This window comes from Ranitomeya variabilis, chromosome 4 (genome assembly GCF_051348905.1).
Source record: "Ranitomeya variabilis isolate aRanVar5 chromosome 4, aRanVar5.hap1, whole genome shotgun sequence".
NCBI classification, from domain to species: domain Eukaryota; kingdom Metazoa; phylum Chordata; class Amphibia; order Anura; family Dendrobatidae; genus Ranitomeya; species Ranitomeya variabilis.
In genome coordinates, this window is record NC_135235.1 from 368062851 (window position 1) to 368134939 (window position 72089).

The 72089-nt window shown below is 45.1% G+C and overlaps 1 protein-coding gene across 4 annotated transcripts; it reads right to left on the bottom strand.

Moving 5' to 3' along the window:
* Positions 1-839: 839 nt before the first annotated feature.
* Positions 840-48700, bottom strand: SPHK2 (sphingosine kinase 2). Of its 4 annotated transcripts, none has more exons than XM_077250723.1 (6): positions 48542-48700; positions 37999-38708; positions 9898-10047; positions 9723-9817; positions 6816-6931; positions 840-3977 (listed from the first exon to the last, which is right to left on the bottom strand). In XM_077250723.1, exons 2-6 carry the CDS (start codon positions 38411-38413, stop codon positions 2966-2968), a joined length of 1788 nt encoding a protein of 595 aa, XP_077106838.1. In that variant the 5' UTR covers positions 38414-38708; positions 48542-48700; the 3' UTR covers positions 840-2965. The 4 variants fall into 4 exon arrangements, with proteins under 4 accessions (XP_077106838.1, XP_077106839.1, XP_077106840.1 ...); XM_077250724.1 differs by lacking the exon at positions 48542-48700 and adding an exon at positions 47249-47536; XM_077250725.1 differs by lacking the exon at positions 37999-38708 and having other exon boundaries at positions 48542-48687.
* Between the last annotated feature and the right edge of the window lie 23389 nt (positions 48701-72089).

Here is a 72089-nt window from a genome sequence, read left to right on the forward strand (position 1 = left end):
CACCCTTGTAGAAGGCAAAGCAAACACTCATGACTCCAACATAATGTTGATCTGTAGAAAAACAGGATAATTAGGACAATCAGACCCAAAGTGAAGGTCGACCCTTAATTACCATTTTATGTAAATAGGCATTAATCAGCACACCATTTATTTTGGTAGTGAGGAGGGGGAGGTAAAGCGCTAAATGCATTGTTACATCAAAAGGGAAGCGGTTATCTAATTCATGCTGCCAGAAACACGGGCAGGATCAGCGTCTCGCTGGGTTGTTACAGCCCTGAATGCCTTAAGGTACCTTCACACTAAACGATATCGCTAGCGATCCGTGACGTTGCAGCGTCCTGGCTAGCGATATCGTTGAGTTTGACACGCAGCAGCGATCAGGATCCTGCTGTGATATCGCTGGTCGTTGGTTAAAGTTCAGAACTTTATTTGGTCGTCAGATCGCCGTGTATCGTTGTGTTTGACAGCAAAAGCAACGATACCAGCGATGTTTTACAATGGTAACCAGGGTAAATATCGGGTTACTAAGCGCAGGGCCGCGCTTAGTAACCCGATGTTTACCCTGGTTACCAGTGTAAAATGTAAAAAAACCAAACTACATACTCACCTTCGCGTCCCCCAGCATCCGCTTCCTGCACTGACTGAGCGCCGGCCGTAAAGTGAAAGCACAGCACAGCGGTGACGTCACCGCTCTGCTGTTAGGGCCGGCGCTCAGTCAGTGCAGGAAGCGGACGCCGGGGGACGCGAAGGTGAGTATGTAGTGTTTGTTTTTTTACATTTTACACTGGTAACCAGGGTAAACATCGGGTTACTAAGCGCGGCCCTGCGCTTAGCAACCCGATGTTTACCCTGGTTACCCGGGGACCTCGGCATCGTTGGTCGCTGGAGAGCTGTCTGTGTGACAGCTCTCCAGCGACCAAACAGCGACGCTGCAGCGATCGGCATCGCTGTCTGTATCGCTGCAGCGTCGCTTAGTGTGACGGTACCTTTAAGAACATCGCGGTGTTTCAGAGTAAATATATTTTGAAAAGTTGTCCGGGGATTATGCAGCCTGGATGACAAGTCTGAAGAAGGTCCCCACTGACTTTTTCCCCTCCAGATTGCTCATTACTGAGAGGCGTTTCCCTGTCAAAGGAATCAGGGCGGGGACATGACTCGGACTTGTCATCTGAGCCACAAGGGTGCAGGGCAGCGCCCTCATTTGCATATACATGAAAAGTGAAATTTTTCAGCAACTACACTACTACAATGTATATGTTACTAGTATGATTTTCATAAGGGCTAAGTCCCATGTATAGGTATTTAATGAGTTGAAGTTGCATTTTGGGGATGACAGACTCCCTTTAAACTGTTGGCAGTTCTTGTAACGTCATAACGAACTGCAAACATTAGTTCGGTCATTGTGACAAATGCCCTGAACTGATGACTGGTGCCCCCGGTAGCAGCAGTTAGTAAATAAATGGTGGTGGTTTGTAGCCCAGAATGGAATATTTTTAAAGAATAAAAGCATCCAGATTCTTGAGTTTATGTTTAACACCTCAATGTAAGCGCCATGGCTTCCCTTAACTAAGGCTACTTTCACACTAGCGTCGGTACGGGCCCATCGCAGTGCGTTGGGCCGACGCATACTGTGAAATAAAAGCACAATGGGGGCAGCGGATGCAGTTTTTCAACGCATCCGCTGCCCCATTGTAATGTCCGGGGAGGAGGGGGCGGAGTTCCGGCCGCGCATGAGCGGTCGGAAATGGCGGACACAACGCACCAAAAATGTTACATGTAACTTTTTTTGTGCAGACGGTCTGCCAAAACACGACGCATCCGTCGCACGACGGATGCGATGTGTGGCAATGCGTCGCTAATGCAAGCCTATGGAGAAAAAACGCATCCTGCGGGCAACTTTGCAGGATGCGTTTTTTCTCCAAAACGACACATTGCGACATGCGTCGTACGACGCTAGTGTGAAAGTAGCCTAAGGCATGAAAGATAAGGCCAGGGAAATGTCCTACATACAGGCCAGAAAGTGGCACGTTTAGATATTTCCCCAAGTAGTCTCCACACAGAATTAGCCTCATGAGCTGAAACTTGGCCATCGGCAACCTCCCAAATAACCTGGGACCACACTCGGAGTTGGAGCAGTTGCTGACAAAACTGGTGAGGTCAGGAATGGCAAGAAACTCCTCAGCGTTTAGATGGAGTTCTTCTTTAAGGGGATACACTGAACATGCCTGTAGATATGATGATTAAGCCTCATAGCAAAAAGGTCTCATCTAGACAATTCTGCTAACAGCTGACGAAAAGGGTCTCCAGAAGGAGGATCACATATTCTCGTCATGTCAACGTGTGTAAGATTTTCGTTCCTTGCAACGTCTACATCTACTGATGTGCGGTTCTGTGCTTCACTTGCAGGTTATTGCTGAGGATTACATTCACAGGAGATGAGGAGTGCCATTTGTGGTACGGGAGATCGAGCTGTGCGAGCCATTACTGTAACCCAACAGCCTGACCATGCCTGACTACAATTTAACACTATTGCTATTAAATACATTTGGAAAGGTTCAGCATATGAAAAAAACACAAAAAACGATCTAGCCAGAAATTACTCTGATGACAAACATACTCCTGTTTTTCTATCATGTAGAACATGCATCAGCTGACCATTAGTTCTTAGGAAGCTCATAATAATGGAATAGTACGACTGATAAGACTCTTCCAGCAAGCAGATCTATGTAAGAGCAGTCTAAAAATATAGCTTGCCTAAAGTGTTATCCTAGCAGATTCTCATAAAACATAAGGAACAGATCCAAAGACATGCTCCAGCCGGTGACTAGCACCCGGTATAGCAGTAGTAGGCACATGCCACAAATTAAATCAACCTTAAGTTTCTAGCCCTGTACTTATATCTCAATCAATGGAAAGCAAAGGAAGAAAGAATCTCTGCATAAAATCATGTGGAAAAAAGCAAAGTTTAGAAAGAGCTCATACGGATTCGGTCACACCCACTTATAACATTTGAAAGTCCATGGTGTATTTGTGCCTGAACGGGGCCATACTCCACCCGCTCGCCATCCACAGTCAGAATCCCTTTTCTTGTAAGAGGCTCTAGGCGAAAAGCTTGAACAGGGACGTGGACAAGGTAAGGACACTCAAGCTCAATGTGCGTTCCCTTTTCCATCGCCAAAAAGAGCCGTACAAGGGCTGTCCGAGAGATTCCAGCTTTCACAAAGAATAAATGTATTAAACCATCGTCCAAGCAGGAAAATGGCGCAGTAAAGAGATCTGCCCCAAGGTGAGTCTGATACATACCCAATACCAGAACAAAGTCTTCTTCTACAGTGACCCAGGACTTGGGCACGGGCTGATTAAGGGGCGGTAAGAGATCATCCTCGGGTCCATTAACATGATTATGTGTAGGCGGCTCTTTGTCATTTGGCAATAACACATCTTGTTGCATTTGGTCATCAGGAACAGAATCGAAGGTGAACCTAGAAGTGTTTAGTGCAGTTGGTGAACCTGGAGAAGGGGATGTTTCAAAGCTTGGTAGCTCACCAGTGTCGAATGCAGCAGAGCTTCGCTTACACATGACATTGCGCTCCTCACAGAGACCGATGTCAGAAATGGTTCTATGCAGCTGAGACCTCTTCAGTGGAGAAAGGTTCCCATTAGGAGACAAGGTGATACTTCTGCAGATGGGGCGATGAGCATCAAGTACTGGCAGATAAGAGAGCCGGCCTCTGTAAGTGCGCAGGGAAGCCACCCTAACCATTGTGCCTACAGTGAAACGTGCAGAACCCATGTGTCTATACTTTTCACTTTCAATGTCTACATCTGAAATGAATCCCCAGGCTACACTCAAAAATGAGAAAAAGCGAGCTCCTGAGCAGGTCGTCACAGACACGAGGTCCATAGGCATAACAGTACCACGGCACAGCAGTAAGATACAGTTAAGTAGCAGCTCAGACCCCATCGCCTGGTCAAACCTGGAAGAGATAAAAGTAAAAAAGTATAAGGAACTTTACAGCTTGTTATGCACACATGTATAATAAGCACGTGGCTATGTTTAAGTGGCAAGAGCAAACAAAGCATGGCAGTATCTGAACAGTTAGCATAGAGAATTTATCAGCACCAAGGGGCCATTTAGACGAAAAGACAGCAGATCGTTGGTCAATCAATGGCCGGCTTACATTGGCTGACCAGAACTTTATGTCCACAGAATGACCTTTAATACTATGGTTGCATGCGAAAAGAATACAGTCATCCACAGGATAATGTGCTGCCGATAATGATATCAATGAGCACAGAATGTTTCCACATCTGATCAATGCTCATTCCAAATTACCAGGGCTTTTGATGTGCCCACTAAATGCCCTTCTAAATTCTCAATCGTGGATGGACTAGAACGCTTTATGGGCCTGACCAAGTGACAAGCATGTGTAGGATCTGGATAACAGATTAGCTAGTTCTGATATGAAGCAAGACCTAAAGGCCCATTTAGAGTGTTCCTATTAACCCCTTAACGGCCAGGGGTATTTCCGTTTTGGTTTTTCACTCCCCTTCTTCCCACAGCCATAACTTTTTAATTTTTTGGTCAATATGGCCATGTGAGGGCTTGTATTTTGAAGGACAAGTTGTACTTTTGAAAGACACCATTGGATTTAACATACCATGTACTGGAAAACGGGAAACAAATTCCAAGTGTGGTGAAATTGCAAAAAAAAAGTGCAATTCTACATTTTTTTTTTTTTAAACCATGTTCACTAAATGCTAAAACTGACCTGCCATTATGATTCTCCAGGTCATTACGAGTTCACAGACACCAAACATGTCTAGGTTCTTTTTTATTAAACTAGTGACAAAAAATTTCAAAGTTTGTTAATTCCAAAGTATGTTAAAAAAAGAAAAAAAAGCGCCATTTTCCGAAACCCATAGCGTCTCTATTTTTCGTGATCTGGGGTCGGGTGAGGGCTTATTTTTTGCATAACGAGCTGACATTTTTAATGATACCATTTTGGTGCAGATTCGATCTTTTGATTGCATTTTATCGATTGTGTTAATTGTTTCTTTTTATATTGATAGATCGGGCGATTCAAAATGCAGCGATAACATATGTATATAATTGGTTTTTTTTATTTATTTTCAAGGGGGCAAAAGGAGGGCGATTTGAACTTTTTTTTTTAAAAACATTTTTTTTTTTTTTACTTTTTGCATGCTTCAATAGTCTCCACGGGAGACTAGAAGCTGCAATAGTTTGATCGCCTGCAAGGAGTTTTTATGGGCATCTTCCAGGTTCTCCAATTTCCTCCTACTCTAAAAGGCCTACTAATAGGGAATTTGTGAGCCCCAATGGGGACAGTGATGATGTCTGTAAAGTAATGTAGAAATTAATGGCTGTAGAAATTAATAGTGCTATATAAGCAAGTAAAATAATAATCAATCTAAACAAGCCATCAATCACCCGATGTATAAGATGTTTTTTCATCTGATTAAATTATTTTTAAGTTTAAAAATCATTGTGCTGCGGAGCATAAAACGCTCTATACACACAGATCAATCGTAGTAACAATTCTTCTGTGTGCATGGAAGCACGTTTGGCATGTCTAGACAGTCCATTAAACAACTACCAATCAGCGGGCAGAGCTGGACTGTCCACTGCAGCCTAACAGTAAAGGCCTCACAATAAGGGCGCATACAAAAGTCTGTGCAAATGGGTCGGAGATTGGACCGCAATGCATGGGTCTGGCCATGGGTCTCCCGGCCGGAGCGTCACAGACTCATAGAAATACATAACGCTCGGGACAGGAGAGCTGTAACCAGTGGATGCATTGCGGGCCAATCTCAGAACGTCTGAAAGCACTCTAACAAAGTTGTCGGGACCATATAAATGTCAACGTCGTATTCCCACCAAGTCCATTAGTGGTCCTACAATGAAACTAAAGCAGTTTTTGCCAACACCTTCCTATCAGCTCTCGCTGTCCTTTATCTTTATTTCCTATATAAAAAAGGCCCAAATATGATTTTTATGTGCAAAGTCAGCAGAAACCCCCTGCTGCATGGGGATGTACTGGTGCCCCCCTTACTTCCCACAGTATGTGACCTGACGAAGTTCTGCCTTCCTGATATTAGGATCTCCTTAGATCTTTTTCTTGCGGTCAGTCATGATTAGTCCATGTATTACATATCACGTGCTAGAAAATGTGCTGCAACTACAGAAATAGAAGTTCAATTCCACAAATCCAGTGGAAGCGCTGCTCACGCGAAACAGCTGTCATCCTATTTCACTACACGTTCTCCCTGTCTGAACTGCTAATGTCTCAATAAAGGAAATTTTTATCGGGAAGGTGAGGGCACACTATTTTTTCTATTGTTTGAACTTTGCATGTCACTACAGGTGTTGCACCCTATATCCCGCATTTTTGGAAGCATATAAGCACTAGCAGCAGTGGATGGTAATAGAGACGGAGGTACAACAGGGTCAGAAAAAAATAATCTGCACCGCTGCTGTGCTTTTTCGTTTAACAGAAATAGAAGTTCCAGGTCTTAAATTCAGCATTCAGATGAAAGGGGTTGTGCACGGCCTCTCATTCCTGCGTCAGGTGTTGGAAGAGCTCGCTGGGCAGGATAGTTACCACTATCGGACACCCAAGCTGTCTTGGTAACTTTCCACGCTGCGGGCAGAGAAGAGTCTCAGCGCCAATGTGGAAAGAAGAAACGCAGCAGATGACAAGCAATGAAAGTCTTAACTGTCCCTAGCCACAAAAACCCTTTCCTAAACGTTCCACCAAATCCCACTCCTTGCTCGGACTGATCCGGTGCCTTACCCTGCGTGATAGTTAATTGCTCCAGCTAAGGCATTTCCTGAGCCACAGGGAAGAATTCCAACCGGCATCTTTATTGCATCCTCCCAGTCAGGGCGCTCCATCAGGCCGTTCACAACCTGCACAGGATTTACAAAGACAACATACAGTAAAGCGTACAGTGTATCCGTTCACAGGCCTCAGGATGGGGACTAAAGGGGATCCATCAATGGGGGACCATACATGTCAGCTGGATCCGCCGGCATTGACTGCTTCGTCCGACACACTAATGTGTATGGGGGGCCGGCCGACTGAAGTTGATCTGCCGAGACCAATTTCAGAGTGACAATAACACTGTTCTCCCTGAGATTAGTGCTGGCCCATGTGTCAATTGATGGCTTCCTGGAGAACACAGGAGCTGAACAATGGCTCCTGTGTGTAGGAGAGTCAGCTGAACATTCGGCCGAAGCATCATTTGGCCCACAGCCATGTAAAGTGTATGGTCAGCCTAAGATCGCCCCCACCCAAACCCCATATATCAGCATGCAAGTGCAAGTCTTTGAAATGGAAATCCATCAACAACTTTACATCTTTTGTTACTGTATTTCTAATTAGCATTTAAATTAACATGCAAATGAGGCGTTAAGATCTTTGGACCTAACAAAGCACTTAAAAGGGTTGTTCCGTTTCAATAATATTTCTTTTCAGGCTCCAGTTTGCTGTAAACCCCCCAAAATAAAATCGGGCTGTACTCCTCTTCCCTTGGTCCACCACCATTGGCCGCGGTGCTGACTGCACTTCAACAGCACAGCAGCCAATCAGTGACAGAGAAAAAGCTCTGTTTGTCCAAGTCAGACAACCTCTAATGGCCGTTTCACTACAATGAGGAAGATTTATCAATATTGTTTGGGGGAATAACCCACAATAACACCTTGATCACAGAGGAGAGGTGATAAGACGCCGATTTCTGGGGTATTACCACTATCCAGTGAGAAAAAGAAAGGGTGTCATAAGTCAGAGTGAAAGGCTAGCAGACTGACTGAGGTAGGCGCGCACAACAATTGGGTGTCACACACAAAGAACTGAGAGATGACAAATCACTGTCCTACATATTATCAGAAGCGAAGTTTCAACAATAACCGTTACATGCAGGGTTTTCTCAGCAGCTAAACTTGCTCGCTTAGCATAAAGTGAAGAGTTCAAATCCCCATTATTCACAGTTCTGGCTGCGTTTTTCATGTGCGCATTAGGCCTCTTTCACACGTCTGTCTTATTCCGTCACAATGCGTCGTTTTGTGAAAAAACGGATCCAGCAAATGTTTCTGCTGGATCTGTTATTTCCTCAGACTTGTAGCGACAGATTGTGATGGATGGCCTTCCGTTTCATCCGTTGTGCGCTGGATCTGTCATAAAATTGCTGTCTGTCGGGCAGAGACAACGCACATAGAAACGGTTTTTGTGCACGTCGGAAAATCGCCCAATGACGGATCCTGCACCATCCGTCATTGGCTATAATAGAAGCCTATGGGCGCAGGATCCGTCACTGACTGTCAAAAGCAGGAATCCAGCGACGGATGCAGTCATTTGAAACTGAGCATGCGCAGAAGAATTTCCTGTCAGGGAAATTCTCTCTCGCTCGCTCTCTTTTTGCTATTGATGCTGCCTATGCAGAATATCAAAATTTTTTATTTTTTAACATGGGTTGTCTTGTGTATGCGTTTTTGCAGCGGAAAAACACGGGGAAGACTCATACACAACGTGTGCACATAGCCAATTCTGGCAACAACTGCCTCGACTGGTCAGTCAAAAAAACGGACCCAGTGCACCCATTTTTTTTTTTTTTTTTTTACAATCTGCACAGGATCGGTCTTTTCAACATTTTGACGGATTGTGACCGATTGTTAAAACCGGAAGAATGAAAGAGGCCTTACTTGTGAGATTTGTTTAGAGTACATGTTTAAAATTGTTATATTCATCAAAAATGCAGGAGTATTTTTTGCAGCATTTGTTCACTTTCTCTTTTTTTTTTTCTTCTCGCCCATAAAAAGCAAAGACTGAAAGTATTGACAAAAAAAAGCGCAGCAGTTTTCCAATTCAGTCAAGAAAAAAAAAAACAACAAGATGTGTGTATGAGATTTCGGAAATCTTAGCTGTTGCTGGTACTGTAAAGCGCAGCTTTTCATTTGCATAAAAAATGATGCAAAAAAAAAGCAATGTGTGAATATAGCCTTCGGCCATGTTTACGCAGGGAGCTTTTGCAGAATTTTTTTTCTGCGGAAAAAAAAAAGCTGCGTTTTACAGCACCAGCAAAAGCCAGGAGATTTCAGAGCACACACTTTTTCCCCCTGACTGAATTTGAGAAAAAAAAACCAACTCTGGAGTTTGTTCTCGTTGCGCCATTTACTGATCGGATAAATTTTTTTTTATATCACAGACATTTCTAAACGCAGCAATAGCAAATGTGTATTTTTTAATTGTTTTTCTAATGGGGGAAGATTTTAATGTTTTTATTTATTTTTACTTTTTTTTTTTTTTACTACTTTTTACTTAATAACCCCCCCCCCCTTAGTGACCAGGCCACTGGGGAGAAAAAAAAACAAAAACGTATTGGTGGTCACTAAAAGGTTAATGCCCCCCTCCCCCATGACAATCTCCTATTAATGCCTGCCACAGTCACAGTTCTCAGGAGTATCGTGATGACAGACACGGGGTTTTTCTGCAGCCCCCCGGCTGTCATGACAATCCTTCGGGGCACCACGATCATGTGTCAGGGGTGTCGATTGACAGGACTTATTATATCAGCCATAAAGTGCAGGGGAACATTCGCACTCAGCACCAGAGCTCGCATAAAAGGCATGACGTAAATATAAGTCATCGGTCGTTAAGGGGTTAAATGTCATTATTGCTTATGAAAAGTATCTGGTAACTCACCTCAAAGAGAAGTCCATCTCCAGAGATGACCACTATACCATCCCACTCTTCCAAATTAATGCTCTGCACCAGCTCTCGGGCATGATTTTGTCTTTCTAAGACATCAAAAAAAAGACAAATGCTAAAGATACAGCAAGAACCATCCTATAGCAATGATCATAAACTAAGGGTCTACCTGTTTGGATAAGGTTATAGCTGATGTCTGCTTCCGTAATGATGGGCAGGATGTGTGTGTGACACTGTTGCAAGGCGTTGCCCCGTCCTCCACATGGATTCAGTAAAAGCATTAAACGCCGGGGCTTGGGCTGTAGAGTTAGAGAAATCTCTGGAGGAAAAACACAAAGATTGTAAAAATGTAGAGAGAAAAGCAGCAGAAATGCAGAAGAGCACAAAGTTACAAAAGTGGCAGAAGAGCACAAAGTTACCAGATGGCAGGATCAGCTTCTACTACAATGACATTGGGAGGGGTCATGGATATCATATCGATGGGAGTCCGGCACCTGTGACCCCAACCAATCAGCTGCTGTCCGCTCCAGTAGGAGCCAGATGTAATCACAACGGATGCCATAGCCCGGCCACACTGCTTAGTGGCCATTCCAGGTACTACAGATCTGTTCTTATTCAAATGCTTATTATAGGACACAGACTGAAAATACAGGGTTCACACATTCACTAAAGTCTTATGTACAGCGCCTTCTGACCGCAGAGATCATCTGTGAAGAAAACAGACGAGTGCCCTGATGAAAAAAAAATATCACATTTTACTCTGTTAATCTACGAGTCCCTGTTCATCTGAGATTTTTTTTCTCAGCTGAAATCAGACTGAAACAAAAAAAGAAAAAAAAAAAAATCACACGACACTCGGACCATGCAAGTGCTGCCCATGCAAGTGCTGTCCAATTTTTACACTCAAAAGTCCTTTGAAAAGCCAGCAATTAATCAGTCGCGTACAGTAACATCACAGCGTGACCTGATAGATATAAAAGAGGCCAGTCACATATATAATTCCCGTATATATTCGAGTATAAGCCGAGATGTTCAGCCCCTTTTTTTTTAGGCTGAAAGTGCCCCTCTCGGCTTATACTCGAGTCATTGTCCCAGGGGGTCGGCGGGGGAGCGGCAGCTGTCAAATCATACTCACCTGCTCCCGGCGTGGTCTCTGCACTTTCCTGCATCTCCTGGCGCTGGCAGCTCTTCCTGTGTTCACCGGTCACGTGGTACTGCTCATTAAAGGAATGAATATGGACGCGACTCCACTCCCATAGGGGTGGAGCGCATATTCATGACTTTAATGAGCAGTACCAGTGACCACTGAACACAGGAACTAGTTGCCGGTGCCACAGACCATCGCATCAGAGAAGCTGCCAGGGACCGCGCCGGGAGGGTGAGCATTGCGATATTCACCTGTCCCCGTTCCACTGCCGGGCTTCGTCTTCCGCATCCTCTGGCTGTGACATTCAGGTCAGAGGGAGCAATGACATGATTAGTGCGCGCCCTCTGCCTGAACAGTCACTGCAGAGACTCGAAAGACAGCTGCACCTGGCGGTGGAACGGGGACAGGTGAATATCACAAGTGCCGGTGTCCCCGCCTGCTCAGGACAAGAGGCTAGTAAGTTTTTTTTTTTTTTTTTTTAAATCGCAGCAGCATTATATGGGGCATAATACTCTATGGAGCATCTTAGGCTGCGTGTCCACGATCAGGATGGCCGGCGGTATCGCCGGAGCGGCGAAGCCGCTCGGCGCTAAGCCCCGCCCCCTTTCTGGGACACGATGATGCCGGATGTGTACAGTACACATCCGGGATCATCGCACCCCTCGCCATAGGGCCCTGTGATATTACCTGCGGCGACGCAGTGTCGCCGCAGGTAGCACGGACATGCTGCGATCTGAAAAGACGCGCAGCATGTCCGGAGTCGCAGGCCCGCCGTGTGCGGGTTTCCACGCATAGTGGACACGGGATTTCAAAAAATCCCCTCCACTATGCTGGAACATCTGGACGCTGCGTGTTTGACGCTGCAGCGTCAAACAAGCAGCGTTTACTTACCGTGGACACACGGCCTTATGGGGCCATAATCAACCTTTATGCAGCATTGTATGGGGTAAATGTTTCTATGGAGCATCTTATGTAGCCATCATTAACCTTTGTGCAGCATTATATGGGGCAAATGTTTCTACGGAGCATGTTATGGGGCCATAATTAACCTTAGTGCAGCATTATATGGGGTAAATGTTTCTATGGAGCATCTTATGTAGCCATCATTAACCCCTTAGTGACAGCCAATTTGATACTTAATGACCGGGCCAATTTTTACAATTCTGACCACTGTCACTTTATGAGGTTATAACTCTGGAATGCTTTAACGGATCCCGCTGATTCTGAGACTGTTTTTTCGTGAAATATTGTACTTCATATTAGTGGTAACATTTCTTCGATATTACTTGCGATTATTTATGAAAAAAAAGGAAATATGGCGAAAATTTTTAAAATTTTGCAATTTTCAAACTTTGTATTTTTATGCCCTTAAATCAGAGAGATATTTCACACAAAATAGTTAATAAGTAACATTTCCCACATGTCTACTTTACATCAGCACAATTTTGGAAACAAAAATACGTACGCTACTCACCTGGTAGCAGTGTTTTTTCAGGAGCCATGACAGCACAACGAGAGAGGGGATCCGCCCTTCAGGGACAGGAAACCTACAGACATAAAAGGGCGGTACCTCTGCCTCGCATCAGTTAGTTCCAGAGCATGAGAGGACCTCCTTGGTTAGTAATACAGAAACAGCATAAACTTTGATACAATTTATTAATTAAGTGAACATATCTTTTTCAAAAGAGGAAAATAGCGAAAGTGTTGAGCCATCCGAGAAAGAATAGGGTAGGGAATGTAAGGGTGCTGTCATGGCTCCTGAAAAAACACTGCAACCAGGTAAGTAGCGTACGTATTTATTCAGTCACCATGACAGCACAACGAGAGACTTTCAGAGAAAAAAGAAACATTAGGGAGGGATAACAGCCTCAAGCACCCTTCTCCCAAACGTGAGGTCAGAGGAGCTACCCAGGTCTAATCTATAGTGTCTCAGAAAGGTAGAAGGAGAAGACCATGTGGCCGCCTTACATATGTCTTCAATCGACACCTCGGACCTCTCTGCCCAGGACGTTGCTACAGCTCGAGTAGAGTGAGCCTTTATACCTTCTGGGATTTCAACGCCACCTGCAGTATAAGCGAGAGATATCGCCTCCCTGATCCATCTGGCTAAAGTGTTTTTGGATACTCTACAACCCTTTCTAACACCTTGATAAGATATAAAAAGGGAATTATCTTTCTTCCAGGGATCTGTAACTGAAATGTACTTAAGGAGGCATCTTCTCACATCTAGGGAATGAAAATTACATTCTTTATCATTAGCGGGATTGGAACAGAATGATGGCAAAACCACTTCCTGTAACCTATGGAATTTTGTAGCTACTTTAGGAAGATAGAGGGGATCAGGTTTCATAATAACTATCTTCTCTAAACTGCATGTATGGCGGTTGTCTAGATAAGGCCTGTAGATCACTAACCCTTCTTGCCGACGTGAGGGCAACCAGAAGGGCTGTTTTGATCGACAGGATTTTTACTGAAATAGTATCAATAGGCTCAAAAGGAGTTTGTGTTAGAGCTGAAAGAACCAGATTTAGATCCCATGGAACTATGTTTTGCTTAATAACAGGTCTAGATCTAGTAACCGCCTTGAAGAATCTAGAAATCCAGTAATTGCTGGCTAGGTTAGAGTTGTACAGTGCTCCTAGAGCAGACACTTGGACTCTAAGAGTGCTAGTGGCTAAGCCTAACTCTAAACCTTTTTGTAGAAATTCTAGAATTTGATTAATACAAGGTTCTTGGTCAATTTGTGCCCCTGAAATTGACAAGAACTTCTTCCAAATTCTGACATAGATGTTAGTAGTAGAGGTTTTTCTACTTTTAAGAAGTGTATTAACCAAATGCCTAGAGAACCCCTTCCCCTTTAGCAGCGACCTCTCAAATTCCACGCTGCTAGGTGTAAGTTGGCTACCCGTGGATGGAGTATTGGACCCTGAGAGAGGAGATCTGGCAGTTCTGGGAGGATCCATGGCTGAGTGACTGACATCTTCCTCAGCCAAGGAAACCATGACCTCCTGGGCCAGAACGGGGCTATCAAGATCACGCGGGCCCCGTCTTCCCGAATCTTCCTCAGAACTATCGGTATCAGGTTTAGAGGGGGAAAAGCATATGCGAGACCGAAGCGCCATGGTATTAAGAGAGCGTCCACTGCATACGGGTTGTCTCTTGGATTTAGGGAGCAGAATCGGTGTAGTTTTTTGTTTTCTTGGCTGGCAAAAAGGTCTATCTCTGGATATTTCCATAAGTGAATGATCTGATTGAAGATGGTTGGGTTTAAAGACCAATCCCCCTGTCTGAGCTTGTTGCGGCTTAGATAGTCGGCCATGGTGTTGAGCTTTCCTTTTATATGAAGTGCCGTGAGGGTTAGTAGGTGATTCTCGGCCACCTGAAATATACGATCCGCGATCTCCATTAGTGAACTGATTAATGTAGGCCACGGTTACCTGGTTGTCCGAGAACAGCCTGACGTGACGACCCTGTAGGGGTATAAGAAAACTGTTTAAAGCGCGTTCCACCGCTAAAAGTTCTTTTAGGTTGGAGGACGAGTCTTGTTCTGATTGGGACCATAGCCCCTGGGCCCAATTACTATCCAAGTGCGCCCCCCAACCCTTGGGGCTAGCATCAGTAGTTATTACTCTAGTAACATGGTTAGTCCAAGGAACTCCTCTACATAAATTTGAAACACGAGTCCACCAACTTAGTGAATGAATGGATTCGACGGACAACGAGAATTTGCTGTCAAGCTGGACCCCCAGTCGGCGCGAGTTATGTAGGATATCCCACTGTAGTGTTCTGGTGTGGTATTGGGCCCAAAGAACCGCCGGGATGCAGGATGTAAGAGAACCTAAGAGTGACATGGCATTTCTGACAGAAATTAAAGGAGCATTAATCACCCTCGTGACCAGCTGACATATGCTAACCACCTTCGAATCTGTGAGACGACATTCCTGACGACCAGAATCTATAACTAGACCCAGAAATTCCTGTGTTTTTAAGGGTTGTAACCGGGATTTTTTATAGTTAATAATCCATCCTAAATCGTGCAATTCTGCAATCACCCTTTTTAGTTGGACTTTACAATGAGATTCTGAATGACCCACAATCAGTAGGTCATCCAGATAAGGAACGATCAATATGTCCTGCTCATGTAGGTGCGCCATAACCTCTATCATGATTTTGGTAAATACACGGGGTGCGACTGCGACACCAAAGGGAAGTGCCCGATATTGGAAGTGCTCTACTGTGCCAGCACGTGAAACCGCCACCCTAAGGAATCTTTGATGATCTACATGTATTGGGACATGGTAGTAGGCGTCTTTAAGGTCCAAGACAACCATGAAGCAGTTTTCAAAAAGAAGCTTTATTGCCGTCTTCACAGATTCCATTTTGAAGGACGGTATTAACAGAAAATTGTTGAGGCCTTTCAAGTTAATAATGGTGCGAAAGGTTCCGTCAGGTTTTTTGACCAGGAACAAAGGGGAATAGAACCCCTTACCTCTTTCTTCTACAGGCACCTTGATTAGGACCCTTTTCCGTAGAAGCTCCTGAACCTCTGATTCCAAAGCCAATTGTTCTGCAGGAGAAGAACGAATGGGTGTCAGCTTGAACTTATCTCGAGGGACTTGATGGAACTCGAATCTTAGACCTGCTTCTATGATGCTCAGAATCCAAGGACTATTAGTAATTTGTATCCAGGTAGAGTAATAGGCCAAAAGCCTACCCCCCACCTGGTCCGCCAGTCATTGGGGCTTTTTATAGTCTCGGGAGGAATTGAACATGTATCCTCTACCTCTTCTCCTGGTGTTGTCAAATCTGGTATTTTCTCTATTTGATTCTCGGTTAGACCTTCTACGGTTAGACCAGCCTCTATTATAGTCCTGTCTAAAGAAGGGTCTCTTAAGGAAAGGAAACCGTTTCTTATTATCTCCGGCCTTATCCAGTAGATCATCCAGCACTGGCCCAAACAAATGTGATCCTTCGCAGGGAATATTACAGAGCTTCGACCTGGCTTGTAAATCTCCCGGCCAACACTTAATCCATAGTGCTCTTCGGGCTGCGTTGGACAAGGCAGAAGATCTGGCGGCAAGTTTAACTGAATCCGCCGACGCATCAGAAAGAAAAGCAGCCGCGTCCTGTATAATGGGCATAGAAGCCAAGATCTCGTTCCTGGGGACCTTGTTCCTGAGTTGGTCTTCCAAGTGTCCGAGCCACACCATCAGAGACCGAGCTGTGCAATTGGCTGCGACTGCTGGTCTCAGGAAACCTGCTGATGTTTCCCAGGTACCCTTAAGGAATACGTCAGCTTTCCTATCTAAAGGGTCCTTCAGACTCCCCAAGTCCTCAAACGGAAGAGACGTTTTCTTGCACGCTCTGGCTACTGCCGCATCCAGCTTCGGAACCGTGTCCCATGAGGATGATGCTTCCTCCTCAAAGGGATACCTCCTTTTGAAGGCTGGAGGAAGTGACCCTTTTCTTTCGGGCTTCTTCCATTCCCTTGAAATTAATGATTTGATCTTTTCCACTACAGGAAAGGACCTCCGGGATTTCCGATCCAGACCCCTGAACATGATATCCTGAATGGAACATTCTGACTGAGGTTCCTCAATCCCCATCGTGTTGTTGACAGCTTTTACGAAGTTATTTATTGTCGAGCGATAGACAGGCTCGACTGGACTCTATGTCCTCTGATGAGGCCGATGATGGGAGAGAGTCAGAACTCTGTCCATTCGAGTCTGAATCTGACACCGAAACTGGGGATAACTCTTCTTTTTTCTTTTTGGCCTCCTTTTGTGACCTCATGGAGCCTCTCCCTTCTTGCCTGACCAATTGTCTTAGTGTAGAAGTGAGGTTAGGGGCCTCCTCCTCAACCAGGCGCTGTATACAGGATTTACACAGTGTCTTTTTATGGCCATCAGGGAGTGGTTCAGTACACTCGGCACACTGTCTATGCCTGGATTTAGTTAAGCATTTTCTCCCCTAGTAAGGAGAGAGGGAATACAAGGGAGGACAATAATCAGTAAGCGAACTTTCACGTAGATCACTTACCCAGCCCTGCAGTGAATGGTACCGTAGACGGGGGGTCCTTTCTAGCCGGGTTTTCTTTACGGCCTGAGGACTTATCCGACTTTTGAGCCTTACTAGCTGTACCAGCGCGACTGCTGCCACTGGATCGGCGCTGGGAGACCGCAGGTTCTTCTGATTCCACATTGCGCTGCTGCTGCTGTGGAGTTCCGTCTGGCGATTTCATTATGCAGGGAAATGGCCAGGAACACCTTGAGGCCTGCATGCAGCGTTTAAATAATGCCCCCGGAAAGGTACCACCCCCGGATGGGGGTCAGCAGGGAGAGGAAGTGGCGAGTCCGGTACCACCAACAGGGTCCGCTCTACCCCTGGGCCCCGCCGTCGACCGCCGCAATCTCCGGGATCTAACCGGCCAAAACGCCGGAGCGTCGCCATTGGCCGGAAGGACGCAACTGCGCATGCCCCGTCGCGTCATCACACCGCGCCGCCCAGCCGCGTCACTTCCGGTTGCGGCTGCAGCCGGCACAGCGAGACGCGATCGAGGATGCGAGCGGCGTCCCCGACCGATGCACACGCCTCCCGGAGACGCGGACAGACGGCAGAACCCCGGCAGGCGCAGTTATCAAGGGGGAGCCCCCATACTCACCAGGTAACCGGCTCTGTAGACTACCATAGAAGCTAGCCCCGTCACGTAGGCTGCTTCCTCCTGCCGCCACCGACACAAACAGTTCCCCTGCCGTGTGGTGCTTCCAGCCTCCTGGCTAAGCCGAGGTGGGGGACCCCCGCCACCTGTATCGGCCTGTCAGGAGTGGGATTCCTTCTAATCTTCGACCTTCTTCATAAGGCCTGCCTGAAGAGGTTCCACTGTCAGGGACAGGAAACCAACTGATGCGAGGGAGAGGTACCGCCCTTTTATGTCTGTAGGTTTCCTGTCCCTGAAGGGCGGATCCCCTCTCTCGTTGTGCTGTCATGGCGACTGAATAAATTTTTTTTTTGTTAGGGAGTTAAGGGTTAAAAGTTGACCAGCAATTTCTCATTTTTACAACACCATTTTTTTTTTTTAGGGACCACTTGACCATTTGAAGTCATTTTGAGGGGTCTATGATAGAAAATACCCAAGTGTGACACCATTCTAAAAACTGCACCCCTCAAGGTGCTCAAAAGCACATTCAAGAAGTTTATTAACCCTTTACGTGCTTCACAGGAACTGAAACAATGTGGAAGGAAAAAAATGAACATTTAACTTTTTTTGCAAACATTTTAATTCAAAACCATATTTTTTTATTTTCACAAGTGTAAAAACAGAAATTTAACCATACATTTTGTTGTGCAATTTCTCCTGAATATGCCGATACCCCATATGTGGGTATAAACCACTGTTTGGGCGCACCGCAGAGCTTGGAAGAGAAGGAGCGCCGTTTGACTTTTTCAATGTAGAATTGGCTGGAATTTAGATCGGACGCCATGTCGCGTTTGGAGAGCCCCTGATGTGCCTAAACAGTGGAAACCCCCCACAAGTGACACCATTTTGGAAACTAGACCCCTTAAGGAACTTATCTAGATGTGTGGTGAGCACTTTAAACCCCCAGGTGCTTCACGGAAGTTTATAACGCAGAGCCATGAAAATAAAAAATCCTTTATTATCCCTCAAAAATTATTTTTTAGCCTGCAATTTTTTATTTTCTCAAGGGTAACAGGAGACATTGGACCCCAAAATCTGTTGACCAGTTTGCTCTGAGTACGCTGATACCCCAAAAGTGGGGGGGGGGGGGGGGGGGGGCACTGTTTGGGTACCCATCAGGGCTCGGAAGGGAAGGAGCGCCGCTTGGAATGCAGACTTTGATGGGATGGTCTGCAGGTGTCATGTTGCATTTGCAGAGCTCCTGATGTACCTAAACAGTAGAAACCCCCCACAAGTGACCCCATTTTGGAAACTAGACCCCCAAAGAGCTTATCTAGATATGTGGTGAGCACTATGAACCCCCAACTGCTTCACAAAAGTTTATAATGTAGAGCCATGAAAATAAAAATCATTTTTTTCCACAAAAATGATCTTTTCACCACCAAATTTTTATTTTCACAAGGGTAACAAGAGAAATTGGACCCCAAAAGTTGTTGTCCAATTTGTCCTGAGTACACTGATACCCCATATGTGGGGGGGACCACTGTTTGGGCCCATGGCTGAGCTCGGAAGGGAAGGAGCGCCGTTTTGGAATGCAGACTTTGATAGAATGGTCTGCGGGCGTTATGTTGCATTTGCAGAGCCCCTGATGCACCTAAACAGTAGAAACCCCCCACAAGTGACCCCATTTTGGAAACTAGACCTCCCAAGGAACTTATCTAGATGTGTGGTGAGAACTTTAAATGCCCAAGTGCTTCACAGAAGTTTATAATGCAGAGTCGTGAAAATAAAAAATATATTTTTTTTTTCCACAAAAAAAGATTTTTAGCCCCCAAGTTTTTATTTTCACAAGGGTAACAGGAGAAGTTGGACCCCAAAAGTTGTTGTCCAATTTATCCCGAGTACGCTGATGTCCCATATGTGGGGGTAAACCACTGTTTGGGCGCACGGCAGAGCTCAGAAGGGAGGGAGCACCATTTGACTTTGAGCGCAAAATTGGCTGTGGCGTTTAGAGACCCCCTGATGTACCTAAACAGTGGAAACCCCCCAATTCTAACTCCAACCCTAACCCCAACCCCAGCACACCCCTAACCCTAATCCCAAAGCTAACCGTAACCCTAATCAAAACCCAAAACCGAACACACCCCTAATCCTAATCTCAACCCTAACCTCAAAACCTAACCCTAATCCCAATACACCCCTATCCCTAATCCCAACCCTAGCCTTCACCCTAATCCCAAACCTAACCCTAATCCCAAATGTAACCCTAATCCAAACCCTAATCCCAACTCTAACTGTAGCCCTAAACCTAGCCCCAACCCTAACCCTAACCCTAACTTTAGCCCCAACCCTAACCCTAGCTCTAACCCTAACCCAAGCCCTATCCCTAACCCTAAGGCTATGTGCACACGTTGCGGATTTTGCAGCGGATCCGCTGCGGGTCCGCAGCAGTTTCCCATGAGTTTACAGTACAATGTAAACCTATGGGAAACATAAAACGCTGCGGAAAAAAACACGCAGAAACGCAGCGGTTTACATTCCGCAGCATGTCAATTCTTTCTGCGGATTCCGCAGCGGTTTTACACCTGCTCCATAATAGAAAACCGCAGGTGTAAAACCGCAGGGGAATCCGCACAAAAACCGCGGTACATCCGCGATAAATCCGCAGGAAAAACGCAGCGTTTTGGCACTGCGGATTTATTAAATCCGCTGCGGAAAAATCCGCAGAGAACCATTCTACGTGTGCACATATCCTAACCCTACCCCTACCCCTAATTGGAAAATAGAAATTCATACATTTTTTTAATTTTATTATATTTTCCTTACTAAGGGGGTGATAAAGGGGGGGGGGGTTATTTACTATTTTTTTATTTTGATCACTGTGATAGGATCTCACAGTGACCAAAATAAAACAAGTGGAAGAATCCTCCTCTGCCGGCCGGCGGATCATGGCGGGCGCACTGCGCATGCGCCCACCATTTTCTTACCGGAGCAAGAAGCCGGCGGCCAGCAGAAGAAGCAGGAGGACCCAGGGACACCGGTAAGTATAACAGGGTCCCCGAATCCCCCTATTTCTCTGTCCTCTGATGTGCGATCACATCAGAGGACAGAGAATGTCATCGCCTTTTTTTTTTTTTTTTTGCGGTCGCCGGTAAACAGTTAATTACCGGCGATCGCAAAACAGGGGTCGGTAAAAACCGACCCCAATCATGTTCTTTGGGGTCTCGGCTACCCCTGGCAGCCGAGACCCCAAAGATCTTCTGGGTGCCGGGCGCACTGCGCATGTGCCCACCATTTTTTCCCCGGAAAAAGATGGCGGCGCCCATCGGGCGCCATGAGGAGCACCGGGGGAGATAGCCCCCCAATGCTCACCTATCGGGGGCGATCGGGGACCCCATTTCTCTGTCCTCCGATGTGCGATCACATCGGAGGACAGAGAAATTAAATGGCAAATTGTGTTTTTTGTTGCGACCGCCGGTAAACGGTTAATTACCGGAGATCGCAACTCGGGGGTCGGTAAAACCCCCCCCGAATCATGTTCTCTGGGGTCTCGGCTACCCTCGGCAACCGAGACCCCAGAGAAAATCCGACTCTGGGGGGGCGCTATTCACTTTTTCCACAGCGCCGTTAATTAACGGCGCTGTGGTTTAAGTACCCTTAGCGGCCGCCGTTAAAAGGTGTATCGGCGGTCGTTAAGGGGTTAACCTTTGTGCAGCATTATATGGGGCAAATGTTTTTATGGAGCATGTTATGGGGCCATAATTAACCTTTATGCAGCATTGTATGGGGCAAATGTTTTTATGGAGCATCTTATGTAGCCATCATTATCCTTTGTGCAGCATTATATGGGGCAAATGTTTCTATGGAGCATGTTATGGGGCCATAATTAACCTTCGTGCAGCATTATATGGGGCAAATGTTTCTATGGAGCATGTTATGGGGCCATAATCAACTTTTGTGCAGCATTATACGGGGAGTAATTTGTATGGAGCATCTTATGGGGCCCATCATTAACTTTATGGAGCATTATATGGGGCTCCTGATTCAATATAGATATTCAAAAACACTTAACCTACTGTTGTCTCAATTAATTTTACTTTTATTGCTATCCATTTTTATTTTTGAAATTTACCAGTAACTGCTGCATTTTGTTTTCCCAGTTTTTTTGTGGCAAAATCAGGGGTCTCGGCTTATACTCGGGTCGGCTTATACTCGAATATATACGGTAGTGCAGTACTTCTGTAGCTTACTGTACATTTTTTTTTTTTTTTTTTTTTTTACATACCAAATTATTTTCTGAAAAAAAAAAAAAAAAAAGGCGCGGGATCCCCCGACATTTTATTAACCAGCCTTTCCTTGCTATTAAAATGAGGGACTACTCCCAACCCCCCAAAAAAATTACGTAGGGGCCCTCTATATTTAATAATCAACAAAGGATAGGCAGACAACTATGGGCTGATATTAATAACCTAGGAAGGGGCCATTGATATTAGCCCCCTCCCAGACTAAAACCATCAGCTCTCAGATGCCCCAGAAATGTCCCATCCATAAGCTGCGCCAAATCTGGTACTTAAACTTGCTATTCCCACTTTGGTGTGGTGGCAAGTGAGGTGATAGTTGGAGGATTAAATTATTAACTATATTCCTTACCTATCTGCTGAGAAGATAATAATCCATTTGTCTTGCGACAGGTCTAGCTCTGCTACATCTAGATGGCAGGCAGCATTGTAGCATGATGCAACTATACAGCCTGCCATCCAGCAGAGACACTGAGCTTTGAGTGCTTGCTCAGCTCAGTGTCTCACAGAGATCTCCGTTTACATCACTGTGAGCGTGAGAAAGTTCTCACGCTTGTGGGGTCGCCAGAAAACTCCTAGGAGTTCACAGACAACGAACGCAGTTCAAATCAATAATGTCATTGAGAGCGTTATTAGAACTTTACCCACGGTGCTCGCGCTGATGTGAGCGAGATGAACAGAGTTCAGTGGCTGTGAACTCCCAGGTACCTTTCTGATGGCAATGCGTGTGAGAGAATTATTCACGCTTGCAGTGACATCAGTGAGGTAAAAGGAGTTCACCGTGAGACACTGAGCTAAGCACACACAGCTCAGTGTCTCTGCTGGATGGCAGGCTTGATGTCAAATGCAAAGGTGACAATGACAATGCAAAGGTGACATCAACCTCCCCAGCTAACACCCCACTCTCCACCATACCAGGACAAGAGGAAAAAGAGGCCAATTGCCAGAATTGGCAAATCTTAAGGATGCGCCTTTTCTGTTGTGGCTGAGAGCTGATGTTTTTAGTCTGGGAGGGAAAATTTCCATGGACAACTTCCTAGCCTATTAATATCAGCCCACAGCTCTCTTCCTAGCCTTTGCTGGTTATATAGGGGGACCCTACATTTTTGTTTTTAGGGTCCCCATTTTAAATAACCAGTAAAGGCCAAGTATACAGCTGAGAGCTGATATTAATAGTCTGGTGAGCCCCATGGGTATTACCCCCTTGCTAGGCTATAAATCTCAGCCCCAAGCTGTCAGCTTTCCCTCTGCTGGTTATGAAAGTTACGCAGGAGTCCACGCCATTTTTTTTCAGAAAAATAATCATTTATTAAATGCATGTACAGTAAGCTGCACACTAACGGTACTAATTATATATGCCACTCACATCTGTATATCTATTCTATGTGTATAAATCAATTCTATCTATTCTAACTGGTGATGATGTGATTTTTCTGTATGCGGCAGATGAATTGCCCGCTTTTAATCAACCTTTCTATATAGATATGAGTATTGAAGAATATTCCCTTGGAAAAATGTGTAAATGCCAGAATTGCTCTATGTAAAAGCTCATGTTAAAAAATCACATGGCAATCGGACAGCAATCACACTGCATTCGGATGTAAATCAGATACTAGGTGTGAAAAAAAAAAAAAAAAAATCAGCTTGCAATGGCATGAAAAATCGCATGGCACTAGTCCTACTTTTCTGGACTGAAATCAGAACTTTTTTCACGGTGATGGGTACGAGCCAGAGAAAGAATCTCTCATCTAGAAGCCTTGGAGCCTTTCTGAAACTTCTCACACTTCAGTAAAAACAAACATCATATGCACACATCTCAATAACAAAGATTTAATTGCTTACTTTCTTTGAAGCCAACAGCTTTTCATTCAATGTGCATCTGTCATAAGACAAGACATGTGCTAACAAAGTATTACATAAAAAAGAACTGAAGAACAGAGAAGAGCACCAGTCAGGATACGCTGCCACTCAGCAAGACCCAGATACAGTAATGAAGCAAGAGCCGCATCCAACACCCGGTGACTCACGCTGTTATTTCAGCATATATGGGTGTACCGGACATCACCTCATAAAACACCCTTCCATCTGACATCTTGTCAGGAAATGGGCAGTAAATTGTCACTCACTAAAGTTGGTATGCAGCTTCTCTACTCAGCGGCACAATGCCTAAAAGGGAATATAGAGGTTTCCCTCTATATTCTACTCTGAGAAACAGAGACCCTGAACCCAGTGATTTGTCACTTACTGGACTGCTTGGTGTAGTTTTGATAAGGGCCTAAGGGGTTTAAAGTGAAAAAGAACCTTTCCAAATCAAGCATCCAAGTGAACTACAAAGATCTTACAGGAAGTTGAGATCATTTTTATCAGGAAATATTTAGGTTTTATGGAGTGATGAGATGAGACAGACTCTTGACGGACCAGATGGATGGGTCTTTGGTTGGATCAGTAATGGACAGACCTCTACTTCCACCAGCAAATCGGAGGTGGGTGCTGCTATGGGCTGTATTAAAAATGAGCTAGTTGGACCTGTTAGGTTGTATATGAACTTGAAATCACCTCCCAAACCTACTGTCAGTTTTTAGAGGACACTTTCTTCAAGCAGTGGTGCAGGAAAAGTCTACATCTTTTAAAAAAAACAAAAACATGATTTTCCGTAGGACAATGCTCCGTTGCAGGACCTAAGTTCTTACTGCTCGTCTGCAAGTAATGGCCTTAAAGATGAAAGTATAATGACCAGGCCCCTTCCTCACTTAACCTAAATCCTATTGAGAACTTGTGGGCACTTCTTAACCCCTTAAGGACCAGGGGTATTTTCGATTTTGCGTTTCCATTTTTTGCTCCCATTCCCACGGCCATAACTTTTTTTATTTTTCCGTCAATATGGCCATGTGAGGGCTTGTTTTTTGCAGGACGAATTGTACTTTTTGAATTGCACCCTTGATTTTACCATATCATGTACTGGAAAATGGGGGAAAAAAAAAATTCCAAATGCAACGAAATTGCAAAAAAAGAGCAATTCCACATTTGTTTTTCGGATTTTTTTTTTTTTTACCATGTTCACTATACAGGTCCTTCTCAAAAAATTAGCATATAGTGTTAAATTTCATTATTTACCATAATGTAATGATTACAATTAAACTTTCATATATTATAGATTCATTATCCACCAACTGAAATTTGTCAGGTCTTTTATTGTTTTAATACTGATGATTTTGGCATACAACTCCTGATAACCCAAAAAACCTGTCTCAATAAATTAGCATATTTCACCCGACCAATCAAATAAAAGTGTTTTTTAATACCAAACCAAAAAAACATCAAATAATAATGTTCAGTTATGCACTCAATACTTGGTCGGGAATCCTTTGGCAGAAATGACTGCTTCAATGCGGCGTGGCATGGAGGCAATCAGCCTGTGACACTGCTGAGATGTTATGGAGGCCCAGGATGCTTCAATAGCGGCCTTAAGCTCATCCAGAGTGTTGGGTCTTGCGTCTCTCAACTTTCTCTTCACAATATCCCACAGATTCTCTATGGGGTTCAGGTCAGGAGAGTTGGCAGGCCAATTGAGCACAGTAATACCATGGTCAGTAAACCATTTACCAGTGGTTTTGGCACTGTGAGCAGGTGCCAGGTCGTGCTGAAAAATGAAATCTTCATCTCCATAAAGCATTTCAGCCGATGGAAGCATGAAGTGCTCCAAAATCTCCTGATAGCTAGCTGCATTGACCCTGCCCTTGATGAAACACAGTGGACCAACACCAGCAGCTGACATGGCACCCCACACCATCACTGACTGTGGGTACTTGACACTGGACTTCAGGCATTTTGGCATTTCCTTCTCCCCAGTCTTCCTCCAGACTCTGGCACCTTGATTTCCGAATGACATGCAAAATTTGCTTTCATCAGAAAAAAGTACTTGGGACCACTTAGCAACAGTCCAGTGCTGCTTCTCTGTAGCCCAGGTAAGGCGCTTCTGCCGCTGTTTATGGTTCAAAAGTGGCTTTACCTGGGGAATGCGGCACCTGTAGCCCATTTCCTGCACACGCCTGTGCACGGTGGCTCTGGATGTTTCCACACCAGACTCAGTCCACTGCTTCCTCAGGTTCCCCAAGGTCTGGAATCGGTCCTTCTCCACAATCTTCCTCAGGGTCCGGTCACCTCTTCTCATTGTACAGCGTTTTCTGCCACATTGTTTCCTTCCAACAGACTTACCATTGAGGTGCCTTGATACAGCACTCTGGGAACAGCCTATTTGTTGAGAAATTTCTTTCTGGGTCTTACCCTCTTGCTTGAGGGTGTCAATGATGGCCTTCTTGACATCTGTCAGGTCGCTAGTCTTACCCATGATGGGGGTTTTGAGTAATGAACCAGGCAGGGAGTTTTTAAAGCCTCAGGTATCTTTTGCATGTGTTTAGAGTTATTTAGTTGATTCAGAAGATTAGGGTAATAGGTCATTTAGAGAACCTTTTCTTGATATGCTAATTTATTGAGACAGGTTTTTTAGGTTATCAGGAGTTGTATGCCAAAATCATCAGTATTAAAACAATAAAAGACCTGACAAATTTCAGTTGGTGGATAATGAATCTATAGTATATGAAAGTTTAATTGTAATCATTACATTATGGTAAATAATGAAATTTAACACTATATGCTAATTTTTTGAGAAGGACCTGTAGACTAAAACTGACCTGCCATTATGATTCTCCAGGTAATTACGCGTTCAAAGACATTAAACATGTCTAGGGTCTTTTTTTTATTTAAGTGGTTAAAAAAAAAATCCAAAGTTTGTAAAAAAAAAAAAAAAGTTGCCATTCTCTGAGACCCGTAGCGTCTCTTTTTTGGATCAGGGGCCGTATGAGGGCTTATTTTTTGTGCGCAGAGCTGACCTTTTTATTGATACCATTTTGGTGCAGATACGATCTTTTGATTGCCCATTATTGCATTTTAATGCAATGTATCGGTGACTAAAAAAAAAAAAAATGTAAGTCTGGCGGTTTCGATTTTTTTCCCCCCTCGCTACGCCGTTTACCGATTGGATTAATTATTTTTATTATAGATCATGTGATTCTGAACGCAGCAATACCAAATGTGTATTTTTTTTCCTTTTTTTTTTAATGGGGTGGAAAGGGGGTGATTTGGACTTATTTTTTCTATTTTTCTAATATTTTGAAACTTTTTTTTTTTTTTTAACACTTTTGGCATGCTTTAACCCCTTCATGACCATGGGATTTTCCCGTTTTTCCATGTTCGTTTTTCGCTCCCCTCCTTCCCAGAGCCATAACTTTTTTATTTTTCCGTCAATGTGGCCATGTGAGGGCTTATTTTTGCGGGACGAGTTGTACTTTTGAACAACAACATTGGTTTTACCATGACGTGTACTAGAAAATGGGAAAAAAATTCCAAGTGCGGTGAAATTGCAAAAAAAGTGCAATCCCATGCGTGTTTTTTGTTTGGCTTTTTTTCTAGGTTCACCAAATGCTAAAACTGATCTGCCATTATGATTCTCCAGGTCATTACGAGTTCATAGACACCAAACAGGTCTAGGTTATTTTTTATCTAAGTGGTAAAAAAAAAATTCCAAACTTTGCTTTAAAAAAAATAAATAAAAAAAATTGTGCCATTTTCCGATACCCGTAGCATCTCCATTTTTCGTGATCCGGGGTTGGGTGAGGGCTTATTTTTTTGCGCGTCGAACTGATGTTTTTAGTTATACCATTTTGGTGCAGATACGATCTTTTGATCACCCGTTATTGCATTTCAACCCCTTCCCGACCTATGACGCATACGCTGCGTCATGAAAGTCGGTGCCAATCCGACCTGTGATGCAGCGTATGCGTCATGGAGGGATCGCGTCCCTGCAGATCGGGTGAAAAGGTTAATTCCAATTTCACTCGATCTGCAGGGACAGGGGGAGTGGTACTTCAGCCCAGGGGGGGGGGGGTGGCTTCACCCCCGTGGCTACAATCGCTCTGATTGGCTGTTTCACTTTAAACAGCCAATCAGAGCGATTTGTAATATTTCACCTATGAAAACTGGTGAAATATTACAATCCAGCCATGGCCGATGCTGCAATATCATCGGCCATGGCTGGAAACCGTGATCTGCCCCCTGCCACCACCACCGATCTCCTCCCCAGTCCTCCATCCTGTGCTCTGCTCCTCTCCGTCCGCCTGTCCGCTCCCCCGTCCGCCTGTCCGCTCCGATCCCCCCCCATACTTACCGAGCCTCCCGGTGTCCGTCCATCTGCTCCATGGACGCCGCCATCTTCCAAAATGGCGGGCGCATGGGCAGTGCGCCTGCCGAATCCGCCGTCCGATTCGTTCCAGGTACATTTTTATCACAGTGATCAAAATAAAAATAAAAATAGTAAATGAACCCCCCTATATCACCCCATAGGTAGGGACAATAATAAAATAAAGAAAATCTATTTACTTTTATATTTCCACTAGGGTTAGGGTTAGAATTAGGCTATGTGCACACGCTGCAGATTTGGCTGCAGATCCGCGGCGGATTGGCCGCTGCGGATTCGTAGCAGTTTTCCATCAGGTTTACAGTACCATGTAAACCTATGGAAAACCAAATCCGCTGTGCCCATGGTGCGGAAAACGCTGCATTGTATTTTCCGCAGCATGTCAATTCTTTGTGCGGATTCTGCAAAGTTTTACACCTGTTCCTCAATAGGAATCCGCAGGCGAAATATGCACAAAAAACACTGGAAATCCGTGGTAAATCCGCAGGTAAAATGCAGTGCCTTTTACCTGCAGATTTTTCAAAAATGCTCAGGACAAACTGGGCATCAACTATTGGGGTCCAATTTCTCCTGTTACCCTTGTGAAAATAAAAAAAATGCTTACTAAAACATAATTTTTTTGAGGAAAGAAAAATGATTTTTTATTTTCACGGCTCTGCGTTATAAACTTCTGTGAAGCACTTGGGGGTTTAACGTGGTCACCGCACATCTAGATTAGTTCCATGGGAGGTCTAGTTTCCAAAATGGGGTCACATGTGGGGGAGCTCCAATGTTTAGGCACACAGGGGCTCTCCAAACGCGACATGGTGTCCGCTAACGATTTTTCATTCAAAAAGTCAAATGGCACTCCTTCCCTTCCGAACCCCTGCCGTGTGCCCAAACAGTGGTTTACCCCCACATGTTGGGTATCGGCGTACTCAGGACAAATTGTACAATAACTTTTGGGGTCCAGTTTCTCTTTTTACCCTTGGCAAAATAAAAAAATTGTTGCTAAAAGATCATTTTTGTGACTAAAAAGTTAAATGTTCATTTTTTCCTTCCATGTTGCTTCTGCTGCTGTGAAGCACCTGAAGGGTTAATAATTTTAATTATTTAATTTTAATTTTGGAATGTGGTTTTGAGCACCTTGAGGGGTGCAGTTTTTAGAATGGTGTCACTTTGGGTATTTTCAGCCATATAGACCTCTCAAACTGACTTCAAATGTGAGGTGGTCCCTAAAAAAAATTAAATTTCGTTGTAAAAATTAGAAATCGCTGGTCAAATTTTAACCCTTATAACTTCCTAGCAAAAAAAAAAATGTTTCCAAAATTGTGCTGATGTAAAGTAGACATGTGGGTAATGTTATTTATTAACTATTTTGTGTCACATAACTCTCGTTTAACAGAATAAAAATTAAAAATTTGAAAATTGCGAAATTTTCAAAGTTTTTGCCAAATTTCCATTTTTTTTTCACAAATAAAAGCAAAAATTAATCGACCTAAATTTACCACTAACATGAAGCCCAATATGTCAAGAAAAAACAAACTCCGAACCGCTAAGATCCGTTGAAGCGTTCCTGAGTTATTACCTCATAAAGGGACACTGGTCAGAATTGCAAAAAACGGCCAGGTCATTAAGGTCAAAATAGGCTGGGTCATGAAGGGGTTAATGCAATGTCGCGGCGACAAAAAAAACGTAATTTGGCATAATTTTTTTCTCGCTACGCCGTTTAGTGATCAGGTGAAATTTGTTTTGTTTTTTTTTTTTTTATTGATAGATCGGGCGATTCTGAACGCAGCGATATCAAATATGTGTATATTTGATTTTATTTGTATTGTTTTACTTTGAATGGGGCGAAAGGGGGTGATTGAAACTTTTATATTTTTTTAATTTCATTTTTTTTTTTTTACTTTTGCCATGCTTCCATAGCCTCATCAGATCGCTCCTATGTAGCTTAATTACAGGCTTGCTATGAGCGCCGATCACAGGGTGGCGCTCACAGCAGGCTGGCATCAGCCATAGAGGTCTCAAGGACCTCTCTTGGTTACTATCCTGACGCATCGCTGACCCCCGATCATGTGACGGGGCTCGGCGATGCGCGCATTTCCGGCCGCGTGGCCAGAAGCAGTAGTTAAATGCCGCTGTCAGCATTTGACAGCGGCATTTAACTAGCTAATAGCGATCGCGATTCCACTCGCCGCTATTGCGCGCACATGTCAACTGTTCAAAACAGCTGTCGCGGCTTTGATATGGGCTCAGCGCCGGAGCCCACATTAAAGCATGGGATCTCACCTCGGACGTACTATCCCGTCCGAGGTCAGAATGGGGTTAATAGTCTCCATGGGAGACTAGAAGCTGCCACAACCCGATCGGCTCTGCTACATAGAGGCAATGATCAGATCACCTGCATGTAGCAGAATACCTCACTTGCTTTGAGCGCCGACCGCTGGGCAGTGTTCATAGCGATTCAGCAATGACAACCACAAGGGTCTCCTGCTAACCCCAGGTTGCCATGCCAACCCATCGGTGACCCGCAGTAATGTGACACAGGTGGAGGAGATAATGATGCGTTTCCTGCTCGTGCATATTAACCCCTTCCCGACCTGTGACACAGCGTATGCGTCATGAAAGTCGGTGCCTTCCCGACCTGTGACGCATATGCTGTGTCACAGAATGATCGCGTCCCTGCAGATCGGGTGAAGGGGTTAACTCCTATTTTACCCGATCTGCAGGGAGAGGGGGAGTGGTACTTCACCCCCCCGTGGCTACGATCGCTCTGATTGGCTGTTGAAAGTGAAACTGCCAATCAGAGCGATTTGTAATATTTCACCTATGAAAATGGTGAAATATTACAATCCAGCCATGGCCGATGCTGCAATAGCATCTGCCATGGCTGGAGACCCCGATCTGCCCCCACCCCAGCCCACCGATCGCCCCCCCAGTCGTCCTTTTTGCCCCGATCTCCGTTCCGCTCCCCTCCTCCCTCCTGTCGGCTCCCCCGGTCCTCCTGTCCGCTCCCCAGGTCCTCCGATCCCCCCCCCCCCCCCCCCCCGTGTTCCGGTCCCACCCCCCCATACTTACCTAGCTCCGATGTCCCTCCCGGTGTCCGGCCGTCTGCTTCATGGGCGCCGCCATCTTGGAAAATGGCGGGCGCATGCGCAGTACGCCCGCCGAATCTGCAAGCCGGCAGATTCGTTCCTGCACATTTTGGTCGCTGTGATAAGTTCTATCACAGCGATCAAAATTAAAAAAAATAGTAAATAAATCACCCCCTTTATCACCCCCATAGGTAGGGATAATAATAAAATACAGAAAATATAATTATTTTTGTTTTTCCATTAGGGGTAGGGTTAGGGTTGCACTTAGGGTTGCACTTAGGGTTGCACTTAGGGTTGCACTTAGGGCTAGGGTTGCACTTAGGGTTGCACTTAGGGCTAGGGTTGCACTTAGGGCTAGAATTAGGGTTAGAATTAGGGTTAGAATTAGGCTATGTGCACACGGTGCGGATTTGGCTGTGGATCCGCAGCGGATTGGTCGCTGTGGATTCGTATCAGTTTTCCATCACGTTTACAGTACCACGTAAACCTATGGAAAACCAAATCCGCTGTGCCCGTGGTGCAGAAAATACAGCGCGGAAACGCTGCGTTGTATTTTCCGCAGCATGTCAATTCTTTGTGCAATTCCGCAGCGTTTTACACCTGCTCCATAATAGGAATCCGCAAGTGAAATCCACACAAAAAACACTGGAAATCCGCGGTAAATCCGCAGGTAAAGCGCAGTGCGTTTTACCTGCAGATTTTTCAAAAACTGCGGAAAAATCCACACAAATCCGCAACGTGAGCACATAGCCTTAGGGTTGGAATTAGGGGTAAGACTAGGGTTAGGGGTGTGTTGGGGTTAGGGTTGTGGTTAGGGTTGGGATTAGAGTTAGGGGTGTGTTGGGGTTAGTGTTGGAGTTAGAATTGAGGGGTTTCCACTTTTTAGGCACATCAGGGGGTCTCCAAACGCGACACGGCGCCACCATTGATTCCAGCCAATCTTGCGTTGAAAAAGTAAAATGGTGCTCTCTCCCTTCCGAGCCCCGACGTGTGCCCAAACAGTGCTTTACCCCCACATATGGGGTACCAGCGTACTCAGGAGAAACTGATCAACAACTTTTGGGGTCCAATTTCTCCTGTAACCCTTGGGAAAATAAAAAATTGCGGGCTAAAAAATTATTTTTGAGGAAAGAAAAATGATTTTTTATTTTCACGGCTCTGCGTTATAAACTTCTGTGAAGCACTTAGGGGTTCAAAGTGCTCACCACACATCTAGATAAGTTCCCTTGGGGGTTTAGTTTCCAAAATGGGGTCACTTGTGGGGGGTTTCTACTGTTTAGGCACATCAGGGGCTCTGCAAAAGCAACGTGATGCCCGCAGAGCATTCCATCAAAGTCTGCATTTCAAAACATCACTACTTCACTTCCAAGTCCCGGCATGTGCCCAAGCAGTGGTTTACCCCCACATATGGGGTATCAGCGTACTCAGGAGAAACTGGACAACAACTATTGGGGTCAAATTTCCCCTGTTACCCTTGGGAAAATAAAAAATTCAGGGCTAAAAAAAATTTTTTGAGAAAAGAAAAAATATTTTTTATTTTCATGGCTCTGCGTTATAAACTTCTGTGAAGCACTTGGGGGTTCAAAGCGCTCACCACACATCTAGATTAGTTCCTTGGGAGGTCTAGTTTCCAAAATGGGGTCACTTATGGGGAAGCTCCAATGTTTAGGCACACAGGGGCTCTCCAAACGTGACATGGTGTCCGCTAATGATTGGAGCTAATTTTCCATTCAAAAAGCCAAATGGCGTGCCTTCCCTTCAAAGCCCTGCCATGCACCCAAACAGTGGTTTACCCCCACATATGGGGTATCATCGTACTCAGGACAAACTGGACAACAACATTTGGGGTCCAATTTCTCCTGTTACCCTTGGGAAAATAAAAAATTCTGGGCTAAAAATCATTTTTGAGGAAAGAAAAATTATTTTTTATTTTCACGGCTCTGCGTTATAAACTTCTGTGAAGCACTTGTTGGTTTAAAGTGCTCACTATGCATCTAGATAAGTTCCTTGGGGGGTCTAGTTTCCAAAATGGGGTCACTTGTGGGGGAGCTCCAATGTTTAGGCACACAGGGGCTCTCCAAACGCGACATGGTGTCCGCTAACGATTGGAGCTACTTTTCCATTCAAAAAGTCAAATGGCGCGCCTTCCCTTCCGAGCCTTGCCATGCGCCCAAACAGTGGTTTACCCCCACATATGAGGTATCGGTGTACTCAGGAGAAATTGCCCAACAAATTTTAGGATCCATTTTATCCTGTTGCCCATGTGAAAATTAAAAAATTGAGGCTAAAAGAATTTTTTTGTGAAAAAAAAGTACTTTTTCATTTTTACGGATCAATTTGTGAAGCACCTGAGGGTTTAAAGTGCTCACTATGCATCTAGATAAGTTCCTTGGGGGGTCTAGTTTCCAAAATGGGGTCACTTGTGGGGGAGCTCCAATGTTTAGGCACACGGGGGCTCTCCAAACGCGACATGGTGTCCGCTAAAGATTGGAGCCAATTTTTCATTCAAAAAGTCAAATGGCGCTCCTTCCCTTCCGAGTTCTGCCGTGCGCCCAAACAGTGGTTTACCCCCACATATGAGGTATCAGCGTACTCAGAACAAATTGGACAACAACTTTCGTGGTCCAGTTTCTCCTTTTACCCTACGGAAAATAAAAAAATTGTTGCTAAAAGATCATTTTTGTGACTAAAAAGTTAAATGTTCATTTTTTCCTTCCATGTTGCTTCTGCTGCTGTGAAACACCTGAAGGGTTAATAAACTTCTTGAATGTGGTTTTGAGCACCTTGAGGGGTGCAGTTTTTAGAATGGTGTCACTTTTGGGTATTTTCAGCCATATAGAACCCTCAAATTGACTTCAAATGTGAGGTGGTCCCTAAAAAAAATGGTTTTGTAAATTTTGTTGTAAAAATGAGAAATCACTGGTCAAATTTTAACCCTTATAACTTCCTAGCAAAAAAAAATGTTGTTTCCAAAATTGTGCTGATGTAAAGTAAACATGTGGTAAATGTTATTTATTAACTATTTTGTGTCACATAACTCTCTGGTTTAACAGAATAAAAATTCAAAATGTGAAAATTGCAAAATTTTCAAAATTTTCGCCAGATTTCCATTTTTTTCACAAATAAACGCAGAAATTATCGACCTAAATTTACCACTAACATGAAGCCCAATATGTCACGAAAAAACAATCTCAGAATTGCTAGGATCCGTTGAAGCGTTCCCGAGTTATTACCTCATAAAGGGACACTGGTCAGAATTGCAAAAAACGGCAAGGTCATTAAGGCCAAAATAGGCTGGGTCATGAAGGGGTTAAATGCAGCTGTCAGAGTTTGACAGCAGCATCTAACATGTTAACAGCGGCGGGGGAATCGCTATTCCACCCGCAGCCATAAGTCAGCTGATTGAATCAGCTGTCATGTGCCGGAAAAGATGCGGGCTCACCACTGGAGCCCGCTCCAAACAAGGGGGGGGGGGGGGGGGGTTTGGCATCCAATGACTGACAATAGGTTAGTCAGAAAGTACAAGGTGAAAGAAACCAGTCACCTCTCTAACCAGTGTCCGGTGCTGTCCAGAAGGTTGACCATTAACAGATCAAGAGACTGACAAGACTCCATGGATGGAGCTCATGACTGTTACTGAAGGGACGGCTATATTGGTCACTGATATTTTTCTAAAATGTATTTTTGCACATTTTGCAATGTTTGGTTATTATTCTCACTCTAACAATTTAGATAGAAAATGTATGTTTATTTAGTTGCACAATAATTCTGCACAGACAGATATTCTAAGACAAAACTTCACTTTTCATTTCTTACATCGTCAAGTTTATTAACCTTGTGGACTGACCGTCAGCACTGGAGCTGTTCAATAATAAAATTATTCATGAAAGCTACAAGTTGCCCAATAATTCTGCTCAGTGTTCTTACATATAAGTATTAATAAACTTTAGCAGAGAAAAATAAAAAAATTCCTTAAGCTCATTATCTTTGGAAATATGATTTGTATCTGGGGAGCGGACAGTCACGGCCAGGCAGCCTTGCACTTTAAACCCTTGTTTTTTAGATTAGATAAGCAAGAAAAACTGAACTAAACCATCTGAATCGGGGACAATTACATATAGAGAAATCCTTCTTTCAGGTTGAACAGATCGGTGACCTGACCCTACTACGGGGGAATGATTATTGCCAACACAACCGCTAGATTTCCCCAGGGGACCACTCAGGTTCGGGGACATCAGACGCTCAATATTGTTCTGCAAGTTCAGTCTCTCATTCATAGGGCAAAAGGATCAATGCATGCCCTGACCTTATGGCTGGCAAAGTGGCTTGTTGGCATCTCTGAAGAACCCATCTGAGCCACTCACCCACAGCCACCCGGCAGACAAGGCGAACACCCTGAAGATCTCACCCCGAGTCTATAGAGCAGGAAGGCACATGCGTAGTCACCACTCCATTCAGTCTATGGGACTTGCAGACAGCGCTTGGCAAGAGTGCAGGGAGCTAAAGCAGAGACAGCAACACACCACAAACTCCTTTATACTTACCACGCCCTACATTACATATTAATTATAGGTGTCAGCAACAGTCAACGCAAGGAATTTTACTAACAGTGGATCACGAGCCATAATTACATATTAATGATGTAACTGCCACCTTTCTTTACATGGCACTTCAGGTTGCTGCAGATTAAGTATTTCTGTGCCACCAGGCAATGAATTATTGGATAACAATAGCCAGGCACCAGATGAGATGACCTGACAGACCACACTGTTCAGCCAGTCGTGCATGTCCGGGGACTCAAAAGAATCCGCTTTTCTCAAAGATGAGAATACGAGTCCTGGGCTTCAATCCAGGAGCAAGAGCACATCAATGGCAGCCATGTTCCACCCAGAGGCTGATTCACAATTTCCCACGGCCCAAAGATTGCTTGCAGGGCAAGCTGGGTCAGCATGAGCGACAACAGATGAAGTATCCAAACAATGTATTGATTTAAAAAAATTTGGTCTACATACAGTATATATATATATATATATATATATATATATATATATATATATATATATATATATATACACACACATACACACACACATACCCACAGTGCAAGCATCCATACAGTACAAGCATACATACAGTACATTAAGCTAAAGCTTCAATTTTTTGAAGAGGCTTCAATGAAATGTTATACGTAATGACAGACTGACAATTATGTCGAGTTGCATTGTGTCAGAGTCTGGGCCCATGCAGACAAGCGTATAAATTGGTCGTGTGCCATCAGATTTTTAATCACACAGCACACTGACCCATGGTTTTGAACTGGGCTGTTCAGATGAATGATTTTTTTTTCTTGGTCCAACCGTCCGTGAGAATAAAAACGCAGCACGCACCACTTACATCCAAGTCTTGGATGAGGCTCACACATTCAAGTCTATGGGAGCGAGAAAAAAAAAATATATCAAAACCCACATGGGACATCAGAGTGGCATCTGATTTTTATGGATATATTGCTACTAACACTAGAAAACTGCATGTGATCATTTACATGTTTTAATGTAGTTGTCAAACAAATTGCACAAGGACGTAAGAAAGACACATGGATGAAAATCTGCTGAAAATTAGAAGAAAAAAAAAAAAATGGTCCACTTTTTCTGGATGACGTGTCTGCAGGCGCCCTAATGGTGGCTGTTGGGAGCTTGCCCATGTTTTATGCTGCCTAAACTCGAAACTGGCTCCCTTTAGACCAAAACCAGGAGTGGATTCTAACACTTAGAAAGTATAATGGAAATATTATTTGCACCCAGTCTTTTATTTTTATTTAAAATGGATGGAAAATACTATCCAAATCAGAAATGTGTGTGCAAAATCAGCTCTAACGTAGAACAACAGTCTGGGGTTCATTATGTGCTAGTGAGAACAAATCCAAAATTCTCCAAAGAAATCTGAAGTGTTTGTTAATTTTATACCCTCGTGAATATAGCCATTCCCTGGGTGAACTTAGCCCATTCTTACAGGAGAGCAATTAGCAGAATACCTGCAGCATACGAGGTAAAGGCTCCCAGGGATCCACCCTGCCTAGCTACACCCGATATTAGCCTCATTACAGGGTGCTCTGAGAATTACCACATCCTAGGAGATTCGGCAGGCCTGACGACATTAACTTCTTTACCACTATCATCTGCAAGAACCATGTGGCTATGACACGGCAGAATGTGTTACCTACCCACCGACTGTGGTATTATACAGTATATGGCAAAAGCAAAAAGCAGACTATCCTGCCAATGCTGAATGTGGATATGACTGCGGTGCTTCATGAGGCACGTTACCATATTTCGTTGTAGCCTAAGTGCTACCATTGTGAGGACCTGCCTCTGCCCGGCATTAGAACAATGCTTTGCACTAAAGGGCTTGTCCAGTCTATGCAAAGTCTGCAGTCCCTCTACATGACTGCAGACTTCTGAATCATGACAGTGTGCCCACTCCCCCCTATGTGAGTGAGGGGATAGGTGACTTGGTATAGATGATAAGTGCCAACTAGTCTCATGCGGATTCTCACAACAGAAGAGAATTGAAAGAAGCTGGGTGAGACTAGTAGACTATGCCTACGTGTATGAGGCATACAGAAAATTCGGGACAATGTGCAAATCAGCAGGCTTCATCACAGAGGGACTGCAGACTTTGCTTCGAAACCTCTATAAACTGCATGTTGCATCTAAGTGAAAATCAGATCTAGAGCTTCATCTATTGAAGAAATAGTTAAAGAACTAGGTTCTGCCCTCCAACCACAGTGAAAGGCTTATTAGACCCCTTTTATAAGGACAGAAGAGATCCAGCTTGACAGAACCCAATTTCAGCCATTACCTGTATCACTTGAGATTGGCACTCCTTGAATAAGACACTTTACCACCGTTGCCCACTTTTCAGCAATGACTTGGTTCTGGTCATAATCTGAAGCCTCGTCCACTCTAAATGTACGCACCATCCTTTGGCGGGTACGTGCTGAGCCCATCGCAACTTTCTTCTTCTTCAATGGATATGAATAGATCGAAAAATAGGCATAAACATCAGTAGAACCACGACTGCGCATGGTATGACATCCCACCATGTCAGGGATGGGTAGTACTGTACGCTGGTCATCCTCAGGTTTAGGAACCAGTCTCTGGATGTGGAGGCCTGTAGGTGTCAGACTAAGTGCATAGCGAATACCTTTGGATGGGTAGACCCCAAATTCTCCATGGAGTAGGGTCTCCGATGACTGCTTGGAATCCTTAGACATTTTACGATGGAGGTACGTGGTCCAACAGTGCAGATTCAATCATACAGTCATGTAAGGAAAGCAGAAGTACATAAAAAGCAGACTGAGAATGCATAAAGGCAGGTGGCCGACAGTCAGAGCCATGAGCATGGGGAAGAAATCCTTGTGCCCATTATAGTTTCTGGATATTTTAACTAGAGCTGTCTAAGTAAAAAAAAAAAAAAAAAAAGGACTAAGACAACTTAGAAAAATACCATCCTAGGTCTTCATTATAATCCTGAGCCTTAAAATCTGGCGAGTCCATTCAGGTGAAAGGCTGTGGGAAAAAACAAAAACAAAAAAAGGCATGTAAAATACACAGTGACTAAAAGGTCACCTTATCCACAGAGTAGAAGAAAAAAAAATGCGTACGAAATAAGCACCATATAAAAGGAGTAAAAGTTAATTAGTAACCAGTTCTAATTATCTATGTAGTGATGTCTAAATTTATTAAAATACTTACAGGTTGCAGTCTTCCCAGTTTACAGAGGAGCTCTGAACCTCTACACAGACTAGCAGGATCACACAGGGGTTGAAGTCACTTTCTCATTGTAAGTCTATGTAGCCTGGTCCAGAGTCTCAGAGTCAGGGTCGTGCACATGACTGAGTCTCGTACAAGTGCTGTCCGTGGCTTTACAGATCGCACTGGTACTACACATGGCCACACAAGGCCCATTCATACAAAATAAATAAAGACTCCAGACAATGTTTGGAAGTAAATGGCCGTGTCATTTATTTTTGAGTTAGTTGAAAAACCAAACTCCAAACAGTTTAACTTTAAACTTAACTCTTTAAGTTAACCACCAGATGTTAACCACCGTAAAATGACCAATCCACCCAGCAAGGGCGATTTCCCAAACGCCAGGGCTCAGAGAGACCTGGCCACCCCACCGCGCCACAGCCAATCTTCCACCATTGTCTGGAGATTCAAATTAAATATATCCAGGCCTATATCAGAAAGATGAATTAAATCATTCCTGTAAAGACCGGGTAAAAAACCCTCTAGATCTTCATGCCTATAAGAGAAACCATTAATCATAGGAAAGAACTTAGACATCTCTCTGTTTACTCTCTTCCTTATCTTCTCCAAAAAGGAAAGAGTTCTTCTATTCCAAAGCAATCTAGGAACGATTTCTGAAAAGGCAAAAGACGTGAAAGGAAAACTTTGCTTCAGAAAAATAATATCAGCTCTCAAGGTAGCTAATAAATCTAGTGTTTTGACTTTTCCCGAGATCGTTGCCGGCTAAATGTATGATGACTAAGTCCGGGTGAGGAAGTTTAGCATAACACTTGTTAAATTCTGCCACTAGCCTGTTCCAGGACATGCCACGAACGCTATGCCAAAAAATTTGCACTGACTCCTGGCTGAATGAAAGATTTTCAGAATAGGAACGATCAAAGGCTCTCTTCTGTGCCCAGAATATAAAGGAATGTCCTAAAATCCAAACCACTCTGGGACCTGAAAGTAAATTCGACAGTTAATGCTCATATAAATCATGACGGACATAAAGCTTAAATCTTCCCGAGTCCCAGCGGCCCAATTTCATTATTTCCGAATCATGAAGGCCAGACCTTGCTGCCTCGGTTGCTGCTCCTATTCTAAAAGAATGAGAGGTAAACCTTAAATACCCTTTACCTAGCAATTGCAGACACTTTTTGAAAACCGAATTGAATTGAAAGACCGTTGCATGGGAGCCATCCTCATGTACAAATAGCGGACCGGGGACACACGGTCTTCTGCATAACCAATTCTTGGTATTGAGCACTGGACAAAAGTTTTGATCAGGCATGGCGTTGATTTTTAGTCTAATACCTCTGCCTAGCTGATCGGTTTTTGATCGTCTGATGAATAAAAATAAATGGGAATCGCAGATGGACACATCCAATGCCATAAGGCCTGATGGATCCGATTTTTTTTAAGGAAACTAGTTCACCCACCCTCAATGCTCCGAAAAAGGCTAATGAAAACGCGGATAAAAACAAAAGTCTCGAAGGAATTGTTACAAACCGACTGCAGAGATAAGCATAAGTCTTTCAAAAGGGGGAGCGACACAGGGCGTCTAGAATCCGGTTTGAAACTGGATCTTTTAAACCCCTTTAAAAATTGTTTAATCGGGAATAAACCCGTCAAAGGGGTCTTGCCAAACAACTTTAAAAAGAAAGAAACTCCGGCAAGTGACTTGGCCACTGCCGAATAGGAAAGACCCTTGTGACATAAAAACTCGACAAATCTCAAACCAGCAATCGGGCTAGATAAATTAAAATCAAAATTATTCGCATTACAAAAGGCGATCCACTGTTGCCAAGCGGCTGAGTAGTCAGCCCAAGTTCGTGCAGACAGGGAATTTTCAATACAGTAAGGTATCAGGTCAAAATCATGTCCCAAATTTCCTGAGGGCAGGGCGTCGCGTCCACGTCTGCGTTGGGCACCTGTTGGCGAAACATTTCCCATTGTTGACAACACAGAAGGTCCGTAATCGACGTCAATCTACTAGAGCCGAGTCTGGCTTTTAGCCATATGTTAAAATTCAGGCAAGTCAGAACTACCTTCCTCAAAATCTTCGCCGCCCTAGGATTCTTGGAAGACAGGGTGTTGATGGAAAAGACAACCCCTTTATTAACCGAAAAAATCATTAACCTGGCATTCTGCATAAGATGACCCCATAGCTGTAGGCCTATGAGAATAGCAAAAATCTCCAAAACCATTGGGTTTTAATGCCAACTGTTCGGACCTCCAGGCTTCAGGCCATGGGTGAGCAAACCAGTGTGAAGAAAACAGAACTCCACAGCCGCAATCACCAATGGCTGAAAAAGCAAAATTCAATTCATCAGCAGACAAAAGAGGACTGCAAACAGGATTTGCCATTGAAACCCGATAAGAAAGATAACCAGGTTTTCACGTCTTCTCTCAAATCCGACGATACCCTAATGTGAGACTCGGGTGAAGAAAAACCGATTGTGGCATCGTAGAGCCGTCTTGAAAAAACCCTACCCATGGGGATGACACGTAAGGCAAAATTTAAAAGACCGAGAAGAGACTGCATCTCCTTCAAGGTCACTTTCTTTTTTGATAAAAATTTTTCCAAAGATTCACGTAATTTAAAAATTTTTCCCCTCGGGTAATCTACATTCCATTTTGATGGAATCTAAAGTAATGCAAAAAAAAAAAAAAAAAAAAAAATCGATGACTTCTGTGGGGAAGCAGGTTCTCTCATGTGCTAGCGGTACGCCAAAAGTGTCGCACATCGCAATGAAGCTATTAAGTGATTTGAGACAATCACCCGAAGAGGGGGGGGGCCGATGAAAAGGAAGTCGTCCAGGTAATGCAACACACCTGCACCCTGAACGCTGTACTCTAAAACTAAGTGTAGAAAGGACGAAAAGGTTTCGAAATAAAAGCAAGATAAAGCAAACCCCATGGGTAAACATTTGTCAAAGTAAAATTGATTCTCAAAATGGAAGCCTAAAGAGTTAAAACCTGATGGATTAACAGGTAGGAGTCAATGCCGACTTGATGTCAGATTTCGCCATCAATGCGTTTCTGCCAAAGGTACGGAGGAGATCTACAGCTATATCAAAGGAAGCATAAGTAACTGAACATAGGGACTAGTCAACCTCATCATTGAGGGAGGAGCCAAAGGGATAAGATAAATGGTGAATCATACGGAAGCTACCGGGCTCTTTCTTAGGAACAATACCCAATGGGGAAATACGGAAATTTAAAAATGGGGGAGAAGAAAAAGGGCCTGCTACCCTGCCGGCTTGCAGCTCCTCGTTTATTTTCTTTCTAGCCACTTCCATGTGGTAATTTAGTGAAGCCAAATTTTTAACTCGGACGCAACCAGGGCCTTTAAAATGAGGGATTTCAAAACCAACAGAAAAGCCATTAAGTAAGAGCTTACTGCTCTCTTGCTTTGGATATATGCTTAGCCACCAAAGCATCTCTGTTATTCTCACTGGGGTCCGAGCCCTTTGAAGCAAGCTCTCTGGTTGCTGGCTGAGAGGCTTGTTTACGGAAGCATTTTGACATTGGGTGAAGGTTACCGCAGCAGGAGCATTCGTGGCGAAATCTGCATGAGTTACCCCAATTGCATACCGACTCATTGAATGCAAAGCATAATCCCTTTTTTGTCTGAATTGGAGCTGGTTGTCTACTCGTGTAATGCCTCTGCAGCAACATGAGGTTGATCCATAGCCCCACATCCTTAGCCCCCCAATGAACATCAGGGTGGACCGCCAATTTCTGTCTAAAGGCCTCATCATAATGAAGCCAGGCTAGGCCACCAAAGTTACGGTAGGCCTCCAAGATGATATCAATGTGTTGAAATAATTTACTGCATAAATTAGGGGACTTCTCACCCGACTGCAGAGTAAATCGAAAAAGCCTGCAACCAATTGTTAAATGTTTTAAGAGAACCTCTTCTAGAATCATCCACATCAGATTTGTCATCTTTCTTTTCTGGTTTACTCATGTAGTCCTTATGGGGGAGAAGTGAAAATAAATCAATATAATTGTTATTCCAAATGTGCTCCTTAATGACTGAGCTCAAGTGGAAGCCCAGGGGCGACAGATCGCAAGTTAAAACTTCCTTAAAGGGGTTTTGAGGGGGCTCGCATACTGCTAAAGGACTAATACAGGGGGATGGAGTAGGGGTAACTAATTCCCCTAAAGATTCAGATAAAACACTTCTAATAATATCTTTTAGTTGGTGATGAGGCACTGACAGGGGCACATTAAAAATCTCACCCCTTCCTGAAGAGTGTCCTCCGGAGGTCCGGTCATCTGGGCAGCCAGTACTCAAGCCCTGAGGGGAGGGCGAGTACAGCTGTGGGATATTCTGTGGCGGAGAGCTTGGCCCGACGTCCGAATCTTCATCCTGAGGGACAGCTGCTGATGATCGCTTCTGGCCGCTGGGAACCAGGGGTGAGGCGGCAACTTCGGCCTGACAGGTCGCTGCCGCAGCGCTTTTACGGCCGCAAGCGGCAGGCAACCTGTAGTCAGGCTCCGATGGCGCCACCTGGTGGCCGCGCCGAGGACCTTGCGCCGGGCTGCCGTACTGCATGGGAGAAGGGCGGCGAGACCTCTTGCGCACGTCCGGTGCGCGGCTGCAGGATCTCGCCGGCTGAGATGGCGGCAAGTACGCCCTCCGTGGTGTCTTCTTCCTACCCCGGCTGGAAAGGTTCACTGCTGCGTCAGCCTCCTGACTCGCCAACCGGACCGCAGGCCCCGGCGCCTGACTAGAGGAGGCAGCGACCGAAGCTGCAGGTATGGGATTAATAGTGAGGCAATGCTTAAGCCATTCTGCCCCATCTTCACGGCCTGCCCTGGCCAGAATCTGCTGTAACAGGCTCTCCATTATTGTCAGGGGATCTTCGGTTTCTTCAGGTAACCGGTGAATGAGGTTAATCCACTCAGACAGGGCTATTTATAGCCCAGAAACAGCCCGGCAACCACAGCCCACCAATAAGAAATGTTAAATAAGGGCGCAAAAACAGCTGGAAAAACCGGTTAAAACTGCTCATGGCCCTTTTGCCATAGCTAACCTCAATTTATTAATTTACCTCATAAACCCTGTCATGAGGTAAAAACCACCAATATTCAGTTCCTGTGTGTCCATTTGACCCCCCCTATAATTCTTTATTATGAACGGGGGAGGACTAACATGATATTTTATGGGGCTGTGTACTTATCCAGTTTTTTTTCCCTCAAACAGAGTGGTCTGCGGGAAAAATATGGAAGCATGACCGATATTGTTCCAAGGGTCTGATAAAAATCGGCAATGCAAGTCTGTGGATCTGTAAAAGAAATTGGACTGCACTTTGAGAGTGGTCCAATTTTCACAGACTGACAGAAAGGAGAAGCTGGAGAAATTTGCTTTGTTTCTCTCCACTTCCATGAATAATTGATGTCACCCTTATCAGAATAATCAGACCATTGAGGACATGGCCTGAACGCTGATGGTGCTGGCTGCTTAACGGAATAGCTCCATGTATAACCTCGTGCACCTCGGGTAGAAGCGGCGTTTACCCAACCCAATTGACCTAGACAATCACGGATATTAAGAGATGACCAGAGGGAGATCAAGAAAGATGGCCTGCCTGGCCAAACTGACTAAACTTTTCACTCAGAATGCTCACTGTGCTACCTGCCCACAGAAAAAGAGAGCCATCTTCTTTCTTATGCTTGCTCTCAGGTGGGTTCTCTGTTCAGCCCGGTAGGGAACAAGGCACAGATTCAGCCAATGCTCCGGTCACTAAAGTGACAATGTAATACATGCTCAACTCGCTCTGGTCCTTATTGAAGTCTGACAATAAAAGCAGCAATCAGATAGTTAAGGCAAGAAATAGGATCTCTGGGGGAATGCATGGATCACTGATTCCAAGATGGCGGAGTATGTGGTCTTTCATATCAATCTAATAGACGCACACTACGAAGTTGAGAAAGACATGCAACAGCTAGAAAACAAATTATGGGACCTCATAGATGGATCTCGCCAGAATAACGTCCGGATTAGGGGCAGCCCAGACACTGGAGCTGACTCAGACTTGGTTCCCTTTTTTTCTAATCTTTTGCAAATTATTATGCCTGAGATGGATGACCTAGACCTAATGGTGGGTCATATTCATAGAGTACCAAAACCGGGAGGGCTAAATCCAGTCTTCCCAAGAAATTATTTTGCAGATTTCACTTTTACCAAGATAAAAGTCCTTCCTGCATAACCTGAGGCACAAACCCTTATCCCATCAATGTCAAGGGACTTTATTCAGATCTGTCTGAGGTCACTTTGGCCAGAAGTTGTGAATTTGCCAAACTCATGACAGCGCTTGGGGATTCCAACACCCGTTACAAGTCAGGCTTCCCAGTCAAGCTGGTGGTGAATAAAGATGGCAGGCCGCATGTCTACAACTCTCCAGCCTAAGCAGTGGAGATGCTGAAAAATTGGGACATGCTATCAAAGTCATTTAATTTGGACATAACAGGTCCTGACGCCCAAAAGATGATATCCGCAGCGCTGGCGTCACTGTCCCTGCTTCTTGTCAAATTGAGCATGAAGAAGTCGGAACAGCAGCCTGGACTTCCACTTCATGTTCGATTTGTCTGAAGGCAGAGACAGCGACGCCAGCGCTGACTGGGTGCCAGGGTCCCAACATCCGTACGAGAGCCCAGTGATCGGTAGTGTCAACACTGCGGGAACAGGAGGCCAAGTGTGGGGTATAAGGGTTGTCCTAGTAGTGGACAACCCCTTTAATACACTTTTATATTAGGAAGGACTGTGAAAGTAGCAGCTCACTCCATCAATCCCATTCCTCTATACTTTCTGCTGTAGAAATAATGTCATCATGACGCAGGGACATGCGAGGCTGCAGCCAATCACTTACACAGGTCGTCACTTCGGCCACTGTTCAACTAATGATACTATTTTTGATGCAAAACCACACGGAAGAACGCGGCATGTGAAAATTTTTTTTTTTTTTTAGTCTAAGCTTTTATTTAAAAAAAAATAAGTGAGGAAATGGACAACTTTTAATATATCAGTATACAATCAAGGAGGCGGCTCCAGCCCCAGGGGACATATCTTCCAATATCAAATATGGACAACTTATTAGCTAAATAATCCTGAAAATCCCAAGTCCATTCTGAGTGATTAACCTTCAGAAGTCATTTTATGGCGTTGGTGCTCTGATAACACAGGATAAACGGGGAATTATTGATAAGGGTCATTAAGACCAAAGTCTAAAAACAGCACATCCTGTACTGACAAGGTAGCTTAGGGCAAAACACAATGTAATATGTCTCCCTGATAAGTCAAGACTCACAGGGTATGCTCAAGGGCAGAAGTAAGGAGATAACGTCTCGGATTGCCAGAGGTTTGACCACTGGGACTCCCACCGCTCCTGAGAAACTAAAGAGCTCCATGTGAATGGAACGATGGTCAATCATGTGCACTGTCAGTCAATTTCTTCTTATGGGGGTGCTGAAGACCAGAAACCCAAGTGCTGAACTATCTTCAGTGGTCTTAAGGTCGATTACAGATCTATTCACATGGGCTCTTCAGAGCTCCGGTACTCGGGATCAGAGGAGGTCTCGGCGATCAGGAAGTTATCACACCAAAGACAGCTGAGACCTTCAAAGTCATAAAGTGAATGACAAAGCACACAAGTATTCAACAATGGTATGTTCATGTCCAATTACAGAGATGACAGGCCACGTCTGCGGACATATCGCTTTTGTAGGGAGGTTATATTCTGAGACACTGTGGCCAGTGGAACATCTCCAGGAAATATCAAACACATAGGACACCACGGCACGCACTTCGTGTAGAAAAGTCTTCAGATTGTTTTGTTTTTTTTCACACACCTGATTGCAAGCCTAAATGTTCATCCATCCCGGATCACAGCGGCGAGAGACCTGAGACGGTCAGACATGTGACTAATGTGCTCATGATGACTCAGTGCTAAAATCACAGTAACCTACTGTCACACCAGGGTGAAGACGGGGCACAAACGCATTGTCAGCATATGATATTAGCCAAAAACCAACTTGGTTGTTGCACAAGGTGTAGACCAGAACATACCGCAAAGAGGAACCTGTGGAGATCCTCATTGAACAGACAGAGAACCACTGACTCATCAGACCTCTGTGCACACTGCAGCGCTAGAGACAGGAACTCCACAAGGAGCAAAGGTTTATTCCCGAACACGTTTTGGAAAAACATTTATCATTCACTCAACTTAGTGTTGTAGGCAGAGGTTCTCCAGCGCCAATGTGATGTCTGCGGAGGACGGAGCCAGTGCTACCAAGATAACTTCACTTACTCAACATCGAGCCAGTGCACCATTGATGAACGGTGAGAAGTCCGGGCTACGGTCAACGGCTTCCACCTCCCAGCTTGGTGGTCAGACAGCAGGTCCATGGCAGTCAGTCTGCCTCACACTACAGCAGTCTCGCTCCATACAGCATTGAAACCCAGATATGAGGAAGTTACATCAACCAGACTGTCTAAAAATAACTGCAGACTGACCAGTCTAACATGGGGCTGAATGTAACAACCCCGATAAAGGAGCAGATCCCCCCCCCCCGTACTGGAGCAGTGATGTCATCTACTGTGTACGAAGAACTGACAATATTGTGAGCTCAAAGACCGGAAAGACAAGAATCGGAAAAATAACCACTCCCCTCCCCCACGGCACACCTATATCATAATATATATATATATATATATATATATATATATATATATATATATATATATATATATATATATATATATATATATATATATATATACACATATACATTTTTTTTATTATTAAGATACGATTTTGAATGGATGTTTTAGCCACATCATAAAGTCTATGGTAGGAATACAGTGCCTCCTCTGTCAGCAGACAGTGGTCACTCTACCCCCACCCGTTCCCAGTGTCACTCTCCCCCTCACCAGTTTCCACGCACCCAGTGACACTCACCCTCGACAGTCCTCCTGTACCTACTGCCACTCTCCCTTACAGTCCACCCGCACCCAGTGTCACTCTGCTCGACACCAAGTATCCCAGTCCCCCCGTCCCCCCGCACAGTGTCCCCCCGCCCACAGTGTCCCCCCGCCCAGTGTCCCCCCGCCCACAGTGTCCCCCCGCCCACAGTGTCCCCCCGCCCAGTGTCCCCCCGTCCCCCCGCACAGTGTCCCCCCGTCCCCCCGCACAGTGTCCCCCCATCCCCCCGCACAGTGTCCCCCCGCACAGTGTCCCCCCCGTCCCCCCGCACACAGTATCCCCGTCCCCCCGCACACAGTATCCCCGTCCCCCCGCACACAGTATCCCCGTCCCCCCGCACACAGTATCCCCGTCCCCCCGCACACAGTATCCCCGTCCCCCCGCACACAGTATCCCCGTCCCCCTGCACACAGTATCCCCGTCCCCCACAGCCTGAATACAGTATCCCTGTCCCCAGCAGCCCGCAAACAGTATCCCCATCCCCCACAGCCCACACACAGTATCCCCGTCCCCCCGCAGCCCGCACACAGTATCCCTGTCCCTCACAGCCCCTGCACAGTATCCCTGTCCCCAACAGCCCGCACACAGTATCCCCGTCCCCCCGCACACAATACTCACCGCCTGTTACCCTGCACTGCAGACTGCTCGGCACATCAGACCACACAGCACTGCCCATGACATGCAGAGAATTACACGCCTGTGACTGAGCACAAAGCGCCCTGTGTCCTCCTCCTGCTGCCGCCTCCGGCTCTCACTACTTTGACTCAGCTTCTACTTAAACAGGAAGTGGTAAGAGGAGCAGAACTCTCTGAAGAGGGCGGAGCCAGTTAATGACGTCACTGCCATGTGACCTGAGGGTTCTCGGTGCACTGCAGCCAGATTCTGTAGCAGCACGTGGAGCGTGTGGTCGGGGGTCGGTACCGGCAGCAGCCGTTATTGTACCAGTGAGCGCTTACTGCAGCCGGACGTTCTGGAACTTGTAGTTCCGCCGGTGTATGGCGCTGTATCACCAGGGACGTGTGCGACTTGTAGCCAATAATACCCGCAGCGTGTGTATGCATACCTCCCAACTTTTGAAGATGGGAAAGAGGGACAAAGTTTGCGGCGCGCGAAGCGCGCCGCGGTAAATTTTAGGCCACGCCTCTGACCACACCCATTCATAATTAGTCACACCCATATCCACGTCCCAAGCATTTAGCACTGCTGATCACACTGTTTCATATACAATAGTTATAAACAAAAAAATATGGCCACACAGTGCCCCATACTGTATAATGGCCACACATGATGCCCCATACTGTATAATGGCCACACATGACGCTCCATACTGTATAATGAACACACATGACGCTCCATACTGTATAATGACCGCATGCATACTGTATAATGGCCGCACATGATGCTCCATACTGTATAATGGCCGCACATGATGCTCCATACTGTATAATGGCCGCACATGATGCTCCATACTGTATAATGACCGCACATGATGCTCCATATTGTATAATGACTGCACATGATGCTCCATACTGTATAATGACCGCACATGATGCTCCATACTGTATAATGAACACACATGACGCTCCATACTGTATAATGAACACACATGACGCTCCATACTGTATAATGACCGCATGCATACTGTATAATGGCCGCACATGATGCTCCATACTGTATAATGACCGCACATGATGCTCCATACTGTATAATGGCCGCACATGATGCTCCATACTGTATAATGGCCACACATGACGCTCCATACTGTATAATGAACACACATGACGCTCCATACTGTATAATGGCCGCACATGATGCTCCATACTGTATAATGACCGCACATGATGCTCCATACTGTATAATGGCCGCACATGATGCTCCATACTGTATAATGGCCGCACATGATGCTCCATACTGTATAATGACCGCACATGATGCTCCATACTGTATAATGACCGCACATGATGCTCCATACTGTATAATGACCGCACATGATGCTCCATACTGTATAATGACCGCACATGATGCTCCATACTGTATAATGACCGCACATGATGCTCCATACTGTATAATGGCCGCACATGATGCTCCATACTGTATAATGGCCGCACATGATGCTCCATACTGTATAATGACCGCACATGATGCTCCATACTGTATAATGACCGCACATGATGCTCCATATTGTATAATGACCACACATGATGCTCCATACTGTATACTGGCTGCACATGATGCTCCACACTGTATAATGACTGCACATGATGCTCCATATTGTATAATGACCACACATGATGCTCCATACTGTATACTGGCTGCACATGATGCTCCATATTGTATAATGACCGCACATGATGCTCCATACTGTATAATGACCACACATGATGCTCCATACTGTATACTGGCTGCACATGATGCTCCATACTGTATAATGACTGCACATGATGCTCCATACTGTATAATGACCCCACATGATGCTCCATACTGTATTATGGCCACAGTTCTCCATACTGTATAATGACATACAGGCACGCAGCTCACACAAATGCAGCATCACACACACAGTATCACACATACACACGCAGCATCACAAACGCAGCTCACAAACACATGCAGCTTTGACACAAATGCATCACACATGCAGCCATCACACACACACACAGCCATCACACACACACATGCAGTCATCACACACACACACGCAGCCATCACACACACACGCAGTCATCACACACACACACGCAGCCATCACACACACAGCCATCACACACACAGCCATCACACACACACGCAGTCATCACACACACACGCAGCCATCACACACACACACACGCAGCCATCACACACACACACGCAGCCATCACACACACACGCAGCCATCACACACACACACGCAGCCATCACACACACACACACGCAGCCATCACACACATGCAGCCATCACACACACACACGCAGCCATCACACACACACACACACGCAGCCATCACACACACACACACGCAGCCATCACACACACACACACAGCCATCACACACACACACACACGCAGCCATCACACACACACGCAGCCATCACACACACACACACTCAGCCATCACACACACACACCCAGCCATCACACACACACACACCCAGCCATCACACACACACACCCAGCCATCACACACACCCAGCCATCACACACACACACCCAGCCATCACACACACACCCAGCCATCACACACACCCAGCCATCACACACACCCAGCCATCACACACACACACCCAGCCATCACACACACCCAGCCATCACACACACCCAGCCATCACACACACCCAGCCATCACACACACACACCCAGCCATCACACACACCAGATACCTCATACACACATGACACACACACAAATGCAGCATCACACATCTCACACACACACACACACACACACACACATCACACACACACACTCCTCTGTGTTGCAGGGGCGGCTGATCTGGCCATGTGCACTGCAGCTCTTCAGTTTCTCCGGCTGCTCACAGCTCTGCACTGTCCCGGTACCTCCCCCTTCTCTCCTTCTCTGCCGGGATAGCAGCTAAGAGCAGGAGACGCCGGAGCTCCGTGCACACACAGGAGGAAGTGAGTGGCTGACCTCTCATCTTGATCGCTGCTGGCTCTCTTCCTCAGCGTGGCAGCGCCGCACACACAGGGGGCGGGGGCGGGGGCGGGATCGGTCGGGAGGAGACCCAGCATGTATAAGAAAAAAAAAACGGCTCTCTCTACGTCCCGGAAGTGGGCGGGGCTTCACCGGCGGCCGCAAATTCGGGATTTTAAATGCCCGAAGCGGGACAGCGGGACCCCGGTGCCAAAGCGGGACTGTCACGCTGAAATCGGGACGGTTGGGAGGTATGGTGTATGCGCTAGTGCAGTGCTGCCCGCTGATCCCGCTGCTCGGCCCTGTGAGGAGCTCTGCAGTCTGCAGGGAGGACATAGTCGTTCCTGTACAGTATAGGGCTTTTCCTAAAAGCGCTGGGGTCTCAGAAGTCTCTGGCAAGGCCCGGCCTGTGGTCCCCGGTGGGGTTAGGCTGGTTTCACATTTGCGTTTTTTGCCGCTGCGTTCCACCGCAAAAAACGCATGCATTTTTTTCGGCTACGTTCACATTTGCGTTGTGCGCCGCAGCGTCGGAGACGCAACGCACAACGCAAACAAAAACGCAGCAAAACGCATGCACAACGCTGCGTTTTGCACCGCATGCTTTCAACGCATGCGGCGCAAAACGCAGCGTTTTTTGCAAACGCAGTTGCGTTTTCAACAAAAAACGCAGTGTTTTGCGCCGCATGCGTTTTTTTGTGCAGTGAGTCATTCTTCATCCCACCCACAAAAAAAAGTGTCTACACAATAGATAAGGACCACCAATGGCTAGAAGAGGGTTGGTGTTTATGTAATTGTGTATATATACCATGGCAGACATGAATTCCTCCCATTTTGCTGGTATTCATGATGGAGCGTCCCATGGACAGTATCGTCATGGATATGGAGATGGAATTTGCTTTGGCTCATGCCTATGCTGTCGCCTGTGCTCATCAAAGAGAAAGAGAAAAACGGAGATGGATTCATCGCCGATTTTGGATACACCCTATCTTGGAAGTCCGGGAGAGCCGTGGAGCATACCATAGCTTGTTTGGCGAACTGAATGAGAACCTGGAGAAATATTTCGAGTACACCAGGATGTCTCAGGAGAGCTTCCGGTATCTTCTGCGTCGGGTGGAAGGATCCATTAGCAGGCAGGATACTCCGCTCCGGAGAGCTATATCCGCAGAGGAGCGGCTTCTGGTGACTCTACGGTACGTAGCTGTTTGAATGACTGAGATATGTTCTTTCCTTTTTTTTTTATTTTTTCTTAATTTTTTTTGGGGGTGGTATGGTCAATGTACTTTTATAAATTGCAATGTACTTTAATGTGTACTTTAATGTAATTTCTTTCTCTTCTTGGCAGTTTCCTGGCTACTGGAGAGACCTTGAGATCCCTTCAGTTTCAATTCCGGATTGGAGTCTCCACTCTCTCCGGGATTATTGCTGAGACCTGCCGCGCTTTGTGGGATAATCTCCGGGAGGAATTTTTACCTGTCCCTACAAGAGAAATCTGGGAGTACAACGCCCAGAAATTTGACCAACTGTGTTCTTTCCCAAACTGTATTGGCGCGGTGGATGGAAAGCATATTCGGATTACCAAGCCAGGGAAAAGTGGATCCATGTTCTACAACTACAAAAAATATTTTTCCACTGTGCTAATGGCAATTGCCGGTGCGGACTGCCGTTTTCTCGCAGTGGACATTGGTGCGTTTGGCCGTGCAAATGACTCGCGCACATTTAAAGAGTCGGATATGGGGCAAAAATTATATACCAACAATTTTAATTTCCCACAGCCACGACCTCTTCCACACACCGAAGACCCTGCGATACCATTTGTTGTGGTTGGGGATGAGGCATTCCAAATGTCTGCCAACCTATTGAAACCCTACTCCAGTCGGGGCCTGGACCATACAAAAAGGGTTTTCAATTATAGACTGTCCAGGGCCAGAAGGACTGTGGAGTGCGCCTTTGGCATCCTTGTCTCCAAATGGCGGATATTAGGATCCGCCATTAATCTGAAAACTGAGACAGTGGATGAGGTGGTGAAGGCGTGTGTGGTTCTCCACAATTATATTCTGACCAAAGAGAGACTGAACATTGAACTGGATGAACCCATAGCCAACCCATTGCCCGATTACCAGGATCATCCTCTGAGGACAAGTGTGGAAATTGCACACATGAGGGATCGTTTTGCGGCCTATTTTGTGTCAGATGTTGGCCGGGTGTCATGGCAAGATACAATGGTGTAGTGTTTATGTTTTACTGTTGGACTTTATTCTGGATTTAACTACACCAATAAATCCCTGTATTGTGATTGTGCTATAAATATAATATGGTAATAAATTAATTCTACATTATGTGCAATAAATCCACTTTGGTTGGTTTGGTTATGTTAAATTTTGCATCTACCTATAGTTCACAAATGTAATGTGCCTTATCTAAAAATTTCTAACCTTTCTTTTTAAAATGTTGTTTAATAAAAAAGTTTTCTACGTTTTATACCCTTTTTCAAAGACCAAATTTATGCCTTAGCATATAACATATGCATTTGTTTTGTCAGATCGCCGTTTATCGTTGTGTGTGCCAGCCAAAGCAACGATACCAGCGATGTTTTACAATGGTAACCAGGGTAAACATCGGGTTACCAAGCACAAGGCCGCGCTTAGTAACCCGATGTTTACCGTGGTTACCAGTGTTAAATGTAAACTTAAAAATAAATATACTCATCTTCGCGTCCCCTGGCGTCCGCTTCCTTCACTGACTGAGCGCCGGCCGTAAAGTGAATGCACAGCACAGCGTTGATGTGACCGCTTTGCTGTGAGGGACGTCACTCAGTCAGTGCAGGGAAGCTGACGCCGGGGGATGCGATTGTGAATATGTTTTTTTTTTTTCATTTTACACTGGTAACCAGGGTAAACATCGGAAGTGCGCCCTGCGCTTAGCAACCCGATGTTTACCATGGTTACCCGGGGACCTCGGCATCGTTGGTCGCTGGAGAGCTGTCTGTTGTGAAATTGGATTTTGGGCTCCCCCGGTGGCCACTGGTGGAATTGAACTGGTGTGCATCATCCCCTCTGTTCACCTGCTTCCATCAGGATGTGGGAGTCGCTATTTAGCCTTGCTCCTCTGTCACTTCCATGCCGGTCAACATTGTAATCAGAAGCCTTTCTGTGCATGTTCCTGCTGCTAGACAACTCCCAGCTAAGTTGGACTTTAGTCCTTGTTTGTTTTTGCATTTTGTTCCAGTTCACAGCTGTAGTTTCGTTTCTGTGTCTGGAAAGCTCTTGTGATCTGAAATTGCCACTCTGATGTTATGAGTTAATACTAGAGTCTTAAAGTAATTTCAGGATGGTGTTTTGATAGGGTTTTCAGCTGACCATGAAAGTGCCCTTTCTGTCTTCCTGCTATCTAGTAAGCGGACCTCAATTTTGCTAAACCTATTTTCATACTACGTTTGTCAATTTCATCTAAAATCACCGCCAATATATGTGGGGACCTCTGTCTGCCTTTCGGGGAAATTTCTCTAGAGGTGAGCCAGGACTATATTTTCCTCTGCCAGGATTAGTTAGTCCTCCGGCCGGCGCTGGGCGTCTAGGGATAAAACGTAGGCAACGCTACCCGGCTACTGTTAGTTGTGCGGCAGGTTTAGTTCATGGTCAGTTTAGTTTCCATCCTTCCAAGAGCTAGTTCTTATGTTTGCTGGGCTATGTTCTCTTGCCATTGAGAACCATAACAGCTGTCACACAGACAGCTCTCCAGCTCCCAAATAGCGATGCTGCAGTGAATTGCATCGTTGTCTGTTTTGCTGCAGCATTGTTAAGTGTGAAGGTACCTTTACAGTATGTGTCCACGTTCAGGATTGCATCCGGATTTGCTCAGGTTTTTTCATCAATATTTGTAAGCCAAAACCAGGAGTGGAACAATTAGGAAAAGTAGAATAGAAACATATGCACCACTGCTGTATTTATCACCCACGCCTGGTTTTGGCTACAAATATTGAATTAAAATCCTGACCAAATCCGGATGCAATCCTGAGCGTGGACACATACCCATTTTCTTTGAAAACAACTCATACACTTTAGTGTTTGGAAACACCTCATACAGCAATGAGAGACACCCAAAGAAACGGTAAAATTAAAAAATCCAAAAATACTGTCTGACATTGCATATATGAGGTGTTTGAAGCACAAATAAACGGCGCACGGAGTGAATTACCGAGCAGTGTACTTGAAAAGAAGACCAAATATTGTATTAAAAAAAATAACTTTTTATTGGGTGGAAACAGAAAAAAAAGGGAAAAGAAAATTAGGGGGTATCAACAGCCGGGGGGGGAACAACATCCGCTACCAGCGGTGACCGGTAGCTTCGAGTTCTTGAACGTGGACGGGGAGTGGAATAGGAGGAGGAGGAGCCATAGTCGAGGAGGCTTGACGGCAGGTCCAAACCCCCCGCAGGGTACACTGGGGAGACCGCATCATCAGTAGGGGAGAGAGGAGGCAACACAAGCCGCCTGTATTTTTGGCTTGGTTGGCCCTGGCTGCTCCTGCTGTGGCTAGAGCCACGACGAGATGGTGTCTGTACTGGAGCAGCCAGAACCTGTGCCTCTGTGTGTCTCTCTGTGTGCCTCCTCTTATGTGTTTTTTTTTTTCCGGCCTTCTGTGGCATATCCCCCAGAAGCACTCCTACGGGAGGATGAGGCCCTGGCAGGAGCAGGAGTGGGCCGCACACTAGTATGGTGCCTGTGGTGGCGTCGCCCGGCACTTGGACCAGGGTGGGGTGGCTGGAGTGACTCTGCAGCAGGAGTCGGAGTCATGCTAGCCAGCGACGGCACTACGGGCAGTGTCGCTGACTGCACGACCCGAGTCTGCTGCAGAGCCCTCACGTAGGAATTGTTGCAGTCCTGCATCACCGAAATCTGGAGTTCCGGCGTAAGGTTTTCCACCATGCCCTTAGCAATTGTACTTAAAAAATGTTTTGCCGGATTTGAGAGCTCGGCTTCAATGGTTTCAAGGCGACGTTCGATACTGGACATTTTATCGGTCATCGCCTTGAAACCGTTCTGGAACACCGTGCTCAAGTGCAAAAATTCGGGCATGGCTGGCCTGTCCGAGGCACGCTGGCGCTGTCGGGAATTCCCGAACGAAGGTGCGCCAGAGGCCTCGGGCAGGGGAAAACCTGATGGCCCGGCTGCCGGTTCTCCAGATGATGGTGGTGCAAGCCTGCTGTCGCTGTGGGAGGGCTGTGACGGTCCAGATGGCGATTCATGAAGTTCCGCTTCACAGGGGGGAGCTCGCTGGAGGGTGCTGCTGTGTGTCCTGTGAAAAGAAAAGGAAAAAATTAGTCTTCAATTAGTAACCTATCACATACGCCAACTCCTGTAAAAAAATTTACATTACATGACACATCAAAACATTACAATCCCCTGTCTCTCAGTCTGTGTGGCCTATAATAAATTGCTGATTGTTATCGCCAGCTGACCATTAGGGATCACGATAACAATCATGGACATACCGACGGCAGAAAATGACTGTTCATTCCCGCTGCCAAAGGCAATGCATACCCCTGTCATATTTTTAAAAATTTTTGGGTCAAAAAATAATTTCAAAATGCCTTCTATGTCGCAAACATAATATAAAATTTACGGTCTAGAAAAAAATTAAAAAAAAAAAACAAAAAAAACCCTGACTTTGCTGATCTGATCGCAGGAATGGCCATGACGTTAGGATCATGTGATCCAGACGTCATCATTATTCCTGCGATCAGAACTACACTGACGACTCAGAACGTAACCTGTCATGGACTACAACAACTCACGCTATAAATTATGGGCTATATACCATTCCACTAAGGAAAAAGGATGGCCAATATGCTACGCTAGCTACATGGATGGCCAATACACTATGTTCCTTGTAAATAAACTATGTGTATACGTGTCTAGAACGTGAAGTATGTGGCTGCAATATAGTAGCCTGGCAATATACTATGTGGATGCACAATGTACGTGGCTGGGCAATGTACTATGTGGCTGTGAAATATGCTATGTGTCTGGGCAATGTACAATGTGGCTGTGCAATATGCTATGTGGATTAAATACTTACTGTCGGCGGCCAAGGATGGGTCTCATGAATTGTAGTTGCCGGTTATACTTATATGGCACAGACTTGGCCGCAGCAGCACCGCTCCTCGATTGCTCCTCCTCTGCACGGAGCCCCTTATTGAAACGGTCCTTCATGGATCGCCATCTGGTCCTCAACTTTTTAACTGTAAATTAAACAAAAAAAAAAGGTTACATATTTAGCATTTTAAAAGGATAAAACAACCGTGTGCGATGCAAAGTTTAGGCGTTGAACGCATCACACACGTTTGTGTTTATCCTGGCAAGATGGGTCATAGCAGCGTCTCAGCAATACTCACTAAAGTTGCCTTTGTCCTTGGCGGAGGCACTGTCAAAGCCATCCCACAGCGACTTTGCCACCTCTACCCACAAACGCCTGATCACCACCTGGTCCATGTGCCGGGGGTCATGGCTGTCCCACAACGGGCCACGCTCCTGTATGCAGGTGATAAGGAGGTCCACATCAATGCCACAATCTCCTTGGTCCCGTTGTGAAACCTAGAAAAATTAAAAACAAAAAGGTTACAAATATGCAAATATTCAGACCCCATAGCGAGATCGCTATCGATATCGCTGCTGAGTCACAAGTTTTGTGACGCAACAGCAACCAAAGAAGCGATATCGCTGTGTGACACGTACCAGCGATCAGGCCCCTGCTGTGAGTTCGCTGCTTGTGTCGGAATGGCCTGGACCTTTTTTTGGACGTTGAGGTCCCGCTGACATCGTTGAATCGGTGTGTTTGACACCAATCCAGCGATGTCTTCACTGGTAAGCAGGGTAAACATCAGGTTACTAAGCGCAGGTTAGTAACCCGATGTTTACCCTGGTTACCAGCGTAAATGTAAAAAAACAAACAGTACATACTCACCATCTGATGTCTGTCATGTCCCTTGCCGTCTGCTTCCTGCTCTGAGTGCCGCCGTACAGTGAGATCAGAGCGCAGCGGTGACGTCACTGCTGTGCTGTGCTCTCACTGTACGGCGGCACTGTCAGAGCAGGAAGCAGACGGCAATGGACATGACAGACATCAGATGGTGAGTATGTATTTATTTTTTTACATTTACGCTGATAACCAGGGTAAACATCGTGTTAGGCCCTGAGCTTAGTAACCAGATGTTTACCCTGGTTACCCGGGTGCTGCAGGGTGACTTCGGCATCGTTGAAGACAGTTTAAACGATGCCGAAGTCGTTCCCCTGATCGTTGGTCGCTGGAGAGAGCGGTCTGTGTGACAGCTCCCCAGCGACCACACAACGACTTACCAACGATCACGGCCAGGTCGTATCGCTGGTCGTGATCGTTGGTAAGTCGCTATGTGTCACGGGGGCTTTACCTTCCCCCAATACTTGCTGCCCTGAAAAGCTATAATGTAATAAACTTAGTAAACATCCCTAGTGAAAACAGGAAAAGATCCTTATACTCACTCGCCGGCCTGACGCAACATCTTGGCCCCGACCTCGCTGCTCCCGCTGACTGCCTTCCCCCTCCTCACTTGAAGAAGCCTGTAAAAATTGTATTCAAAAATTATTGTCAATGTTACAAATGGCAGCGAATAGTAAGCACCTGGACATAATTACTCACCGCACTCCCCCGCGCCGATTGCCTACACTCTGACTCGCTAGTCATTCTTGGAAATTGGTTCTGCAAAGAAAAAATTTGAAAAAATCACATCCAAAGCTAACACGTATAATAAAATTGGCATAAAAAATTAAAAAAACATAATTGACTGTTGATTGATAGATAGGACAATGCAAACTGAAAAAGCGACACCACAACGCCATACATTGCAAGAGAATACAATAGAAGAAACAATACAAGAATAGACCAAAAAAAATTTTACCAAAAAAATTCACCAATGTCCAAATTTTTAAATATAAACCGTACAGGGAAAAAAAAGACAAAATGAAATAGCAAACTGCACGCCATACTTTACAATAGCAACAAGACATGATCTAAAACAACACCATCTGGTGACATCTACCACAGAAATACATCTGGAAAAGGCGAAAAATACCATTCTGGATAATAAGCAATAAAAATTACGGGAAAACCGCTGGTAAAAATACAGCAACCCAAAAGATAAACCATAAAATAGAAAAGAAAACACACGAAATTTTACATAGGAAAATGGCCACACTAAAAAAAAAAATATATATATATATTCCAAACACTTTGCAATGCAAACAGTCAAGGAAGGAGATTATATATGCCATACGGAAAACGACGTAAAACCATAAGAGATTTAAAAAAAAAAAAGGGAAAATACAATTGAAAATAGCATGGCATATATCAGCACGGAACAATACATGAAACATCATACATGTAGCCCCCCTACCAGCAAGAAAAGACACTCGAGAAAAGTAAAAAAAAGCATGCCAACAAAAGAACGCCATACGGTTACCCCCAACAATAGAAACCAAAAGACATGCAGAAGAAATTTTACAATAAAAATTCTGCCCCAAAAAATACATTGAACAACCGCATGACACCAGAACAACCAAAAATCCATTAGAATCCAAAACCAAGCAAGGCCGAAGACAACAGCATATAACGACATAAGTACATCAAAACCAGATCAAAAAACACAAATTTTTAAATTACAAACCACAGTGCCATAACCGTACAATATTACAGACAAAACATTGCACAAATTAAATCAAAATCCAAAAATAAAACACAAAATATAGAGAAATATATACTTACAGGTTTGGCAAGCAGATTCCTTGTCCTTTCTCCTCAGAGTCTGGTCAGCACTGAATAGCCTTGTGAAAGACAATGCCAACCCCCCTTTTTTATCTATATAGTGCTTTTTTTTGTGTCTAGACAAAAGTCTAGACAATGTTTTGCATTTTTGATTGGAAAACGCATGCGTCGTACAACGCACCACGACGCAAGTACTTGCGTCGTCTGCGTTGTCAATGCAAGTCAATGGGAAAAAAGCCGCATCGACGACGCAAACACGACGCAAACACGACGCATGCGTTTTTGAAAAAGTCTGCGCCGCCCAAAAAATGCAACATGTTGCGTTTGCCGCACCCTGACAGGTGCGCCCTAACGCCGCATGCGGCGCACAACGCACCAAAACGCATGACAACGCATGTACATGCGGCGTCATGCGTCCCCAATGTTAAAGATAGGTCCGCACGACGCATGCATTTTGTTGCAGCGACGCCGCTGCGGCGCACAACGCAAATGTGAACGTAGCCTTATACTTAACATTAAAAACGCATGCGTTTTTTCCATGCTTGCGTTTTGTTGCGGAAATTCAACATGTAATTTCTAGAGGCGTTTTTTTGCCGCAAAAAAAGTATTTCTGTCTATGTAAACGCATGCGTTTTTAAGGCTACGTTCACATTAGCGTTCTGCGCCGCAGCGTCGGGCGCCGCAGCGTCGCCGCATGCGTCATGCGCCTCTATATTTAACATGGGGGCGCATGGACATGCGTTGCACTTGCGTTTTGCGATGCATGCGTCACTGCGGCACACGCGTCATGGCGCAGAGGACGCAGCAAGTTGCAGTTTTTGTGCGTCCAAAATCAAGCAAAAAAAGGACGCATGCGTCGCAAAACGCAGCGTTGTGCATGCGGTGTTCCTGCATTGTGCGTTGCGTCGCCGACGCTGCGGCGCACAACGCAAATGTGAACGTAGCCTAAGCACATGCGTTTGTTTGCGTTAAAAACGCATGCGTTTTTATAGAAAAAAACAAGAATACACACTGATAAGCCACCCCCCACCATCAAGGTGATAAAGGGATCCAAACCCTAACCCTACCCCTAACGCCGGTAATTCAATTGCCGGCTTTTAATTTCTCCTGCCTAAACCCGACATGATATGAGACATGGTTTACATACAGTAAACCATCTCAGATCCCCCTTTTTTTGCATATTCCACACTACTAATGTTAGTAGTGTGAATGTGCAAAATTTCGGCACTGTAGCTATTAATTTTAAGGGTTAAATCGCGGAAAAAATTGGCTTGGGCTCCCGCGCAATTTTCTCCGCCAGAGTGGTAAAGCCAGTGACTGAAGGCAGATATTAATAGCCTGGAGAGGGTCCACGGTTATTGGCCCCCCCTGGCTAAAAACATCTGCCCCCAGCCAGCCCATAAAAGGCACATCTGGAAGATGCGCCTATTCTGGCACTTGGCCACTCTCTTCCCACTCCCGTGTAGCGGTGGGATATGGGGTAATGAAGGGTTAATGTCACCTTGCTATTGTAAGGTGACATTAAGCCAGATTAATAATGGAGAGGCGTCAATTATGACACCTATCCATTATGAATCCAATTGTATGAAATGGTTAAAAAAAACACACACAATATTGCAAAGTATTTTAATGAAATAAACACACAGGTTGTTGTAATATTTTATTGCTCTCTCAATCCACCTGAAGACCCTCGTTCTGTAACAAATTAAAAATAATAAACCAACAATATACATACCTTCCGTAGATCTGTAACGTCCCACGATGTAAATCCATCTGAAGGGGTTAAAATATTTTACAGGCAGGAGCTCTACTATAATGCAGCTGTGCTCCTGCCTGTAAACCCCGGGGAATGAAGGTAATGTAGGTCAATGACCTATAGTTACCTTCAGTCGCGGTGATGCGCCCTCTGCTGGATGTCCTCATATGACGTCGAGCCTGGGAACTTTTTCCGACGCTCGACGTCATATGAGGACATCCAGCAGGGGGCGCATCACGACTGAAGGTAACTATAGGTCATTGACCTACATTACCTTCATTCCCCGGGGTTTACAGGCAGGAGCACAGCTGCATTATAGCAGAGCTATTTTGATGATTGGCAGCTGTCACACTTCTCAGCGTGCGTTTCAAAAACGCAAACGCAGGAAAAAACGCAGGTAAACGTGGCAAAACGCCGCGTTTTTTTTACCGCATGCAAAAACGAATGCGTCTAAAAAACGCAGCATTTGCACGCGTTTACATGCGTTTTTTCACCACCTGCGTTTGCGTTAAAAACACTGCGTTTTTAAACGCAAATGTGAAACTAGCCTTAATAAGGCTACTTTCACACTTGCATCGCGCACTGCACGTCGCAATGCGTCGTTGTGGCTAAAAAACGCATCCTGCAAAATTGCTTGCAGGATGCGTTTTTTGTCCATAGACTAACATTTGCGACGCATTGCCACATGTCGTGCGTCGGACCGTCGCCACCAAAAAACGTTGCATGTAACGTTTTTTGGTGCGCCGTGTCCGCCATTTCCGACCGCGCATGTGCGGCCGGAACTCCGCCCCCTCCTCCCTGCACCTCACAATGGGGCAGCGGATGCGTTGAAAAACAGCATCCGCTGCCCCCGTTGTGTGGCGCTTTCACTGCTTGCGTCGCAATGACGCAATTCGTCGTGCGTCGTACGACGCTAGCGTGAAAGTAGCCTTACACGGACACTCTGCTCTCTAGCACTTAGGGCTCTGTATATGGAGCCCACAGACGGCAAATAGCGCTCCGTCCCTCCCGAGTCTCTCCGTATGGCTAAGCAGTACTGTCCAGTCACATATGGGGGATTTCCGCGTTCAGTACAAACTGGGGGACAAATTTGGCGCCATTGTTACCCACTTGTGTGAAACAAGCTAAAACAATATTTTAAACTATAGTTATTTTTTCTTTACCCAGTGTTATAAAAGTCTGTGACACACCTGTGGTGTCAATATAATCACTGCACCCCAGATGAATTCATTCAGAGGTTTAATTGGTAGAATGGGGTCTCTTATGGGGGGTTCTGCCAATGTAACATGGCCCCGTCAAACAAGTGCAGCAAAATCTAAACTCCATTATAGCGCTTCTTCCCTTCTGAGCTTTGCACTGCGCTTCAAAAGTAGTTTTCGACCACGTATGGATTATTGGTGTACTCGGGAAAATTGATCAACATATTTTGCAGTCCATATTCCACTGTTAACCTTGTGAAAATAAAAAATGTGGGTCTAAAAGAACATTTTTGTGGTAAGTGGGTTTTTTTTTTTATTTTCATGACTCAACGTTATTAACTTCTGTGAAGCACCTGGGGGTTCAAAGTGCTCACCACAAATCTAGGCAAATTCCTTGAGGGTCTAATTTCCAAAATGGGGTCACTTCTGGGAGGTTTCCACTGTTTCAGCACTCTCCAAAGGCGACATGACACCTTCAGAACATTCCATCAAAATCTGTGTTCCAAAACGTCACTCCATCCTTTCTGAGCCCTGTATCTACGTTTTATCCCTTGGACCTATTTCCAGCAAACCTACCCTCCATAAGTGGAGAAAGAAGCAGATTTTTCTGACATGTTAGGGTATGTTTCCACGTTCACTTTTGCTTCAGGCTTTGGTCAGGATTTTATGCAGGTAAAATCCTGACCAAAACTGCACCTGAGGTCACTGGCAGGTCACCTGCGGTGTACCTGCGTGTTTTGCTCATAGTAGCAACATGCTGCGTTTTGAAAAAACGCACCACGCATGCGTTTTCGCGGCAAAAACGCATGCGTTTTTTAACGCATAGTGGAGTCTGGATTTCATAAAATCCCATCCACTATGCTGTAACATCTGGACGCTGCGTTTTTGACGCTGCAGAAAAACGCAGCGTCAAAAACGCAGCGTTTCCTGAACATGGAAACATACCCTTAGATGGTTTCTTTATGACACTTATAACATTGACGTACGCACAGTGTGTGATATGACAGTGAGCGTTTAAGGTCACTTCTGCTTCCACAATAATTCTAGCAAGCAGCTGGTAGTAGAAAGGTGCGGAAATATGAGGCGTTAGAATAATGGTTGGCTATAAATTGATTAATTTGAGTAAATACAAGTGAATTCTGTGGATTTTCCTACACATCTGGTAAATCTGCGCCGATTCTTTGGAATGCACTACCTAGGTTAATACGATTAATCCCCAATCCCCACAGTTTTAAGCGTGCCCTAAAAATGCATTTTTTCAGACTGGCCTACTGCCTCAACGCATTAGGCCGGCGTCACACTTGGCGTAAGACAATACGCCACGTATTATACGTCCGTACTACGGCCGTAATACGGAGAAATGTTCCCAAAATATTGATCCGTAGTCAGGGTGTGTCAGCGTATTTTGCGCATGGCATCCTCCGTATGTAATCCATATGGCATCCGTACTGCGAGATTTTCGCGCAGGCTTGCAAAACCGACATCTAATGGATTTATGTGCTCAAATGTTCGGGAAAACATATATACAGTATATATATATATACACTCACCGGCCACTTTATTAGGTACACCTGTCCAACTTCTTGTTAACACTTAATTTCTAATCAGCCAATCACATGGCGGCAACTCAGTGCATTTAGGCATGTAGACATGGTCAAGACAATCTCCTGCAGTTCAAACCGAGCATCAGTATGGGGAAGAAAGGTGATTTGAGTGCCTTTGAACGTGGCATGGTTGTTGGTGCCAGAAGGGCTGGTCTGAGTATTTCAGAAACTGCTGATCTACTGGGATTTTCATGCACAACCATCTCTAGGGTTTACAGAGAATGGTCCGAAAAAGAAAAAAAATCCAGTGAGCGGCAGTTCTGTGGGCGGAAATGCCTTGTTGATGCCAGAGGTCAGAGGAGAATGGGCAGACTGGTTCGAGCTGATAGAAAGGCAACAGTGACTCAAATCGCCACCCGTTACAACCAAGGTAGGCCTAAGAGCATCTCTGAACGCACAGTGCGTCGAACTTTGAGGCAGATGGGCTACAGCAGCAGAAGACCACACCGGGTACCACTCCTTTCAGCTAAGAACAGGAAACTGAGGCTACAATTTGTACAAGCTCATCGAAATTGGACAGTAGAAGATTGGAAAAACGTTGCTTGGTCTGATGAGTCTCGATTTCTGCTGCGACATTCGGATGGTAGGGTCAGAATTTGGCGTAAACAACATGAAAGCATGGATCCATCCTGCCTTGTATCGAGCATCTTTGGGATGTGCAGCCGACAAATCTGCGGCAACTGTGTGATGCCATCATGTCAATATGGACCAAAATCTCTGAGGAATGCTTCCAGCACCTTGTTGAATCTATGCCACGAAGAATTGAGGCAGTTCTGAAGGCAAAAGGGGGTCCAACCCGTTACTAGCATGGTGTACCTAATAAAGTGGCCGGTGAGTGTATATTCTGTATTTAGATTTCATTCAGCGCGATATCTGTGAACAGCCGGTAATTCAATTGCCGGCTTTTCATTTCTCCTGCACAAACCCGACAGGATATGAGACATGGTTTACATACAGTAAACCATCTCATATCCCCCTTTTTTTTGCATATTCCACACTACTAATGTTAGTAGTGTGTATGTGCAAAATTTCAGCGCTGTAGCTGCTGAAATAAAGGGTTAAATGGCGGAAAAAATTGGCGTGGGCTCCCGCGCAATTTTCTCCGCCAGAATGGTAAAGCCAGTGACTGAGGGCAGATATTAATAGCCAGGAGAGGGTCCATGGTTATTGGCCCCCCCGTGGCTACAAACATCTGCCCCCAGCCACCCCAGAAAAGGCACATCTGGAAGATGCGCCTATTCTGGCACTTGGCCACTCTCTTCCCACTCCCTGTAGCGGTGGGATATGGGGTAATGAAGGGTTAATGCCACCTTGCTATTGGAAGGTGACATTAAGCCAGATTAATAATGGAGAGGCGTCAATTATGACACCTATCCATTATTAATCCAATTGTTGGAAAGGGTTAAAACACACACACACACACACACACACACACACACACACATGATTTAAAAGTAGTTTAATGAAATAAACACAGCGGTTGTTTTAATAATTTATTGTTCTCTCAATCCATCAGGAACACCCTCGCTTGGAAAAATAATAAACGCACAAGATACATACCTTCTGGTGAACCGTCTCGTCCCACGAAGTAATCCATCTGAAGGGGTTAACTAATATTACAGGCACGAGCTGCGATAAACCACTCGCTCGTGCCTGTAATCCCCGGGTACTGAAAGGAAAGCAGGATCTGTACTTACATTCAGTCGCGGTGAGGCGCCCTCTGGTGGATGTTCACATGAACTGCAGCCTGGGAACTTTTTCCCACGCTCCAGGTCATATGAGGACATCCACCAGGGGGCGCATCACCGCAACTGAAGGAAATGTAGGTCAATGACCTACATTTCATTCATTCGCCGGGGATTACAGACACGAGCACCGCTGCATTTAGCAGGGCTCCTGCCTGTAATATTAGTTAACCCCTTCAGATGGATTACATCGTGGGACGTGATCTGACATCAGAAGGTATGTATCTTGTGCGTTTATTATTTTTCCAAGCGAGGGTGTTCCTGATGGATTGAGAGAACAATAAATTATTACAACAACCGCTGTGTTTATTTCATTAAACTACTTTTAAATCATGTGTGTGTGTGTGTTTTTTTTAACCCTTTCCAACAATTGGATTAATAATGGATAGGTGTCATAATTGACGCCTCTCCATTATTAATCTGGCTTAATGTCACCTTCCAATAGCAAGGTGGCATTAACCCTTCATTACCCCATATCCCACCGCTACACGGGAGTGGGAAGAGAGTGGCCAAGTGCCAGAATAGGCGCATCTTCCAGATGTGCCTTTTCTGGGGTGGCTGGGGGCAGATGTTTGTAGCCACGGGGGGGCCAATAACCATGGACCCTCTCCTGGCTATTAATATCTGCCCTCAGTCACTGGCTTTACCATTCTGGCGGAGAAAATTGCGTGGGATCCCACGCCAATTTTTTCTGCCATTTAACCCTTTATTTCAGCAGCTACAGCGCTGAAATTTTGCACATACACACTACTAACATTAGTAGTGTGGAATATGCAAAAAAAGGGGGATATGAGATGGTTTACTGTATGTAAACCATGTCTCATATCCTGTCGGGTTTGTGCAGGAGAAATGAAAAGCCGGCAATTGAATTACCGACTTTTCACTAACAGCGCTGCGTATTTCTCGCAAGTCACACTGCAGGTCCGTGTGGAATCCGTATTTTTCTCGCCCCCCATAGACTTTCATTAGCGATTTTTTTTGCGCAATACGCTGACAAACGCAGCATGCTGCGATTTTGTACGGCCGTAGAAAGCCGTATAATACTGAACCGTAATATACGGCTAATAGGAGCAGCCCCATTGAGAATAATTGTGCCGTTTATTTTGCGAGTTTTACGGACGTAATTTCTGCGCTCTTACGTCCGTAAAACTCGCTAGTGTGAGGCCAGCCTTAACCTAACTATCCCTGTGTGGCCTAATTAAAAAAATAAATAAATAAAAATAAAAATAAATAAATAAAAATAAACACCATAATCAGGTTCCTCGCATCATGTTCTCATACACTTTATGCAGCCAATAGCCTCTGTGTCTGTACTGCTACACACTTAGGCTGTTAACTGGTTCATGCAGCTTTACATGAACACCCGAGCCTTACACTATGGCTGGTCCGAACAACTAAAGCAATTGTTACCATCCACCTCTCGTGTCTCCCCTTTTCCTCATAGTTTGTAAGCTTGCGAGCAGGGCCCTCATTCCTCCTGGTATCTGTTTTGAACTGTGATTTCTGTTATGCTGTAATGTCTATTGTCTGTACAAGTCCCCTCTATAAGTTGTAAAGCGCTGCGGAATATGTTGGCGCTATATAAATAAAATTATTATTATTATTATAAATGAATCCCACACAAATGTAGCCAGAAAATCTAAATGGAAAAATAGAAAAACTCGCATTATCGTGACTTACAAATACTCCTCTTACTTGTAAGTCATGATAATGTGTCTTCTATTCTGACAACGCAACATGTCAGCTTCCATCACCCATATATTTTTTTATTTTGCTGTTTTCAATAATTACAATTTAATATCCCGTAATTTAATTTTGGGATATTATTGTTTTTAGCTGCTAGAGAGAAGTCGACATATCCCACCCAGAGCATGCTGCCTCTTGATAAAAACATCACGGACCTAAAAAAGCGCCAGTAATGATGAAACATAGTAATCCATTCTGGGATTGGGGTTCTTCTAATAAATGACCTTTGTAACCTATTCGCAGAATGTGATGCCGATGGAAATGCGCAGTGCTGCCCTCCGCTTTCTCAACCACTGCCACATTCAAAATACCTGTTCATAGGAACACTTGATTAAACTTTTTTATGTGAAGCCTACAGCGCCTCCTATAGGAGAAAAAGAGAAATAATGAAAATCTACCTGAATGTGGTGAAGTTTCCTCTAAGGGTACGTGTCCACCTTCAGGATGGCCGGCGGTTTGGACGGAGCGGCAAACCCGCTCCGCCCCAACTCCGCCCCCTTCTGTGACGCGATGATGCCGGATGTGTTCATTGCACACATCCGGCATCATCGCACCCCACACATAGGGCCCTGTGTTTTACCTTGCGGTGGCGCAGCGTCGCCGCAAGGTAAACGGACATGCTGCGATCTTAAAAGACGTGCCGCATGTCCGGAATCGCAGGGCTGCCGGGTGCGTGTTAACACGCACAGTGGAGACGGGATTTGATAAAATCCCCTCCACTATGCTGTAACATCTGGACGCTGCGTGTTTGACACAGCGGCTCTGCGCAGCGTCAAACACGCAGCGTTTCCTGAACGTGGAAACATACCCTTACATAGGTTGGATATGGGACAGAATATTATAATGAATATTATGTGTATACACTGCTCAAAAAATAAAGGGAACACTTAAACAACAGAATATAACTCCAAGTAAATCAAACTTCTGTGAAATCAAACTGTCCACTTAGGAAGCAACACTGACAATCAATTTCACATGCTGTTGTGCAAATGGAATAGACAACAGATGGAAATTATTGGCAATTATCAAGACACAATAAAGGAGTGGTTTTGTAGGTGGGGACCACAGACCACATCTCAGTACCAATGCTTTCTGGCTGATGTTTTGGTCACTTTTGAATGTTGGTTGTGCTTTCACACTCGTGGTAGCATGAGACGGACTCTACAACCCACACAAGTGGCTCAGGTAGTGCAGCTCATCCAGGATGGCACATCAATGTGAGCTGTGGCAAGAAGGTTTCTGTGTCTGTCAGCTTAGTGTCCAGAGGCTGGAGGCACTACCAGGAGACAGTCCAGTACACCAGATGTGGAGGGGGCCATAGGAAGGCAACAACCCAGCAGCAGGACCATTACCTCAGCCTTTGTGCAAGGAGGAACAGGAGGAGCACTGCCAGAGCCCTGCAAAATGAACTCCAGCAGGCCACAAATGTGCATGTGTCTGCACAAACGGTTAGAAACTGACTCCACGAGGATGGTCTGAGTGCCCGACGTCCACAGATGGTGGTTGTGCTCACAGCCCAACACCGTGCAGGATGCTTGGCATTTGCCACAGAACATCAGGATTGGCAAATTCGCCACTGGCGCCCTGTGTTCTTCACAGATGAAAGCAGGTTCACACTGAGAACATGTGACAGAGTCTGGAGACGCCGTGGAGAGCGATTGCTTCCTACAACATCCTTCAGCATGACCGTTATGGCAGTGGGTCAGTAGTGGGGTGGCATTTCTTTGGAGGGCCGCACAGCCCTCCATGTGCTCGCCAAAGGTAGCCTGACTGCCATTAGGTACCGAGATGAGATCCTCAGACCCTTTTGAGACTATATGCTGGTGCGGTTGGACCTGGGTTCCTCCTGATGCAGGACAATGCCAGACCTCATGTGGCTGGAGTGTGTCAGCAGTTTCCGCAAGATGAAGGCATTGAAGCTATGGACTGGCCCACCCATTCACCAGACCTGAATGCGATTGAACACATCTGGGACATCATGTCTCACACCATCCACCAACATCACGTTGCACCACAGACTGTCGTGGAGTTGGATTCTTTAGTCCAGGTCTGGGAGGAGATCCCTCAGGAGACCATCCGCCACCTCATCAGGAGCATGCCCAGGCATTGTAGGGAGGTCATACAGACACGTGGAGCCCACACACACTACTGAGCATCATTTCCTTGTCTTGAGGCATTTCCACTGAAGTTGGATCAGTCTGTAACTTCATTTTCCACTTTGATTTTGAGCATCATTCCAAATCCAGACCTCCGTGGGATATTTTTTCTGATTTACGTTGATAATTTTTAGGTTTTATTGTTCTCAACACATTCCACTATGCAATGAATAAAGATTTACAACTGGAATATTTCATTCAGTGATATCTAGGATGTGGGATTTTAGTGTTCCCTTTATTTTTTTGAGCAGTGTATATATACAGTTAGGTCCATATATATTTGGACAGAGACAACATTTTTCTAATTTTGGTTATAGACATTACCACAATGAATTTTAAATAACACATTCAGATGCAGTTGAAGTTCAGACTTTCAGCTTTCATTTGAGGGTATCCACATTAAAATTGGATGAAGGGTTTAGGAGTTTCAGATCCTTAACATATGCCACCCTGTTTTTAAAGGGACCAAAAGTAATTGGACAATTGACTCCAAGGCTATTTCATGGACCGGTGTGGGCAATCCCTTCATTTTGTCATTCTCAATTAAGCAGATAAAAGGCCTGGAGTTGATTTGAGGTGTGGTGCTTGCATTTGGAAGGTTTTGCTGTGAAGCAAACATGCGGTCAAATGAGTTCTCCATGCAGGTGAAACAAGCCATCCTTAAGCTGCGAAAACAGAAAAAACCCATCCGAGAAATTGCTACAATATTAGGAGTGGCAAAATCTACAGTTTCGTACATCCTGAGAAAGAAAGAAAGCACTGGTGAACTCGTCAATGCAAAAAGACCTGGGCGCCAACGGAAGACAACAGTGGTGGATGATCGCAGAATAATCTCCATGGTGAAGAGAAACCCCTTCACAACAGCCAACCAAGTGAACAACACTCTCCAGGAGGTAGGCGTATCAATATCCAAATCTACCATAAAGAGAAGACTGCATGAAAGTAAATACAGAGGGTTCACTGCACAGTGCAAGCCACTCATAAGCATCAATAATAAAAAGGCTAGACTGGACTTTGCTAAAAAACATCTAAAAAAGCCAGCACAGTTCTGGAAGAACATTCTTTGGACAGATGAAACCAAGATCAACCTCTACCAGAATGATGGAAAGAGAAAAGTATGGCGAAGGCGTGGTACAGCTCATGATCCAAAGCATACCACATCATCTGTAAAACACGGCGGAGGCTGTGTGATGGCTTGGGCATGCATGGCTGCCAGTGGCACTGGGTCACTAGTGTTTATTGATGATGTGACACAGGACAGAAGAAGCAGAATGAATTCTGAGGTATTCAGAGACATACTGTGTGCTCAGATCCAGCCAAATGCAGCAAAGCGGATTGGTCGTCGTTTCATACTACAGATGGACAATGACCCAAAACATAAAGCCAAAACAACCCAGGAGTTTATTAAAGCAAAGAAGTGGAATATTCTTGAATGGCCAAGTCAGTAACCTGATCTCAACCCAATTGAGCATGCATTTCACTTGTTAAAGACTAAACTTCAGACAGAAAGGCCCACAAAACAAACAGCAACTGA

Coding starts and splice junctions, on each gene's coding strand:
- SPHK2 (XM_077250723.1), bottom strand. CDS start 38,413: ATGTCTAAGGATTCCAAGCAGTCATCGGAGACCCTACTCCATGGAGAA. Junction 10,048..37,998: donor GCCAATCTCAAGTGATACAG/GTAATGGCTGAA, acceptor TTTTTCCTCCAG/AGATTTCTCTAACTCTACAG. Junction 6,932..9,722: donor GAGATGGACTTCTCTTTGAG/GTGAGTTACCAG, acceptor AATCCTGTGCAG/GTTGTGAACGGCCTGATGGA.